We start from the raw sequence: 72,089 nt of genomic DNA on the forward strand, positions 1-72,089 counted from the left end.
CTCTGCTGTAAAAATTAAGACAAGTAACTGTAAACCTAAACTCCAAGAGAATTAAAAAAGTTAAAGAGATATAAATTTTATGTTCAAGAATTCAAAGTCAAATTTACACTGGTTGCAGGGCACTTAGCCTGAAGAACACTTCCGGATTATGTCATTTGACAGTTTGAACCAGTACAAGTTTAAAGAATACTGTGGTGAATCCTGGTATTTTATAGGTGAGGAAACATTAACCCCATACTCTTGTTTAAATACATAAGAAGAAGTCTAAGAAAAATAAGTGCTTCATGTTTATTTGGTTTGTAAGCATTTTCAGAACATAAGGTTTGTCTCACAGAATCCCAGTCCACTGAATTACAGCAGTGAGCATTCAGTATCTACTGAGCATGACCTATTCTGAAGTATGCTATAGTAAATTATTATTCCTTTTGGTCGCTTGCTTTGAAATGAATGTAAATGAATAAGAGGAAGGATCATTGTGTTCTGCTTTTGGGAGTTTATTTGTCTATTTTAATGATGATATTCTCATATCTGATCCCCCCACACAAGAATACACAATAACATGCAAACCATGGTAAATTTCTCTTGACTGGCTTTCATACATGATTAATTCACCCTTTCAAACTTCAACATCCAAGTTTGACTCTCATTGGGAATGAATGCCCTTCAATTTAATTCTTAGGCCTTTTTGTGTTCTTAGAGTTCAATTATCATTTTCTCCTACTCTTAATTCAAATAGAAAAATCCAGGAAGTTGTGTCCAATTGTTAACAGATATAAATACTTGGTACAAGTCCATCTAAATGACCATCACTCACAAGTCATTTTAAAATTTAACCTTGCATGAATAGAGTAATTGTGTAACAATGTATTTGAGCATATTTGCTATTAAAAGCATATAATACTCAATTATTTGTTTGAATTCAGATATTGTTTTAAATTTTATAAATTTTGGAGGGTTTTTATGAGACAGCTTTTATCTGTGCAGTTCTGGCTTTCCTGGAACTCACTCTGTAGTCCAGGCTGGCCTGAAACTCAGGGATTTGTCGTCCTCTGTCCCCCTAATGCTGGCATTACAGGTGTGCACCACTTCCATGTATCTCAAGATGACTCTACTATGACACAGAAGCAGTATGTGCTCATTTTATGTTTATGTTCTTTTCTATATATGTTTAAAATTAAGACAAAAATTTCTCTTGGCCTGGCCAGAATATTCAGCTGGTAACTATTTCTCCTGCCATTCCTGACAACCTGAGTTTTATCCTGGCAATTCACACGGTATAAGGCAAGAACTGATTCGAATAAGTTGTCCTTTGACCTCACATTCATGCTGTGGCACATGAATGTTCACAAATATACATAAGCAACAAACAACTATTTATGAATGGAAAGAAAACAACTAGAAAAATCAACATAAAATTCATATTGACAAATTAAAATAGACTCCTCAATGTTGCATTTAAACTATTGATCTACAATGATGAACAATGAACCTAAAATTTCCATTTCCTATTTTATCCATGTTTATTGTATTAATTACATCATGTTACTACTTATTTGTATAGTTTTTTTAAAATCATGGTGCATAGAACCATTTAAAAATATCTTCTAGGTACACGTGCTAAAACATTTTGAGTATGGTTTCTACATAGATCTCATATTTATAATTCATTTCCTAGTATTAAAAAACAGTATAAGCTTAAAGGCTGGTTCTCACATTATGAATATTAATATCCGACAGTCTACCTTCAATAGTTTACTGTACTGGTTTTGCTTATTTTAGAATATTTTTTGTAGTGCTATAGCATAAATTGGTCCTGGACAGGAAAACTAATATGCTAAGTACTCAATCCTAGCAACGAAACAGCTGGAATTGATGTGGGGGCAATTGATGAGCACCTATCATGTTTCACTGCTTCTTATCAGTGTGCTCACATATTTGGCATCATTTGATATATATGACTGCTTGAACTTGGCCCAGTGTTTTGAAGAGGATGTGATATTCAGGCAGGTAAACTAATTTGCTGTGAGATGTCAACATGAGTGATAGAGCATCCAAACCCTCAAATGTTCAACACAACAGATCCATTTGTCTTTTCATTTTGATGTATTCAATTCTCTTTAACTCATTTCGTGCTGATTACAACGATACAGAATAGCAAGGGTTTTTTACTTTTACTTTTATATTTTTATGATAAAATGCTTCTTGCTGTTTTTCTATCAACACCTTAAAACCTGGAATATTAACAAAATTAGGAATAAAATTTTAGTTTGGTTGGCAAAATATTGCAAAGATAAGTGGATTTCAGAATGAATGTGTACACAATGGAATTGAAAACATGATGCGTAGACAAATGAGAACAATGAAAAGCAGAATGTCTCAGTTAAGATAAAAGTAAACTCAAGTGTATTTACTGACAGGTGGCTCTTGGAGAAGGATCCAGAAGTGTGTGGTGGCATACAACATATGTTTCATTCATGGATCACTTGTTTGCTGAGAGGCACCAGCAAATCTGAATTATTTACACCAAATTACATAAACTGTGCCAACCTCCAGTGTTGTTTGAGTCTGGATAAATGCAAAGAGATCTGAATTAAAGGAAGATCTCATTATGTCTTAAAAAAATAGAAAAATAAAAAAGAAATAAAAATATAAAGATAAAAGTAAAGAAATGCGAAATACTTCCATGGGAAAAAAAATATCAGGCCAAGTAAAAGAGACGCTATCATTGCCACAAAACACTGAATTTAAAACAGTTTAATAAGTGCATCACAAACAGTGTCAGGTAGTCACTAAAGGAGCTTCTTTTCATATTTAAGGCTCCTGTGCCATTTTAGAAGTGAATGTGAAATTTTAGTTGTTGATGACAGTTATTGCTCACCTTCCTGAAATTAGTCTTTAAAATGACTTTGTGCTTTAATGCAGAAGGAAAAATCCTTCATTCTGGTGATCAGCCCTTAAGCCCCGGAAACAGCACAATCCATCATATGTAGTACTGATGGATGTGTCAGGCAGTAAGCACAGCTATAGCTGTTTCAAGGCCACTGACTTGGAATCTGAAATCTGACTCAATTCCTTTAAAGCCTCTGGCTTTGAGGCAAACAAAGGGTCAGCAAGCCTCTCTCCTGCACAGAGCACATGAAACAGCAAAACCAAAGCTATGCAGAGTGAATATTAGAATGCAAAATATCGTATTTTAATGCTTCAACATTTCAAATAATAGTAGGTAGAAATTCCATTTAATGACAGAATTTTTCCTTTAGTTACTGAATTAATTACTAGTCACTGAAGAATTTATTTCAAAGCATTTCTGAAAATGTTGTGGTATTTGATTTAAATACTTTCTTTACGATGAATTCTTGGTAATGGATAATGGCAAAAGATCAACCCCAATATCTATATTACTGTAAACTTTGGGAGAGGAATTAAGGCAAGATGAACCAATATAAAACTCAAAATAAAATGGTCAAACATAAAACAACAATAAAACATTCTGTGAAAGAAATATTTTGATGTCTTATATTTCTAATAACTTCATAATTAATCTTGAATTCCCCCATTAATTTTTATTTGTTTGATAGGTGTAATTATTTCATATTAATGTTTTACAAGATTCAATCACATTTTACAACATTTAATTCATATCATTTGCTCTAGCATTCTTGTCTTTAGTTTTTCCACAATTCACTCAACACCTTTTTTCCCCCTGGCTTAGTGTCAGACACACCAAAACATATTTCTTTTCTAAGGACATAAGAAAAAAATATTTGATTTTGAGCCTCCATTGTTGTTAGGAGATGCAGTTTAGTATTGTAAGCATGACTGATAGTAAAAAATTAGTCTTGAGCTTGGCCCACTCCCACTTTTTTTTTTTTTAATCCAGATAGATCAGTTTGAAGTTTGATCTTCTACTTAGAGCATTGGCAGAGAACTGTGCATTGATGCTGCACATAAGGAAGGGGCGAGGGAGGAGCTCGTGGCCTGGGAGGGAAAAGTGTCATCTCCTCTTCGGATGTCTGCCTCTGCAGCCGTGCTCATTAATGCGGTAATGAGCTGCTGGAACAGAAGCGCACAGCTTCAGCACAGGGGACTAATTGGCTTATGACAGTGTCTGTTCCGCTGTCATAGAGCAACCATCCTTTCACACAACTGGACATTGAAACTCCATTATTGCTGAGGCACAGAGCTCTGTTCCCAGGCCTCAGATCCTTAGAGTTTTTGAAACCGTAAGTTAAATATTTTCTTTTTGATTTTCAGTTATTTAGTCAAAATATCATCATGAATTTTATTTTACATTTTCCAGGGAACTCTATTCTAAACAAAGTAGTTTCTTCATGAGTCTCATGTACCTTAAGAGGCCGATTTACAGCAGGGGCTGAGAGTCTCTTGCTAACACAGCCTCTTTAAGTTTACCGGGCTTCACTCTACAACCTGAGATCCTACCTGCAACTCTCAACCCTGATGAATCGTCAGTACGTATATGGTATCCTTCAGTATTTCAAAGAGAAAACTAAAAATAGCTATTCTGTAACATTGGTGGATTTGGAAGATGTCCTAAGGCATTCACCACCCTGGCCATGGCTACCAAACACTCTGTCCATCACATGCACAGTTAGCAGGTGGCAGCAGCTCTGGTCTGCTCACCCAGGTAAGATTCCAACTGGGTTCATGTGTTCTAATAACAGTTTCTTCCCTAGAGTTGGGCATTCAGAAGCCAGTTTGCTTGAGGCTAGGTCTTCGTAGACAAAGAATTTCTATTTCATTGTCCAGTGTCCCTGCCTTTTATAACCAAAACCCTCTGTTGACTATGCTTTCTTTCTTTAAGCATTGGATAATTACCACCAACCACTAATACATTCTCTGTCCTCTACCATGCATATGGATTTCTTCTTCATCACTGAAATTTTATCTAGATTAGCACCTAAAGCAATTTTATAAGTAATTACTAACACATCGATTGAAACACACTGTGTTATGGTCTGTTGTCCAGTTATATGGAACATAATCAGTGTTTGAGTGTCATATACCTTTAAAACTTTAACGTGAAGATTGCACATCCAGTTATTCTCCAATCTTCTGGTTTAAACCTGGGACAGATTTAATATTCATGCAGTGTAATGAACTAATGCAGCTATCCTACCAACAAGAATGACTCTGCACAACTGTTTTGATCTTCTACTTAATCCTGATAACACTATGCTGCATTATCAATGAACTTGGCCTCTATCCAGAAGCTAGATAGGTTATTATAGTCTATGTATAATGGAATATTAAATTCAGATGAATGATTAAATAACATCATGTTATATGTCACTGTTCAGCAGTGGTGTACCTTCATATTAGCATATTTTTAGCATTTTTTGTCTTTCATTACATGGCAATAGATTGCCATAATTTATTTTCCTTATTAATTATGCAATTTGCTGATTTAATTAAAGCTGTTTTGTATTGAGAATTAGAATAGAAAGAAAATTAAATAAATAAAGATCCAAAACAGAAAAGACTTCCTTTTGAATTTTACTAATTAGTAAAACATTGTATCTATTAGACAGAAGTGTGGTTCACAATTCAAATTCATGCTTGTTATAGGAATTTTACGAAGCAGATCTTAGTTACAGTGTGAAGGAATGTAAGTTTAGAATAATTTCTAGGCAGAACTTGACAGTCTAATGTTACAAATATTAACCAATTAAAATATATGTGTGTGTGTGATGGAAACATTGGTGTTTCAGTGGGCACAGGTCACATTTCTTCAGTTGTTTTCCATAGCAGAGTTATGTGTGTGTATGTATGTATGTGTGCATTTTAATGTTTCTTTTGAGACTTTCATAAATGACTATGATATTCACATCACTTCCACCCTTTCCTTTCCCCCACACTCCAATTCCTACCATGTTTCCTCAATTCATGCTCAATTTCAAGACCTCTTTTAAATTACTATTCATAAACACAGACACATACACACCTACTGATATGCATAAACAAAAGTTTCTGAGTCCATTTAGTGATGTTCTGACCTATATGTATTTGTGTCAAAGTACTTGAGATTAGACAACCTATCAAAGGCTTGTCCCTGGAGAACACTGATTTTAATTTTCTTAGCAGCCATTAATTTCTTGTTGCTATCTATATACAGGGAAGTATGTGTGAGAATTCCTCTTTCTAAGTTGACATGTCAAATGTTTTTAATGTATAGGTTTTGTTTAGATAACTATGCTAGATCGTTTTATATCAGCTTGACACAAGCTGGAGTCATCTAAAAATAGGAATTCTCAATTTAGAAAATGCCTCCATATTCTTCCTCTCTGTTTTTGATCCAGCTCGGATCTCCTGGTCTCTTTCCCTCGACCCTCACCTTTCATTGCTCCCACTCATGTGCAGGTTGTTCATGTAGATCTCAGCCATTTCTCTGTCATTGGGCGATCCTTGTGTCTTTCTTGGGGTCCTATTTTCCAGGTAGCCTCATGAGGAAGAACAAGGAATAGGAGACCATGGTAAATGAAGACCACATGAGAAAAGGAAGAAACACAGTGCTAAAGAGGCCCACAGAAATCCACAAAGATACCCCCACAAAAGACTGCTGGCGATGGCCGAGAGACAGCCTGAACTGACCTACTCTGGTGATGGGATGGCCAAACACCCTAATAGTTGTGCCAGAAACCCCATCCAACGACTGAGGGATCTGGATGCAGACATCCACGGCTAGGCCCTGAGTGGAGCTCCGGGAGTCTAATTAGCGAGAAAGAGGAGGGTTTATATGAGCGAGAATTGTTGAAACCAAGGTTGGATAAAGCACAGGGACAAATAGCCAAACGAATGGAAACACATGAACTATGAACCAAAGGCTGAGGGGCCCCCAACTGGATCAGGCCCTCTGAATAGGTGAGACGTTGATTGGCTTGATCTGTTTGGGTGGCATCTAGGCAGTGGTAACAGGTCCTGGGCTCATTGCATGAGTTAGCTGTTTGAAACCTGGGACTTATGCAGGGACGCTTGGCTCAATCTGGGAGGAGGGGACTGGACCTGCCTGGACTGGGTTTACCAGGTCAATCTCAGTCCTCGGGGGAGGCTTTGCCCTGGAGAAGGTGGGAATGGGGTGTGGGCTGGGGGGAAGGGGAGGGGGGCAGGAAGGGGGAGAACAAGGGAATCTGTGGCTGTTATGTAGAACTGAATGGTATTGTAAAATAAAATTAAATTAAATTAAAAAAAAAGAAAAGAAAATGCCTCCATAATGTCTATATATAGTGTATTTCTTAATTAGTGAATTATGGGGGACAGTCCTGCCCATGTGGGTGGTATCAGCCCTGTGTCCTGGGTTTTAAGAGAAAGCAGGCTGAGCAAGCTATGGGGATCAAGCCAGTAAGCAACACCCTTCCATGGCCTCTGCATCAGTTCCTGCCTCCAGAATGCAGTTTTGCGTTCTTGTCTTTACTCCCTTTGATGACGAAGAGTGCTGTAGAAGTGTGAACCAAATAAACCCTTCCTACCCAACTTGTCTTTTGATCATGATATTTTCATTACAGAAATAGAAGTCCTAACTAAGACAGTAACTATAGTTTTGAGATTTTATAAGTGTAGAAGACAGGATCTTGAACCTACATGTTCTGGTCCTCTGGCTCTTACAAATTTTTGCCCCCTCTTCAGGGAAGTCTCCTGAGCCTTAGCTGTACACACACACACACACACACACACACACACACACACACGCACGCACGCACGCACACACACACACTATGGTCAGCTGTTTTCTGGATTTTGAACGTTGATGACTGCTGTCTGCTGCAAAAAGAATCTTCTTTGAGATGGGACATAGTGGTGCACACCTTTAGTCCCACCCCTCTGGAAGCAGAAGCAGGCAGATCTCTGTGAGCTTCAGGACAGCCTGGTCTAAAAAGTGAGTTCCAGGACAGCCAGGGCTCTTACACAGAGAAACTCTGATTTGAAAAAACAAACAAACAAAGCAAAAAAAAACACCAACCAAACCAAACAAAAAAAAAAAAAAAAAAGAAACTTCTCTAAAGAGGGGAGAGAGCTACAGTTACCTAAGTGTAAGAATAGAAACTTATAAGCTTATACACGATATAACTTATAAGGGAATTGTATCGTTTTAGCAAAGTTGATTCTCCTCTGAGACCCATGGTGTCACTATGCCCAGGATGTTGGCTAAGTTTCTGTCACCAAGCATGGGTGTACAATGTTGTCCCATTTGGATGACAATGCTCTCTTCAAGAGCCATAGACTACCTAAGAACACTTTATAGCATGGTTTCATTTTCTTTTATCTGTAAAATACCTAATATTGCTGCACTGTGTGTTTTTAAAATATCTTTTATGAATCAAAAACACTTCATGAAAGTACATTGCACGTGGAAAGCACAATCCAGAGGGAACACGAAGGACCATGCTATTTGGAGGAGAGACATGAGGATCATAGTCAGCCTTGGTTAGGATCCTGAAACACAAGCTATAACAGTGCACGAAGACTCCTTACACCAGTGAATTAAAGCAATCCACGCAATGTGTCTACATTCCCAGGGCACGCAGGATCGGAGGATGGGCCAAATATGAGTTTTCTAGTGAGAATTAATTAATTTACATCCTTTTCCTTTTGAGTATATCTTTAGATACATTGAAAAATAAGAGAAAATGTATTTTAAATGTTATTACTATTTTTAGAGTACTAATTTAAAAAACAATGTTTTTCTTGCCAGGCGGTGGTGGCGCACACCTTTAATCCCAGCACTTGGGAGGCAGAGGCAGGCGGATCTCTGTGAGTTCGAGGCCAGCCTGGACTACCAAGTGAGTTCCAGGAAAGGAGAAAAGCTACACAGAGAAACCCTGTCTCGAAAAACCAAAAAAAACAAACAACAACAACAAAAAAAAAACAATGTTTTTCTTATAAATTTTTAATAAGCACCTTAAATAAATTTTTAGCATGAACTGGATAATGTTAGAATCTGGTCACAAAAGTCCTTTAAAACAGGTTTATGTAACGATGAGAGTAATATTAGTCTTCTTGGAGAGCAAGGAAACCTGGTATAAAATATATTAAGAATCTTGCCCTTAACATTCTTATGGCCTGCTTTGCCAAAGACATTTTGTAAGAAAATACAGCCATCCCCTTTTATTCATAGAAATATTTTATTGCTGTTATTTTAAATATTTTTCTTTGATGTCATTATTAAAAAGGGGGTTAGATGAACATCTTATATTCTTATCTCATTTTGGGGGGAACACATAGTGGTCTAGCTGCAATAGTCACCTGTATCTCTAATGCAGTGTCTGTATAGTCTACAGATCTGTCAGGATAGTTGAGTTGAATTACCAGGCATGGGGCTCATTGACATACTTAGGATTTTAAGATAGTAGAGGCTGACAGGTTCTTTTTAATTCTTAAAGCAGGTTTTTAAAACAAATCTTTGCAACTTCTGTTTAAGGTATGGCGCTGTCTGGTATATTCTCTTGACATCATTTGGGAACATCTGACAGAGTGCCCCTGCCCAGTCTCTGTAGCCTCCTGCCAGCCTCCCAGGATCTCTTGTTACATAAATTTATCTTATTCACAGGCCTCTCTAAGAAAATAACTCTAAATATGACCTTTTCTAAATACAGGAGACATTAGTTTCCACTCTGTAAACAATCTGTAACCTTGTCTCTTAGGTCTATTATATTAGTAAATGAAATAAAGTGCATAAAGAGATTTTTTGTAAGCTACCAAAGCCCCAGGACATGGTATTCATATTTATTATTGATTAAAAAGGCATTGCTTTTCACTATCAGCTAGAAACATATGCCTTTATTGAGGAAAACATGAACCACAAAAATCTGAACTATTATTAATTATGTTCATAAACCAGTTGTGAGTGAACATCTTATACAATGTCTCAGATAGCTGATAGTTTCTTTCATACCATTTCATCCTTCTATGTGTTCTGCATATTCATATAATTGAGAATTACTTTGCATATACACCTGGTAAATATTTGAAAACTTTCCTCTTTAGAATAATCATGTAAAATGTGACTCATTAATTCACTTATCCTAAATCTTCCACCACAAACTTAACTGTTTGATGCATTCATAACATTTATCTGTAAATATATATTACCCTACTATGAAATGCATTTTTACTGTTGTTGTTTTTTTCATTTTGCAACTTTTATTTAAATAAGAATGAACACAATTATCCCCACACTTATTATCTCAACAACTATTTGACAGAGTGTCTACACTGCATTCTATGTATGATAGATTCAGCACAGTAAATGCTACATCATTTTCTCATTTCAATTATTTCGTATTTGCTTCAGCACTTTAATAAGCCACATTTCTTCCACCAATGATGATAGCCATACATCAAATACAAATACTCTTTATTGTGCTGTAATGTTTTACTTGAACATTTTATAGTTAAATATATTGTACAATCTAAATACATTTTACATTACTGCCCAAAGCTGACTCTTTTGTTCTTTCACCACTATCTCTAATTTTCTATTTACAAATGTTATTTCAAATGACATTAATAAACAATTCCCATCCTATATGAAGAAGTGTACCAAAGGGAAATGGCATATTCATATCTCTACTGCCATAGATATAGAATAAACTAGGTCAGAGGACAATGTATGAATGGTTTTGATTTAAAAGTCAAGAGACATGATTTCTAGGTCCAACTTTATTTCTAACAAGTAGGTAGGTAGATACTGAGAACTGTTTTAAATTTAGATATTACATAGTATTAGTCCTAAAACTAATTCATTTTGAGTTAAACAATTTTGTTTGGAGTTTCACCTCTGGCATATGTTAGTTAAGTCACTTTCTTGAATCTCTATTTTCTCAATTTGTAGTAAGAAGATTATATGTACCTTCTCAGGAACAGTGGAGTATAAGTCTACTTACTGCTAAATAGTTTTATGATTTACTTTACATGTAATTTCATCACCCCAAATGATTAATCCATGAAATGAGGATTTTTTCAATATAAATTATAGTTTTTTCTAATATTTTAAAAACACTACTAAATTAATAAGCAATTGAGTGATTGAACACAAAACTTAAAGAAAAAAATGTAATAACATTCATACAAGTGATAGCCATTATGATTATGATTTTCCAGCAAATGAAGTTGTAAACAGAAGTTCATAAAAGTAGTGTAAAAAGGTCCGTTGTATTCAAGTCATATGTGAATGCTCACATTAAATTAATGTTAGTTAAGTGCCTAGTTTTATGGTTTTATTTGCATTTATTTTAATATTGTTCTGTTGTTAAAACTTTTTAATTAATTGTGTGTTGTGCATTTGTGTGTGTGTGTGTGTGTGTGTGTGTGTGTGTGTGTGTGTGTGTGTGCGTGCCTGTGTCCTTACTGTATTATGTGGAAGCCACTGTGCCTCTGTGGAGTTCTTTCTCTATTGCTTTATTATTTTCTCCATATTTTTTGAGGCAAGTTCATGGTCTTTGTAGCTTGCCTGATGGCTTAACTTATTTACCAGTAAACTCTAATTATCTGACTGTCCATACCTTTCTTGAGCTGGTGTTAAGTTTGGGGTGCCAGCAAGCTCATTTGACTGCTGGGATCTTGTCTTAGTAAGGGTTATTACTACTGTGATGGATTGCCATGACAAAATGCAAGTTGAGGAGGAAAGAGTTTATTTCACTCAAAGTTCCATTTAACAGTTCATCATCAAAAGCAGCTTTACAGCTGGGTGGTGGTGGTGGTGCACACCTTTAATCCCAGCACTCCGGAGGAAGAGCCAGGTAGATCTCTGTGAGGTCGAGGCCAGCCTGGTCTACAGAGTGAGATCCATGACAGGCACCACAATTACATGGAGAAACCCTGTCTTGAAAAATCAAGAAAAAAAAAAAAAGCAGCTTTGTAGGAACCTGGAGGCATGAGCTGATGCAGAGACTTTGGAGTGTTTCTTGCTTGCTGTGACTAGCTTGCCATGGCTTGTTCAGTGACTTTCTCATAGAACACGGGATTATCAGCACAGGGATCGCACCAGCCACAATGGAGTGTGCTCTCCTCCATGAATCACCAATTGAGAAAGTGTGCTAGAGATTTGCCCATAGCCTGAACAAATAGCAACATTTTCTTAATTGAGGGTTGCAGTCAGATCTTCACTCAGGTCTCAATGGCTGAGCAGTGGGGGCTATACCTACTGAACCATTCCAAATCATATTAAATGTTTTTGTTTTGCTATTCGTTATTATGAGGGATTGAACACAGAGTAGTCTCCTTGCTAAACAAGCAGGCTAGGACTGAACTGTATGCCCAGCCCTGTAAGTACTAGGATCAAGAGTCTCTGTTTGAATTTTTTTAAAGCTTACAATTAGATTGCATGTTAGTATTTTTTGAAGAGAGTTGTAGAATGTCAAAATCCTACCTGTGTGCAGTCATGTGCTCTTGTTCTCTAGCTCAGCCTTGATAATATTGCTTGATAATAATCCCTGAATTAATTTTCTATTTCAGAGCAATAATATCTCTTATAAAGTAAACTTCATATGGGTGACTTAGAAAAATATAATTTCTTCTCTTGTGCAATTTCTTTCTAGTTCCTTATGAGGGGAGAATATCCAATGTTTATTCTACAGGACAAAGGAACAAGTGTATACATTTGACAGGATCCTATCAACTATTCCACAGGACAAAGGAGCAATTGTACACACTGCATAAAATGCAATTGGGGATTATCTTCTCCTGTTGTGATAAAATATTCTGTCAAAAGCAGTTTAAAGGAGAAAGTATTTATTTGCCTCATAATTCCAGGTTACCATCCATCATTTTGGGAAAGTCAAATTAATAAATACATGAAAGTGCATTACATCCACAGTCAAAAGCAGAATACAACAAATTATGCTCGTATGCTAGCTGTCAGCTCAGTTCATCTGCTCTTATACAGTTTGGTGTTCTTGGACAGGAAATGATGCCTCGCACAATGGGCAGGTCTGCCCACCTCAACCAAGGTGGGTAGACATGCTCACAGATTAGCTTGGTCTACAGAGTGTTCACTGCGGTTCCTTTTCCAGGCGATTTTGTGTTGTGGAGCTAGGTCTGCATTTGATGTTCTTTGGATATTACCTCTATCTTTAACTGTATGTCATGTCTATGCCCTCTAAGTTTGCATCTACAGATCACTGCTGTTCAGCTACATTATCTTTCATTTAAGTGTCTCTGGCTTTGGGCAAATTAGGATTTGTCCAAAATGCAAATTGTGTGTTTTGGCTTTCATTGTAGGTTATTTTTTAAAGAAATTATCAGACAATATTGCTCACTGAAAGATTTTTCTTATAGTATCAATTTATTTCATTTGTGTGTATTGTCTTCTAAATTGTTATCTAAAATGGAAAAATCAAAAGGAAGGAGGCTAAATTTTCTTCTGCAAGAAATCAGAGCTCCAGGAGTCCAGTCAAAGAGAGAGAAGAGGGATTCTATAAGCTAGTGCATCAGGATCATGACAGAGAAACCTGCAGAGACGACCAAACCAAACTAGTGGGAACATATGGAAGTTAGATCAATGCCTGTGGAGCCTGCATGGAACTGGACTGGGCCTTCAGCATGTTGAGACAGTTGTGTAGCTTCATCTGCTTGGGGGGTCCCCTGACAGAAGGATCAGAATCCATCCCTGATGCATGAAGGGACTTTTTGGAGGCCAGTACATATGATAGGACACCTCCTACAGCCTTGAGACAGGGAGAAGGGCTTGGGCTTGCCTCTACTTGTAGTTCCTCTCCATAGGAGGCCTTGCCTTCTTGTTGGAGGCAGTAGGGGGTGGGTTGGAAATGGGAGACTGGGGGGAGGGGCGCAGGAGGAGGCAAGAGGGGAATCTTTGATTGGGGTGTAAAATTAATGAAAAAGTTTTCTTAATAAAAATAAAAATAAAAGAAATCCACCTTTGAGATGACATGGAGCCCTTGGAATTGCTTGTTTGTAGCTCAGCTGCCATTGTTTTCAAGTAAGGAAAGAGATTCAACTAAACTTCAAGATAATTTGCCCTGTGAATAAGGATGGATTTGATCTCACAGGCATTGTGAAGTTCGTATTGTCATTTTAAACCAGCAAGCTTGTTAGCTACAGGAGCTGACATGAAGAACATACAGAAGCTTATCATTCTTTCACAATTTTGAGACATAGCTTAAGCAATACAGTCACCCTTTCCAATGTAAAAGAGGAGAAACATGGTCAGATATTAAACAGAAGGATAACTGTGGTGTTATTTGTCATAAGAAAAGATTAGTGATTGTTTGAAACAACCCATCCTGTGCTTGTTCTGTGCCACGTGTACAGGAAGATGGCCTGGCCTGTTCGTTCACTTCATGTATCAGGCTCTGAAATGGCAGTGTCAGCGTTCTTCACGACTGAGCTGTGTCATGCGGGAAGGAGTATTCCTTGCACCTAAACGGGCTTAGTCCTGTCTCTTTCTCAATTGAAATTAGGCAGTTTAATTTCATCTGAATTAAACAGTGAAATAGATGTTTTCCTATTAAAATGTTGCAATCTTTGGAATTTTTAAAGCTGTAGAGTCAGTTTTTTAATTTATAAATGGCTGTATCACATAATGTTGAAGGGTAAATTACACAAATTTATTGAACACTCAAAGGTAACTTGAGGTACAGTTTATGAATAATGATCTATCAGTGACTACAAAGCTGAATGAACTCTGCAGGCAGCTTGTTTTGTTTAGTGTGTTTAGAAATGAATGTTTTCATCCGAGATCGAGATCCTGTAGTTGTTTCATGCCTCAAAGCATCAACTCTGTTTTAATTACATAGTCTATTATCATTAGAGATCATTGCATAAATGTCAGTAGTATAAATGAGAATGTGACTAAAAGAAATAAAAAAGAAAGAAAGAAAGAAAAAAGAAAGAAAGAAAGAAAGAAAGAAAGAAAGAAAGAAAGAAAGAAAGAAAGAATATAGGGGACAGTTATAGCTACAGTGTATACATTTTTTTAAAAAAATAAAACAATGATAATGAAGAACAATGTTTTAACAAACCTTCTGAATCAATGCCTACTAAAGTAGAAAGTGAGTGTTAATATTATTTTCATTAGCCTTCCAAATTATTAGGAAGCTAGGAATTTCCTAGAAATTAAGTTCCAAATATTAAATTCTTTGTGATCCTATTACAATTGATTTTATATCTTACCTGAGTTACCAATGCATATTTTGCATGTCTGACCAAATATACACACATAATACATGTACATTACATATCTGTAGGTATATTTCTCTCATTTAGTACAGCAGAACTTTAGTGTGGTAATTTCTTACTGGATTCAACATTTAAATGTAAAACAAGTTTATTCAAAGACCAAGGGAGCAGAGTTCCTTATAAAATGCTACATTACATGCAAAATAATTAAAAAGTTCAATGAATTATTACAGCATGTAAAGACATTATTTAGTAAACTCAGTAAAATGTACAACATATAACACTAAGGTCAGAGAAAGTATAAGAAATTAATTACAAGTCATATATAAATTCACAAAATTAAAATTAATGTATTGCAGAAATATTTGCTTTTGAATCTAAATGAGGTCAGTCTTTCTTGAAGAAGTCAATTGAGCAGAACATGAAAAATCAACATCTCTTATATATATATATATATTCTTCATTTTATTTTATATAATATTGCACATGTTTTTCATTATATATAGATATATATAGATATATGAAGAGCAAAAATTGATGACAATAATATTTAGAGTCCAAACACATCACATTTCATTATAACAAGTGACTGGGATGCTTGCCGGCATCATAGTTCATAGGAATTGTTGAACTCAATATGAAATGCTATATTAAAAGCTACACCACTAATTTATAAAACTATTAGACTTTTGTAAGTGAATAAGTGTTTCCATGACTATCTCCCCATTTAAGTTTGTTAATATTCATAATATTGTCAAGTTTATAGAAAGATTATTGTTTAGTTAAGTGAGTTGCTTCAAAAATAGATGTTTTTATCTAAAATGTGTGAGCTTGTTCAGAAATGATGACTTGATATCTATACTGTGCACCTATATGAGGGATAATTTCTTTATATATGTAATAGGGATAAATACAAATTTTTATTAAGGTAATAATGCTTTGCCTGTGAACTAACAATTTATAATCAAATATAAAAGTATCAATCTGAAACAATAAAACATTTTTATGAAATTAAAATATCACATACGACATACCCACATACTTTATTGATCTCATCACAATGTATGTTGATTTCTGATAACTTTTTTGAACTATTATATTTAACCATTTAAATAGATTATATAATCTTTAAATAGAGTATAGTGACTGCTTATTATTTGAAAATTTCATTATTTTGCTCAGAGGTCACAAAAAGTAAAAGAATCATTGGTATTACTCTTATGACTAATATATCAGTGATAGAAACAGTTAATATTCAGATATAGTTCAGAAATTTTTCTATATCAAGAGGACAAACACTTACCTCTAGACTCAGCCCAGGTGGTGAAATACTCCCACAGGCCATCCTGGGTCCTCACAGTCCAGGCTTACTGGAAACATCTTTGCAACGCAGAACCAGTAGGTGCCATTATAAGGAGCAAATATATGATGGAGAAACAGTAGAGAACGAGCAGCAGAAGGGTCTGTGCGCTGTGGACGGAGGCAGAACTGAAGGAGGGAAGGCAGTGAGAAACAGGCTGACGTGGGTAAACTGCCAGGGTGACAGCAGGGATAGGCTGCTGCCAAGGGCCATGTATGGGTTCAGGCCTTGCAGCAGCCAGGGTCTGAGTTGAACTCCATGACTCTTGCTACCCCTGAGGGCTGTGCAGATGCCAGGGTTCTTGGGGCGGAGAATGCTGAAATATGAGGGACAGATATGGAGGCACTGGGAGGTAAGCTGACCTGGGGTACATGATATAAAATTACCTAAAGAATCATTAAAGAATTATGTTATAAAAAACACTAATCAAACAAACAAACCAAAACTTTAATGAACAGTTGTATACTTACCCATAGTGATGTGTTTTGGAATCTAACCAACCATATTATCTCCAAACCCAGGCCTCTAAATTCAGGCCCAAGGCCTCTGTACTCACCTAGTTTTATGAGTGCCCCAGAAGCTATCCATCACACCCTAACACATAGATCACATTGTAGAAATTGAATAGCAGCCTAGACAGACCCACCTACAAGGTCAATTAACAGCATAGTATCTTGGTTAAAACAGAATTGTGATCCTTCTGTTCCTCCAATCAACCATAACACTGAATATGTACATCTTTGACCTATGAATCTTCATATCTGATCTAAAGCCATCTACATTTGGTATGAGCAAAAACAAAACAAGGGGCAGATTTGAATCTCATACCAGACAACAAATCAACCAACAAAAACATTGACATGCCCAGATCCATTGCAAACACTCAATCAATATAAAGAGTCAAAACAATATGTCCTCATCTAAACAACCAGATCTATAGAAATGTTCACCCATAAGAATTACTTAGATGAAGTCTAGGATACAAAATTTAAAGAACACTCATAAAAATGATCAAAGAAGTCAGAGTGTAAAGAAGATATAAATAATCATACCAATGGACTTAAGGAAGATAGCAACAAATGCCTGACTGATGTTCAATAACCACAAATAAATTGCTGAATAAAGTTGCAAAGATTTCCTCAGTTGCTCATAGTTCCTCCTGTAGTGTTGAGGCCCCATCAGTTTTTCCACACCTGTTTTTGCATGTCCATTGTTGTCCTTGTTGAGCTCATGCTTGGGTCGTTGGTAAGACTTTATGGGTGTAGCTGCTGACATTGCTAGGAGATACAATCTCACAGCAAACTCTCCGATCCCCTCCTAGCTCTCAGATACTTTTGGATCTTCTTTTGCAACATTTCTAATATGTAAGGTGCCCGAGTATTGTGTAGGTGGATTTATTGGGACTGTGTTCCACACTCTGCATTTTGATTGACTGTCGTTTTCTGCAGTGGTCTCATCTCCATCTATTTCAGAGACATTTCTTTGATTAGAGATGAAGATTACACTTACCTGTGGGTATAAGGACAAATGTTTATAGATTGTTTTAAGGGATTATACTGGTGAAGTAAAGTGGTTGTTGTAGGTTCTTCAAGATCCATGACTTCAATGGGATCATAGAAACAAATTTTCCCAACCTAAGGAAAGACATGTGTAAGAAGCACACAGAACATCAAGAAACAGGACATGGAAAATAATCTCTTAACATCGTATTAGTTAAAACACTTAATACAGAATAAAGAGAAAGTACTTAAGGCTCCAAGAGAAAAATGATGAGTACCATATAACGAAAAACCCTTCTAAATAACAGCTTACATAAAAATGGAATGTTTAAAAGTCAAAAGTGCCTGGAGAAATGGGTACAAATTTCCCAAAGACAACAGTTAGCAAATCAAAAAAGTTTTATCTAGTAAAACCATCTGTCAGAGTAGAAGGAAAAAAACAAAACAAAACTTCCCATGATATAAACAGACTAAAAATTCATGTCCATTAAACCAACTCTATAGAGAACACTGGAAGCAATTCTTTGGATTAGAGAGAAGAATAATTAACATACATACAGGACAGGGCAGAAAGAGTAAATAAATGAACATAGAATTGCTAAAACATGAAATAGGACAAAGAATACAAATAGAAAAACAAAAATAATATTAACTAACAATTTTCTATAATAACGTGAAATAATTTTCTTATCAAAAGACACAGGCTAGTTGAATTAATTAAGAAAAAAAAGAATCTATCTTTTTCATGTCTACAAAAAAACCCACCTTACCTTTAAGGAGAAGTGCCACCTTAGAATGGAAGGACAGAAACAAGTATGACAAAAAAAATTGGAATAAGAAGATCAGATGCCACTATTCTTATAACTGGAAAATAATTGGTAACTAAATTTATTCAGAAGAGATAAAGGACACTTCATTCCGATTAAGAGAACAACTGAAAAAAAGGTGTTATAACCATAAACCTACGTGTACTAAACCCTGGCAAACTCAATTTCATAAAAAGCATACTACTGAACTTGAGAACAAATATTAACCACAGTTCAGTAATTTCTCCAACAGTCAGGTCATTCTGAAAATCATTTAATAAAAAAACATCATAATTAAATGGCTCACACACCAAAATTGACCTAATAAATATCTACAGAATATTCTACCGAAGCACCAAAGAACATAATCTACTCAACATGGAAGCACCTCTAAAATATCTTCAAGCTGATCTCAATATAACACCAAAGATTGAAATCTTATGCATATCTTATCTGACCATAATTCAATAAACTTAAATTTAGTAACAAAATAAGCTTTAGTTGCTACAGAAACCCGTGGAGATTCAAATAACATTACTGAATAGTGAATAACTCAAAGAAGAAATCAAGGGAAAAATAAAAACAAGCAGAGATATAAACAAAAATGAAATAAAATATTGCTGAGACATTTGGAAATCAATACAAAGAGAGAAATTGATAACTCTAATTGCCTTCATTAGAAAACTAGAAAATTAACAAATAAATGACCTAAAGATGTAGCTCAAGGATTTGGAAAGACAAAAACAAACAACCCGATTTCAGAAGGTGAAAATAAGTAATTGAAAATCATAGCAGAAATTGAATAAATAAAAAATAAAATCAATCAATGGATATCACACCTTGTTTTTTGAAAAGATAAAATATTGACAAACTTTTTGCATAGTTAACAAAAAAGAATAATAGACAGTAAGAAAGAAAGGAAAGGGTTGACCCAATTAAGAGACTCACAGTTGAACAAGGAAACATTTCATTGGGCACCAAAGATATTCTGACCATCAGAAGGAAATATTTTAAAGACATATGCTTCACTAAGTTAAAATACCTAAAAGAAAAGATTAATATCATAAATAGGAACACAATAAACAGTGAGTTGAAAATAGATATAAAAACCCTTTCAAACAACAAAGCCCAAGAGCAGGTGGATTCACAACAGAATTTTACCAGACTCTTAGCCGGGCGGTGGTGGCGCACGCCTTTAATCCCAGCACTCGGGAGGCAGAGCCAGGCGGATCTCTGTGAGTTCGAGGCCAGCCTGGTCTCCAAAGTGAGTTCCAGGAAAGGCGCAAAGCTACACAGAGAAACCCTGTCTCGAAAAACCAAAAAAAAAAAAAAAAAAAGAATTTTACCAGACTCTCAAAGATCTATGACCAATACTGTTAAAGCATTCAAAATTACATGAAAGAAAAAGGGAAAAAAGGAACAACAGAAGGATCATGTCCTTAATTCCTTCCATAGAACCTGTGTTACTCTTTTCCCAAAACCAATCAGAAGAAATGTCTCTCTAAAAGAGGTGTCTCAAAATTGAGTGTGACATCAGGGATGACAGAGATTAATGGCACAGGAATTAGCATATCCAGGCTCCTAACCTAGCTCCCCTGTAAGAACACTTACTACAGATAACAATCCTCCTCTGCCGTCATGGCCCCCGTGAAAAAGCTTGTGGCAAAGGGGGGCAAAAAAAAGAAGCAGGTTTTGAAGTTCACCCTTGATTGCACCCATCCTGTAGAAGATGGAATCATGGATGCTGCCAATTTCGAGCAGTCCCCCCAGGAGAGAATCAAGGTGAATGGGAAAGCTGGGAATCTTGGCGGAGGGGTTGTGACCATCAAACAGAGCAAGAGCAAGATCACTGTCACTTCCGAGGTGCCTTTCTCCAAAAGGTATTTGAAATATCTCACCAAAAAATATTTGAAGAACAATCTCCGAGAATGGCTGCGTGTGGTCGCCAACAGCAAAGAGAGCTACGAGCTGATGCGTTACTTCCAGTTCAACCAGGACGAGGAGGAGGAGGAGGAGGAGGATTAAGACACATTGGTCTGGAATGTTTTGTATTAATTCACAAATAAAATTTAGGAACAAAAAATAAACAAACAAACAAACAAAAAACAATCCTCTCTTTTCCCAGAGACAAAGATGATCAACTACATACCTATAATTGTATCAAATGACACAAAGCATAGAGATGGTTGATTAGAAGAGCAGCAAGGGGCTCTGCCACACGATTTTTGAGCCCTTTGTGTGGTTAATTTATATAATCTATTCAATACTTGCAGAAAAAGCAGAAAGTATGTTTGGGAATTTGTTGTAAGCCAAGGAATACAAGTTCATAGGAATCATATAAGATTTCTGTAAAGGGAGAGGGTGTTTTGTGATCTGCTCACTGATCCTGCAACTATGTAACCAGTTTGTGTGCATATTGTTGCTGACAAGTTGGAGGTGTTGCTGCTGGTACTGCTGGTGCTGCTTCTGCTTGACCAGTCAGACAAAACAAATGACAGGACGTAAGACTATTAACTATTCTTTAAGCACTGTGAGGGCGTCCTAATTGAAGGGGTGTGTTCACAAAGTTATTTTAATACCTGTCCAGAGATCCAAGAGCACAGAAAATGGAGCTGGGTGGTGTGCCTCGGAGGACCCTGGAGGCTCATGGAAATGTTAGATCTTCAAAAGTTCACAAGAATGCCAATGGTTTTAGAGCAAACAAGTTGAATGGTCATCCTTCACATTAAATAAAAAGATGACTCTGGAATCTAGTGAAAAATGCATTTACAAACGGCAAGGACAAAAGTAAGTTTCCATAGTAGTTAGTTTCAAACTAACTGAGATTTAGTCAATGGAGTATGGATTAGCAGGAAAATGTCTGCTAAAGGCATGAAGGAAATTCTGCAGAGCTTGCTCTGCAGCCATGGTACTCGTGGGTTCATGGACATGGACTTTTGCTCATACCTGTGTCAAATTTTGCCTCTCCTGCAGATCCTAACCAAAATGAATATGGTTTAGCTACAACCACCTGCCCAGGGCCAGGAAGCTAAGTACGTCACAATGATTAGATTCACTTTGAATCTTCTTTGATAAAGAAAAGCAGTGATTTATTTCCCTGAAAATTTTGGAGATTCTTTAAATGCTAAATGAAAATTATATTTAGAACATTATTAGAAGCTTGGATGAACACATATAAGTATGGTTGCGTGTGTGTATGTGTGTGTGCATGAGTGTATGAAATATCTCAGGAATTCATGATATTCACAAGTATAATTCATTGATGTAGCATACATTCTCATCCTTACTTTTGATTAGGTGTCTTCTGCTAATTTTTCTTCTTTACTTTTCAATTTTCATTCAGTTCTTACATAAAATGTAAACTTCTCAAGAAAAGTTGACCTTGAATATTTTATATGATGAAGCTCCAAATACTCACCTCTCAGACATTTAATATAATTTCATGCTGTGTCTCTCATTCCTAACAGTTTGCTTTTTTTAGTTTGTTTTCTTGCTTATAAGAATATAGGCTCCACATGGAATATTGGATCAATTTTGTTTCATTTATATATTGTTATCCTTAAAACTACAAAAAGAAAGTTAGTAGAGGAATTTGCTTTCTAGTTTCTGATTCCATCATACATTAAAAGATCTTGTACTACCTCAAAGTATGTCACATTTACTGTCGTCAAATATGCATATCAAGAAAAAGTGCCAGGCGGTGTTGGCAGCCACTCGGTGGTGGCAGCCACCTTTAATCCCAGCACTCGGGAGGCAGAGGCAGGAGGATCTCTGTGAGTTCCAGGCCAGGCACCAGGCCAGCCTGGTCTACAGAGTGAGTTCCAGGACAGGCACCAAAACTACACAGAGAAACCCTGTCTCAAAAAAAATAAATAAATAAAAATAAAAAGAAAAAGAAAAGAAGAGAAAAAGAAAGAAAAGAAAAGGCTTGTTCTATGTGTTATTATTTCCCCTTTAAAATTAACAAATAATGTTCCATAATTTAATTAACTCAAATATTCAAATGCAGATTGTAGGATAGATTGTTTTAGCAAACTGACTCTTTTTTAAATTTTTTAAAAATTATAATACAATTTATATTGTATATATATATACAATATAATATAATAAAATTGCAGCATCTCATCCTCTCCCCTTCTTTCCCCTTTCAAATTTAAGACTTCCTTTAATTGCTCGCTCTCTCTCTCTCTCTCTCTCTCTCACACACACACACACACACACACACACACACACACCTATATCTGTACCTATGTCTGTACTCCTAAATATAATAATAAAATCTGCTATGTAGATAATATGCTTCTATTATACATGTGTTTTCTGGCTATTTGGCATGCTTTTCTCTGGGGAACACTATTTCACTCTCAAAAATCCTTAGTTGCCTGTGGTCCTTAGTTTAGGGTTGAATCTTGTGATCTTCATCCTTCCACAAAAGTTGTCTTTTTTCAGGTCCTGTTTAGGAAGCACATCCATGTGAATTCATGGGTTTTATTTTCCTGCCATTTCTAGAATACACATCTCACAGAAAACACTTTATTTCTCTGGCTTTTGCAGCCCTCCTCTCTTTTCTGCCATGGTGATCTCTCAGGTGTAGGTGCATTGGTTGTGTTGTGGATGCAACAGCTGGGGTTGTACTCTACAACTCTGCATTTCACTGCTTAAAATAACCCTGACACTTCTTCAAGCACGTTCTTTGAATGGCAAGTGTTTCAAAAATGAGCTGTGATGTAATTCATTCTAACCTGATAAAAACAAACAAACATTATTATTCTGGAATTTTCAGTATTTAATGACATTCAATACTTCAACTTTGTAGCTAAAAATGTACAGATCATTTTTTATTTTCATGACATGCAATGTTCTTGTATTTCTCTTCCAAAATTTTAAAAATAGTTTGCAATTTGAAAAAACAAAGTTAACAACAAACATATCACAATGTAAAATGCCTCTGAGTCTTCTGTCACTTATATTTTCAGCCCCTTTGAGCCTTGTAAGCTGATGAAACTCAGTCTACTTTTTATATAAAGAAACTACAGAATCAAACACCTGAAATATTTCAATGTGGCATCCCCTGGAGCCATCACACTATACTCTGACTTGTCCTCTAGTTCTATACTGCTGTTATTAGGAAGGGGAACAATGGGTAAATATAATTAATTAAAAACATTCATGATGCAATTAGCTAAAATGATTAAAATATTATCTCTTCTGAACAGCATAGCTTTCATATTCCTAAAATTTCTCTATATTTTAATAACAAAGAAGTGTGGTATTTTTAAAATATTAATGTCTAAATCCTTGTATTTCAGTGCTATAAAAAATTTAGTCATGAATGTCTCTGAGAGGTGAATGATAGCTGGTTATGCATGGTCAATGTCTCTCCACTAAAATATTGTCTTGCAATTTATGGTTATGAAAACTCCATTTCTCATTGGACAATGATAACACAAAAGCATTCAAATATTCATTCCCATCCTTATTGAAATGTTGCTTCTTGCCATGTTATAGTCTCTATGCATGATTATTACGATGCAACACAGGACATCACTAATAGACTCAAAACAGTTTAGTTAGAAAGGACATGCCTATTATCATTCTTTCTCCTTTTCTTTGTTTATTCTTTATTTTTTTTGTCCTTATTAAGAAATTTTTTTACTCATTTTACATACCAACTGTGGGGGCCCACAGAGGGTCCCTAGTAAGATTTTACTCAAGGTCAGAGAATCTGGGCATGGCTAACAAGTGCTTTGAAGGCTTTACACTTGGCTGTACCTTGTGCTTTGATCTTGAAAGGAGGAGGTCTTTTGCCTCACACCTTGGCATTGTATAAAAAGCCCTTTGGGATAAATTTTGAGGTGACTGGATATTGACCCAGGGCCCTCTTGAAGTCATCCTGTGACTCTGTCTTACTTGCTGTCTATGTCTATATTTCTGTCTAATACTTCTTTATTCCTCTCTCCTTCCCCCCAAGAACCTTTCGACAGGTGGGAGCTGAATTCTGACATATGGTGCCCAAACATGGAACTTGGGTACAGAGGATAAAAGATAAGGAATAGAATCTTTGAACTAAGAAATTGGATAATATGAAAATACTTTTTAAAATTAACTGTCTATTGAATTTCTTTCAAAATATCTCTTCTTGTGTTCTCCATTTTACTAGCATTTATTATAAGGAAAACAGAAGAGAAAAATGAGAATTTCAATGAAAGCATGACTTCCTGGGAAGCACAGTTCAGAGTCACTGGTAGTTCTCTGTTCATGGAAACAGAGTTCACATATGTTCTTTGAAGAATCTGATTTCTGTGAAGAACAATTCTTATCAGTATTTTATGATGAGATCACAATATAAAGAAATTTGAAGATTGATTTTAATGTAGCTATATGAATTAATTAGCATTATACCTAAGGCATGCATTCTAATTTTCTGATAATCTTATAGTTATTTACCCAGTGTTTCAATGTTCAAGCATATGGTTTCATTATGTAACCCAAACTTAGTGTCATATATGAGTATCTGTGAAAAGCTAAATCAACTGACATGTTTCTAGATGATAGTTTAACCTACCTTTCTTATTAGTCTCCAGGTGGCTCTTTCATAGCAATTCATTATTTATTCTCTACTTCTTCCTATAAGTAATATTTGACAGTCCATAGAGAAATTGAGAAGCTGAATTATTGTGTTCAGTTCCTTATTAGTTCACTATTCTTCCACATCAAACTTGCCAGCTACTGTTCTCGGCTCCCTGAAGCAGCCTGGCTGTTTGTCCCCTAATAAACTCTTCTCTCTACCCACAGAGTGACCTACTTTAGTGGTCTAACTTACAAATTAAATTTACTCTCTTGACACCTGAAGAAGTTTAGAAATTGATTGTTCCAGAGACTCCATGATGGACCCCTGCCAAATGATTCCTTGTCAGAATTGGGAGGACAGAAGCAGAAACACAGATACTCTAAACATGTGTGCATAAGTCACAAAAGAATAAAATAACAGGGCTGTAGAGATGGCTCAGTTGTTAAGATCACTGTCTGTTTTACTGATGGAGCCAGATTCATTTCCCAGCATCCACATAGTGGCATAATCATCTATGACTCTAGATACAGGCTATCTGATATCCTCTGGCCTCTATGGTCACCAGGTAATCACATGATTACAGACACACATTAAGGCAAAATAGAATAAACCATAAAATAAGATAATAAAAAGTTTTTAAAAATAAAATAAATGCCTTGCTACACTAACCTGTTAATTTTATGATTTGTTAGGACAGCAATGGAGGATGACTGCAGTACAGAATGTCAAAGAACTTGCCACTTAGCCTGATGACATGACTTTAATTCTTGGAACCTACACAGCAGAAGGAAAGAACTAACTCTAGCAAGTTGTCTTTCTGTCCTTTGACCTTCATACATGGAAGAACTGCCTCTCTCTCCCTAAATAAAAAAATTAGATAAATCATAAATTCATAAATGTAAACTTCAGATGAGTAAGAAATATTGCTTATTTAAGTTTTTAATTTTTATTTGTGTCTATTAATTTATTTTAGATTTATTTTATTCATTTTATTTCATGTGTATGGGTGTTTTGCTTGCATGATAGTGAATGCACTATTTGCATTGCTGCTACCCTTGGAGGCCAGACGATGGCATTTTATATTATAGAACTATAGTTACAGACAGCTGTGAGCTGTCCTAGTAGGTTATGGGGACTGAATATGGCCTTCTGCAATAGCAGCAAGTGCTCTAAAGCATTGATCCATCTCTCCAGACCACAATTTATTTTTCAATAACACATAATTGCAAATATTTATGAAGGACATTGTAGTGTTTTCAAACATATCTATATGCTGTAATATTCAAATGATTAAGTATATTACTCACCAAAAAATATTTTGTGGTGATGACAACATTTAAAATCTATTTATTTTAAAATATGATTACAAAGTATTATATAAGATCAAAATTTCAATGTAAATGCAAAATTTTCTTGATTTCTCAATTTTATCTAATCAATCATTCTTCTATGTTTTCAATAGCCTCTCTTAACCATTTTTCTACTCAACAAGAGGCCAGGTTTTCATTTTCAATTCTACAAATGAGTGAGATAATGCAATATTTGTTTCTATGTTTGTATTCTTGGTATATCAAAAGGTTTCTCTGGATCATCAATATCAACACAATGAAAGAATGAATGATGTTAGGAAGAATGAATTTCTAGACACAGAAAATTGTTGTGGAATGGAATATTTGTTTAACTATGTAAAGATGTATTATTTTTGTTTATACTGCATTTCTTTAACTATGTGTTGCTGTCCCTGCCTAAGGCACCTGATTGTTCTAATAAAAAGCTAAATATCCCATAGCTAGGCAAAGGAGGAATAGGCAGGGATGGTGGGCAAAGAGAAAAAGAGAGCCAGTCAGCCAGCTGGGAACTAGCTAGCAAGGGGCTAGGCCACTGGGGACCAGCCAGCCAACCACAGAGAAAGCAGATAAGCAGTGCAGATAGTATGTAGATGAGACAAACAAGTTTCAGGCGAGCACATAGTTTAAATAAAATGGGATAATTTCTGTTTAAAAATGCTAGCCAGGAACAAGCCTAAGCTAAAACCAAACAATCATAATTAATGTCATGATTTAAGGGCTGATAGTCCGAAATTGCCTGCTAAATTTGGCACCCAACATGGGGCATATATTTCTTTATAGGGCCTGAGAATGCTGGAAAAAGGGAATAAAGAAAAAAAATAGCAACAACCTGGCTACCTAGTAGCCCCAGACTTCTAGCCTACAGAGGTGTAACTCTACCATATAGCAAGAACTTGAGCAACAAGCACGTTAAGTAGAAACAAGTTAAGTAAAAAACACCTGCCAAACTACAGACATCAACTTCCTAGAGCTGGGCTGGTTCCAGCTCCTGATTAAACACAACTCCCAGTTGACTGCAGCTCTTGGCCAGGCCTGCAGGGCATACAGCTCATGTCTCAGTGAACTGAGCAGGGTGGAGCCAGCCACCAGTGCAAAGCTGTATGGTTAGTTTAATTTTTGGCTAATAAAATCAGAGAACACTACCGAAACAGAGTAAAGCAGGTTCAGACTGAAAAAAAATTCTAAACAGGTACCAGTGTATTTCAAAAATGTGTATAGGTGCTTAAGAAAGAAAAGAAAATGGATATGCACAGTCATAGGAAAAATTTGTTTAAAAATGATAAAGCCTTTTAAAGAGAGAGTAAAGTAACATAAAGAAAAAAGCCACATAAAATGGGAAATACACAGGGAATCTGTATCCTATATGGTGTTGTGTTGATTTTGAATTTTTTGAATGTTGATGAGTAAATGACAGCTGCTGAAAGATATTAATTTGCCAAAGGGAGTGCTGAATTAAATCAGCCTAGATACTTTAAAGATGTCTTAACTTTAAAATGGAATTCAGAAAGTGCATTACATTGGGAGAGATGTTATGTTTTTGTTTCCACAGGAAATGAAAGGCTATGAATTCCTTCAAAGTTAATGGAGACCAAGTCTGATCCTGAAAATGCTGGCTACAGACATAAAGAAATAAACCTAGAAAAACTACAAAACAGATGATGTTTGTGCTGATCCCTAAACATGGGAATAGCTCTGAGACTGAATCAGACAAGATAATTTTTTTTATCTACAGAGGCCTCATTATATTATTACAAGCCAACCTTTCACATGGCATGGATAGAAGTTTGGCTATATAGTCCAAATAAACTTAATAAAGTTAACAAATGTCTTTTACCTGCTAAAACATAAAACCAAAAATTTCTCTTTGGCTGACTTGTGTACAATGCACTGTCCAAACTTGTGTTAATGCAGATACGCATGTTAATTTTGAAAGTTTGTGTGTTTTCAGTGTGAGGAGAACAGACACCAATGAAAATGGGTAGCCCAAGTGAACCAGCCTCTCAGAATGCCTCTGTTGCTGATTACTCATAGATCTACATCTAGAACAGTTTCAAGGCTGCTGGATAAAATGGTTCAGCCTCACAGACTATTTTAGCCAGGACTTTCCCATTACACAGAGACTGAACAACACATGTTATATCTAGTTTACTTAGGACTTGATCATTATCCCAGTTTTGTCAGGGGCCCCTGAGACCCTAAGAAAAGCTTTTCATGACAGTGAGACATGACTGCTCCTGGCAGAAGCAATTTACTTCATAAAAGGATGATGGTCATAGAAGAACCTCCATATAGACTTTGCTTACATTGTGGAAAACATAGCCATTTGGGTCAGAAACTGTCCTGGCCTTGACTGAGAACAGTATACCATACAAAGTGGACATGAAGGACACAAAGGAATAGGACTGCCAAATTTTGCCAAGATAAGGCAGGACAGTCCTTCAAATTTCCTGCTTCATAGAAAAGTCTGTCAGACACTCCAGGCCTGTAGGCCAAAGATGGATGCCTCAACATTGTAGAACAACCTTGGATGACTGTCCAGGCAGCCAGATGCCTTGGTCATTTCTTTAGTTTTGGACGTTGCTTGCTCTGTACTTTCTGTTTACTCAGGTACTGTATCCTCCGTGGATCTTTGATGGAACTGAAGACTATATAGTAATATTTATAGCTTCCTTAGTTATGATATAAGGTAAATTAGTTATAAAATTCGGTCTCACCAAGATACAATAAATGATGGAGTATTTCCTCTGAGTTTTCCAAATTCAATTAAACTGGATACTATAAATAATTCTTATTTGATAATTTTTCTTATTGTATATAGTTTTACTACATTAAAGTTAGTATCTTTCCTTTTTATTTATACAAAAAAAGGGGAGAAATGTTATGGAATAGAATATTTGATTAACTATGTAAAGATGTACTGACTTGTTTGTATTGAAGATTACTTGCTTAACTATATAAAGATATATTGTTGTGCCTGCCTAAGGCACCTGAATGGTCTAATAAAAAGCTGAATGAGCAATGAATTGGCAGAGGAGGCTGAGCTGGCTGGCCAAAATAAAGGGGGAGACAGCCTGCCCAGGACCAGTCAGCGAGATACAGAGGAATCAGTGTATTGAGTAGACAACTGTATATTGAGTAGTCAATATCCAGAATCTAACAAACAACTCAGTACCAAAACAAGCAAATAACCTACTTAAAAGTGAGTAAATAAGTTGAATAGATATTGATCAGATATAGACACATGGATGGCCAACAGAAGTTTGAAGAATATATATGTTTATATCATAAATCAACAGAGAAATAAAAATTCAAATCATAATGACGTGTCCTATACCTACCTGTTACAATGGCTGTTCCCAAAATCAAGGAGACAGTAAGAAGGGTGATGGAGAGAAAAAACTGGAAGCAGGAGGAGTGAGGGGACAGAGGGATCGCTTTAAGTTTCACATTTGCTGATGTCTGCTTGAGAATATCCATTATTAATAAACCACAAGGGCATTTCCTCCAAACCTAAAGATGGCATTATCACTACTGGATCTTTAACCCAAGGCAATTAAATATCTTAGTAGAAGAGAAAGCTGCTTTCCTATATTCACTGTAACATAATTTACAGTAGTAAAGAGACAGAATTAACTGTTTTGATAAGGGAAAATGATACTGAAATGCTCTTCTGGTTATATTTTCTTGTTTATACAGTGGTGATAGCTAATAGAAGTAGCTGCTATGATTGTAGAAAATTATTTAGTTTTGGCTAAGTCCTAAAGAGATTTTAATATTCACAAATATGATAGTTTATAGAATATATCCAAAATTAACTGGTTCAAATCCCTTTTTAAATCTTAATATATATGATGCTTAGCCATGAAATTTGTCTCTTCATGAGAAATCCAACCTATTTCAACTTATAAACAGCAGTTTGTTTCATGTGGGACAAAGCAGGGAATTTTCAAACTTACTGTGGAAATATAGTGTCATTTTTGTAGAAGCATGAACAATTTCTTTGGGCAAGTACAGACTACTTTTCTTGTGATTTCATTCACACTTCCAAAGCAATGGGGACATAAAAACCTCCATGTGGACCAATGGAACCGAACTGAGGACCCTAACATTAATCTGCACACCTATAAACATATGATTTTCAACAAAGAAGCCAAAACTGTACAATGGAAAAAAGAAAGCATCTTCAACAAATGGTGCTGGCATAACTGGATGTCAACGTGTAGAAGACTGCAAATAGATCCATATCTGTCACCTTGAACAAAACTTAAGTCCAAGTGGATCAAAGACCTCAACATAAATCCAGTTACTCTGAGCCTGATAGTACAGAGAGTAGGAAGTAGTCTTGAATGCATTGGCACAGGAGACCATTTCCTAAATATAACACCAGTAGCACAGACACTGAGAAAAATGGGACCTCCTGAAACGGAGAAGCTTTTGTAGGGCAAAGGACATGGTCAATAAGACAAAAAACAGCCTACAGAATGGGAAAAGATCTTCACCAACTCCACATCTGACAGAGGGCTGATATCCAGAATATATAAAGAACCCATAAAATTAGACATCAAAATACCCAACAGTCCAATTAAAAAATGGGCTATAGAGCTAAACAGAGAATTCTCAACAGAAGAATCTCAAATGGCTGAAAGGCATTTAAGGAATTGTTCAACATCCTTAGTCATCAGGGAAATGCAAATCAAAACAACTCTGAGATACTACCTTACATCTGTCAGAATGGCTAAGATCAAAAACACTGAAGACAGCTTATGCTGGAGGAATGTAGAGCAAGGGGAACACTCTTACACTGTTGGTGGGAACATAAACTCGTACAGCCACTTGGGAAATCAATATGGTGCTTTCTTAGAAAATTGGGAATCAACCTCCCTCAAGACCCAGCTGTACCACTCATGGGCATATACCCAAGGAATGCTCAATCATAACACAAGGACACATGCTCAACTATGTTCATAGAAGCATTATTTGTAATAGCCAGAACCTGGAAACAACCTAGCTGTCCTTCAACTGAAGAATGGATAAAGAAAATGTGGTACATATGCACAATGGAGTACTACCCATCAGAGAAAAACAAGGCCATCATGAGGTTTCCAGGCAAATGGATGGAGCTAGAAAATATCATCCTGTGTGTGGTAACCCAGACTCAGAAAGAAACATAGTATGTACTCACTCATAAGTGAATACTACATGTAAAGCAAAGGGTAACCAGATTGCAACTCACAACTCCATGGGGGAGGGGTAACTAGTAAAGAGGACCCTAAGAAAGACAGGGATTGCCCAGCGAAGAGAAATGGATGAGATCTACATGAGCAAACTGAGGGCAAGGGGGGTAATGGGAGGCAAGGGTTGGGGGAAAGGGAGCTTAGGGGAGTGGGAAGTCCCAGGTAGATCAGGAACAGAGTGGGAGAACAGGGAAAGGGATACCGTGATGAATGAAGACCCCAGGGGAATGGGAGAAGGCAGAGTGCTGGAGAGGTCTCCAGAAATCCACAAAGATACCTCCACTATGGACTAATGGCAATGGTCAAGAGAGAGTGTCTGAGCTAGCCTACTCTGGTGATTGGATGGCTGAACATCCAAACTGTCATGATAGAACTCTCATCCAGTGACTGGTGGAAGCAGATGCAGAGATCCATGGCCAGTCCCCAGGTGGAGCTCCAGGAGTGAAATCAGCAAGAGAGAGGAAGGGTTATATGAGCAAGAGATATTGAGACCATTATTGGAAAAAGCATAGAGACAAATAGCCAAACTAGTGGAAACACATGAGCTATGAACCAATGGCTGAGGAGCTCCCATGGAACTGGACCAGGCCCTCTAGATAAGTGAGACAGTTGATGAACTTGAACTGTTTAGGAGGCCCCCAGGCAGTAGGACCAGGACCTGTCCTTGGTGCATGATCTGGCTTTTTGGAACCTAGGACCAATGCTGGGATACTTTGCTCAGCCTTGGTGCAAGGAAGAGGGGACTGGATCTGCCTCAACTGAATTTACCAGCCTGGGCCAACTCCCCAGGGGAGACCTTGCCTTGGAGGAGGTGGGAGTGGGGCACGGATTGGGAAGGCAGGCTGGGGATGGGAGGAGGGAGTATGGGGGGATCCTTGGCTGATATGTATAATTAAATTAATTATAAAATAAAAATATTTATAATGAAAAAATGTGTCAGTTTTTACTAATAGGTAAGCTTCCTACTACATTCTTAGTCTTCAGCAAGCATAGGTCAAAAAATACTCATTCAACCTTCCAAAATATATTTTAAAAGTTCTGAAAGTATTTTCATAACTTATTATTTTCTAATCACTTCATGTTTCTATGAAAAAATATGACCCAAAACAACTTGGGTGTGGAAATTAGTTGGCTTACATATCCCTATCACTTCCATCATTCATAGAAATCAACACAAGAGCAGAAGCAAGAGTAGAATTAGCAAGTAGAGTGTAATAGTACTTACTGGCCTGCTACCCTGGCTCACTCAGCTTGTTTTCTTATACAACCTGAATGTTGTCAAAGGATGGCATCACCAACAGCAGTTGGAGCCCTCCCACATCATCCATCAATTATGAAAAGATTCCACAGACATGCTCACAGACCAATCTGATGGAGGCAATTCCTCCATTTATATTCCTTCTACTCAAGTGATTCAAGTGTGAGAAGTTGACAAAATTACTAACCAATATAGATTGTATACCTTATATTCATTAATTTTCATCACTTATGGACTATATTGCATTTTTGAATTTCATGTGAGTAGTCTGTTTTCCTAAACAAACATAGGTACTGATATGGAGGATGCTCTTCTAGATCTATTTCTGGCTTCCATAATGTAAAGTATTTACAGCATTAATCTTTCTTTTTTTTTTTTTTTCCTTTAATAGTATTTTAATATTTAATAGCAATAAAGAAGGTAACATCACATTAGGAAACACTTAAAAAACACTAAAGTACTGGATTCCAGGTTCCCCATATAAAACCACTGGAGAAGAAAGGCCAGACAGGGAAATTGAAGGTGCCAGGAGGGTACCTGTATATGAGGGAACTCTTGGCAACATTCACAAAACTTAAACTTCCATCCTCACAATCAAGGAACACACCAACTCGGCCCAGTGGCTTCTCTATATAGTGCTGGAACACTGGGCATGTGGTGATAAGACTGTAATGATTACTCTCCTTCACACACACAAGAAGAAATGCATCTTCAGATTCAATCGGTTGGTTTCTATTCCTCAACCAGGAATCCTTACAGACCCCTACAGCCCAGTCCCAAGAGTCCTGCAAATCAATCTCCCAGTAATATTTCCCTGAGATGAAGCTCTGTGATCCCCGGGAAGCAAAATGGAAGCCAGCATAATCCGCAGATGTATCTTTATGGCGAGGTCTGAAGCTCAATATTCTCATGGCATAAAATAGGTTCATCTTGTAATGCAGCATGGTTACATTATCAAAGAAAATGGGCACTTGCAAGTGTTTATAACTTTCAGTCAGTCCAGTAATGGGTAGGGCTTGGAGTTTTGGTTTCATAGTATGGATCATGCTCAGCTGCATTGACTCACTCCTTCTGAATATGTCATCCAAACCCTGCAGCAGGACCACATATGGCTCCTGGGACATTGCCATCAGCTCCTGATACATTTCTCTTAGTTCTTTACTCTTTTGCATCATCATGGCTTCACTTGTCCCAAGTTTCTCTAAAACACATTGGCCTTCATTTCTCATAGACTCAATGTGTTTCTCTTCCTCTTCACAGAGGAGTGGATGTAATTTCCTATACTCTGTCCTGATCATTTCTTCCCGAAGAGTCAAGTAGTCCATCCACAGAGTTTTCATTCTGTTCTCTGCTTCCATATTCTCTTGATTTTCTTGGATCTTCTCCCATAAAGATGTCATTTGCTTCAGAATTCGTTCCATTTGATCCTTAGCAGTTGCTTCAATGGGACCGTGTCTGTGTCCTCTGTGCTCAAGGGAGTTAGAACAGAGTTGACAGAGGAAGATCCTGTTCTCAGCACAGAAGATCCTCTTTGTTTCCCTGTGAGTTACACACTTATGTTCCTCAGAGCTCAGGTCCTTCATGAGGCTGGCTTGTCTGACAATGGACACCAGCTTCTTCAGAACAATGTTGGTTCTCAATTCTTTCCGATATTGTTCCCCACACATAGGGCATTGGACAGGAGGTTGGATGTCTTCCCAGGAAAGGTGGAGGCAGGCTCGACAGAAGCTGTGACCACAGCTTATGGTGACTGGATCTATCAGGTAGCTCAGGCAGATGAAGCAGGTGAGTTCTTTCTGGAAGGCTTGTGTGAGGTCTAACTCCATTTCTCTTACCACATGGCTGGTGGCTTACCGGCGTCTTCACATGTTGCTTGTCCTGGCGGTGGCTGCAGTGTCTCTCCCTTCAGCCTTCTGCTTCCCAGAATTCTCCTCTCTCCTTGTCCCACCTACTTCCCAAGAAATAGTCTCCGGTCTCAGCAGTGCTTTGTGAAGACACAGCAATATTAGCTCAGCTCTAGGGTATGATCCTCAATGTGTGGAGGAGATAGATCTAGCAGTCTAGGACTCAGAAGATATGGAGAGTCACTCTGTGTGGTCTAGAGAAGAACCGCATTAATCTTTCTTAAAGCCCTCCTTTGAAACGACAACTCTGTCTAGAAGACTTTAATATGTGTATTCCTAAATCTAGAACAGTGTGAGCATATGCACAACTGTCATTGGACAATGGTTGTTTTATGAGACCATGCTAAAGTGTTTAATACTTGCAAAACTCGAAAGATGGCATTTTTCCAGTTAAACTTTGAAGTCAGTGGTTTAAAATCATTTTGCCCATGGTTCAGAAAATAAGTGATGCACTTTAGAAGTGCTAAGAGTTCTTTTCATAGAATCACTTGATTAATTTCAAAGAATAGAAGAATGAAACTTCCTTACATCCAAGATGACTATTGGAAATGAAAAGAGCTTATTTTTAGTATAAACAAAGGAGCTTACCAGTTTCAATTTCTATATTTGCTCTGAATCCTACTTGATCAAACAACAGAGAGGAGGAGAAACCAATTGAAGCTAAAATGTGCTCACTGCATCATTTGCATGCAGTTTGAAGAAGTCAACAGTAAAAGCCCACAGGCAACTTGCAGTAAACCCATTATAAGCCTGGAGTGGAGTTGTTCTGGATAACCATGGGTAAAAAGGCAGACAAGTTAGAGATCACTCTGTACATAATGATATTTAGAGAGAAATTATTGACAAGGAGGCAAACACATTAACTGAACAAATCAATGCAAGCAAACTTTGATGAAGGAATGAGTAAAATCAACTATTTTGAGTGTGCATTGTGTTCTGGATCAAGGAATAGAACATGAGGTTTATTATCAATAGAAGGGGCTGATCTTAATATTGACTTTGCTTTATATTCAGAGTGGATTTGATCTGAAGAATTGTAGTTACATGAGATATGAATTTTATATTTTAAAAAATCCTATTGTTCTTATAGGAAACAGAATTTCTTGAACTTAGTTGTTTTTAACAATCTTTCTAAAGTTGTACTATGAGTAGATTCTGAAAATCTACAATTCTAAAAATCAACTAATATCTTTATACCATTGGTTGAGAACTCTGAGTAATAATAATATCAATAATATACTATACAAGAGTGATGACAGTTGAGACAATAGACTATTATAAAATATAGCTATATAAGATTAATAATGTAGACAAGTTATGTAGAGAAGGTAGATAATTCAGCATGTGCTCACTCCATCACATTTTCACCTTTGGTATTGTCTTTCTTTCTCTCTCTCTCTCTCTTTCTTTCCTTCTTTCTTTCTTTTTCTTTTTTTTTCCTCGAGACAACTTCTCTCAGTGTAACATTCCTGGTGGTACCAGAACGCACTTTGCAGATGAGGCTGGCTTCAGACTCACAGAGATCTGCCTGCGTCTGCCTACCAAGTGCTGAAATTAAAGGTGTATGCTACCACTGCTCAGAAACACTTAATATTTTCATTGAGAAGAAAACAACTTGACATCAGATGACCACTCAATTTTTTCTCTCACTAAAATGTTTTCTGCCTGCAATGGTCCTTTCATGGGGATTTATTTTTTACTTAGACATTAATATGTCTTTAATTTATTTCTTTTGGAAGTTCTTAACATTTTAAGTAGGCAAACTCCCTCCACTTTAGATGTCTGCTAGCAGTAGGAGCTATACTTAGAAATACTTAACATGTGTGAATATCTGTTACTGATAATACTGAAAACAACAATTCTAATTCTCAGAACACATTCATTATATGGGTGTGTATTAGTAGACATACCTTGCATGACCATGTATTAAATAGTCTCTCTCCTTATAGGCTAGTAAACATGATCAGAGCAAAGCTAATATGGGTCTAATTGTTGGGAAGAAACCATGCAGTGAGCCTAGGAATTTTGGACTCAGCTAGAAACAGCCTACCTTTTTCTTTTTTCTTTTTTTCTCTTGGGGGTCTGTGATAGTTTGGATGTAATTGACCCCCGTAATCTCATAGGGAGTGTTACTATATGGAGGTGTGGTTTTGTTGGAGTGGGTATTGCCTTGTTGGAGGAAGTATGTCATTGCGGGGACGGGCTTTGATGTTTCCTGTGCTCAGGATAATGAAGAGTGTCCCAGTATAATTCCTGTTGCCTGCAAGATGCAAAGCTCAGCTACTACTCCAGCACCATGTCTGTATGTCTACATGCCACCATGCTCCCCATCACAGTGATAGTGGACTGAACCTCTGAAAGTGTAAAAATACTACCACAACTAAAATTTTTACTTTATAAGAATTGCTGTGGTCATGGTGTCTTTTCACAGCAATAGAAACCCTAACAAAGTTCTAAGAAAATATTTGCTCTGCTGTCTCCCATTGAATCTGACTGAATTTATGGGTTTAAGATAATTAGACAGTCACTCTAGGTTAGAGACACAAAAAAACAAAATTCCTCAAAATTTGAGATAATGAAGTAAAATTTCCAAAAAATCAATATAGACTTTCAACCAAACTAATTAAAAGTGACTAGCAATATTTGGAACTGGGGATAAACATCCAGGTGTAGGAAAAGAATATTTTATCAATAATGCAGGAGTGCTTACTTCAGTAGACAATGATGTATCTCAGCAGGTAAAGGCCCTTGCCACTGAGCCTGACAACCTCATTTACATCCCTAGAAGCCACATGGTAGAAGGAAGAAACCCATAAATTGTTCTCTGGCTTAGATTTATACACTATAACACACACACACACACCACAACACAAATACCAGGAAGTTACACACAATATAAAAATGAATGCATGTAATAAAAATGAATGTGAATATGAGGACATGTAACTCTGGCACTAGTTCAGATGTTCAAGCCAATTATCAGTTTTATTCAAAGTCAAGAGATAAAACATTGAGTTACTCCGAATCATTGATTTTCCATTCTAACTAAAAAAACTCCCCCAAATAGTTTAATGTCTATCTTCATTTCACACCATTTGCATTTGGATTATATGGAATCTGAAGGAGGCATTACGGTTTGATTCATTACCATTTCCTGCAGGTGCTCTGCAATCCTTTTCAAACACATGTTTAATCTTCTTGCGCACCACATTCCCAAACTATCTTATTATCTGAAAGCATGTGAGTAAGAAAAGTCGATTGACAGCAATTTTAAAATGTACTCAACTTAAGGTAATCAAAACTAGACTTCTTATCCCTCTATATTTTCTTCTTTTATTCTTTACCCTTCTCTATTCTCTCTCTCTGTGTCTCTCTTTGTCTGTCATCCTATTTTCCTTCCTCCCTCTGATTTCTTGTTCTCTCATCCTTCCCTCATTCTCCTCCTCGAGCACTTTTCATCTGTCTTACTCTGTTTCTTCCTTACTCTGCATCTCATAATTTCTCCTTGTCTATCTGTATAATTTCTTTTGTTCTCATATGATCCCTCAAGAAAAAAGAAAACAGCCAACTCATGCAGTGAGCACAGGACCCAGTACCACTGCCTAGATGCTTCCCAAACTGATCAAGCCAATCAACTGTCTCACCTATTCAGAGGACCTGATCCAGTTGGAGGCCCCTCAGCCTTTGGTTCATAGTTCATGTGTTTCCATTCATTAGGCTATTTGTCCCTGTTCTTTATCCAACCTTGGTTTCAACAATTCTCGCTCATATAAACCCTCCTCTTTCTCAATAATTAGACTCCCAGCGCTCCACCTGGGGCCTAGCCATGGATCTCTGCATCCAGATCTCTCAGTCGTTGGATGGGGTTTCTAGCACAACAATTAGGGTTTTTGGCCATCCCATAACCAGAGAGATCAGTCCCGGCTGTCTCTTGACCATTGCCAGCAGTCTTTTGTGGGGGTATCTTTGTGGATTTCTGTGGGCCTCTCTAGCTCTTTGTTTCTTCCTTTTCTCATGTGGTCGTCATTTACCATGGTCTCCTATTCCTTGTTCTCCCTCTCTTTTCTTGATCCAGCTGGGATCTCCCGCTCTCTTTCCCTCAACCCTTGCCCTTCATTACTCTCACTCATGTCCAGGTTCTTCATGTAGATCTCAGCCATTCCTGTGCTCATTGCATGAGTTGGCTGTTTGAAACCTGGGGCTTATGCAGGGATGCTTGGCTCAGTCTGGGAGGAGGGGACTGGACCTACCTGGACTGAGTCTACCAGGTCGATCTCAGTCCTCGGGGGAGGCTTTGCCCTGGAGGAGGTGGGAAAGGGGGGGGTGGGCTGGGGGTAAGCGGAGGGGAGCAGGAGCGGGGAGAACAAGGGAATCCATGGCTGATATGTAGAACTGAATGGTATTGTAAAATAAAATAAAAGGAAAAAAACACAAAAAAAGAAAAAAGAAAAGGATATGTCTCCTCACCTGATAATACATATATATATATATATATATATATGTATATGTGTACACACACACACACACACACATATATATATATATATATATATATATATATATATATATATATATATATATATATATATTTAAGGAAATAACCAGTAAAGACCTGTTACCTCTTCATATTATATATTTAATACAATTATAGGTGCACATTAATTCACACATCTAAATTCTCTTAGTTAATTTTCTGCCCACAGTTACAAAATATCTGATAGAAACAACTTGAAATTTAAAAAAGGCATATTTTGACTCATGGCTTGTGCAAGTATAGTCATTCTCTGTAGGAAAATCAAGGCTGAGTGACCCATTAATAGTGGGGAGATTTATGGCAGAGACCACATATATTGGCCAGTCCTGGAAGCAGAGTACAGGCTGGAGCATGAACTGTGTGACCTCCTTCAGTTACCTTCTTCTGTCTGCTAGGCCACATTTCCCAGAGGTTCTACAGATTTTCCGAATCACTCGGTGGCCCTGCCCAGGTGCACTATCACCACACACATAACTAAGTCTTCAGACACATGATCAAGTAGAGAGCATTTCAGGCTCAGAACAAAGTATGTACATAATTGAAAATATTTTCAACGAATTTTGAATTTTTTTATTTTTTAAAAGTCATTAGAACTCAGAAAAGTTAAACTTAGTATTTAAATTTGAAATTCCAAGTTCTTATGCCCTTCAAACGCTTTGCATATTAAGACTTGGCATATATAAAAAACTTCATGCCATCTCTAAGTAGAATATAAGACGGCTATTAGAAAGGCAGGTCTTACTCCATTTGAGGGTTTAATGAGGTGTCAGGAACTAAAACTGACTTATACTTTCAGAAGAAAATACATTCCCCTGAAAATCTGTGCACAGGTCAGGATCAGAAGCCACCAAGATTTCAGTTTTACCTCTTCCATGAAAACACTTCCCTCTGAGGTCCCCACATTCTTTCTTTTTCTCCTTGACCCATTCTGCTACAGAGTTCATGGAGAAAGGCTAAGTGGCAATTTTATTTTCTCTCTTAATGGTATTCATTTTTCCTGTTAACTGTTATATTAACAGCCATCAGAGAAGGGGTCAGTTTGTTTCACTGAAGTTTATTTGCTGATTAAAAAAAATCTGTTGAAGTTTGCAGAGACTTCACAGCAAAATGGACTGAGGTTAGGGATCATACTTAATTCTACATTTGATTCAGCAACACCCAGGTATCTCCACATGTCAGCATCTCCAGAATGTCTGACAACCTTGGGTCAGTTCAGTCTGGAAGGGATATTAGGCCTGCAGGTGCTGGAAGAATCCCATATCTTGACACAGCTTCTTCAGAAGTTTGGATCCAAAACAGGGAACATATTTGACGGCAAGCGAGGTCTACCGGCACTCAGGAATCCCATTTCCCCAACATCTCCCGTTGTATTTGGGGAAAATATTGGGGCTCAGCTATGAATGGGTAGGAGCCCCTGCTTCCACTTTACCTCCCTTCCCAGAGAATTCTGCTTCTTGGAGTGGACCCATTTTAGTTCTTTCCCACCAGCCATCTCAGCCTTCCCGTCAACCCATTTCCATTAACATTTCAGGGGCTGATTCACAGAATCCATTTCTACTCGGGACTCGCAATGGCCATAATGGTATGAGATTCAAGTAAGCAATTTTCACTCTTCTTGTCCTCCACCATATTCTCTCCAAAATGATTTAGTCCTATAGTGGCCTGATTGACTAAGTCCCTCCTCCAACCATGCCTCATTTTGCCAGAGACTCTGAATCTTAGTATGGACCTGGTCCCCTAGCTTTTTCCCACAGTCACTCAGTTTTTCTCTGAGCCCATCTTAATTTCGTCTGTTACCCACTGACCTGCGTAGGCACTCTGTACTAGTGCAACAACAACCAAAGAAGGAACGAGCCACCCAAAAAGGCAGGACCAGATACAAACCAAGAAGCACACCAATGATCACAAATCCTGATTGCCTACATCCCAGTGGAGGAAAAAAATAATCTCAAACATGAAGAGCCATGACAGAATGCCTTCACCAGCAGTCAGTAATCCAACTGTAGTAGGCCCCAAGAACAGCAATATAGCTAAAGCACAAGACAAGGACTTCAAGATAGGAAACGTAAATATGTACAAGGACAGTAAATAGGATATTAATAAATACCTTTAAAAGTCCTTGAAAATACAAACAATTCAATGAAACAATGAAAACAATTCAAGACATGTAAGTAAAATTTAACAACAGCACACAAAAATAGAATAATTTAAGAACAGTAAAACTGAAATAAAACTGGCAATGAAAGAACGTACAATGTACCACACAAATAAGCAAAAATCTCAGAGGTAATCCTAACCAACAGATACTAAAATATTGAGGAGAGACTTTCAGATACTGAAGACAAGGTAGAAAAACTGGATATGTCAGTTAAAGAAAATGTTAAGTCTATTAGGTCCCTTATTTCTCTGTTAAGTTTCAGTCTGGCAGACCTGTCCAGTGGTGTACTCTACTCTGAGTGTTGAAGTCTCCCACTACTAGTGTGTATGGTTTGAAGTGCAATTTAAGCTTTAATAAAGTTTCTTTTACAAATGTGGGTGCCTGTGCATTTGGGGCATAAATGTTCAGAACTAAGACTTCATCTTGGTGAATTTTCCTGTGATAAGTATGTAATGTCCTTCCCGATCTCTTTTGATTTATTTTAGTTTGAAGGCTATTTTATTAGATACTAGGATAGCTACACCAGCTTGCTTCTTAAGTCCATTTGATTGGAAAGTCTTTTCCCAGCCTTTTACTCGGAAGTAGTATCTGTCTTTAAAGTTGAGGTGTGTTTCTTGTATGTAGCAGAAGGATGGATCCTGTTTTTGTATCTATTCTGTCATCCTGTGTCTTTTTATAAGTGAACTGAGACCATTGATATTAATGGATATTAATGACCAGTGATTGTTAATTCCTATTATTTTTTGTTGGTAGTGTTGTGTCTTTCTCTTCTTTGGTATTTGTTGGTGTGGGATTATCTATTGCTGGTTATGACTCAAATGGACTTAATAGATATCTGCAGAACATTCCAACCTAACACAAAAGAATATACCTTGTTCTCAGCACCCCATGGAAACTTCTCTAAAATTGACCACATGCTAAGTCACAAAGCAAATCTCAAAAGATACAAAAAAAAAATTGGAATAACCCCGTGTTTTATCAGACCACCATGGCTTAAAGTTAGATTTCAGCAACAACAAAAATTACAGAAAGCCTACAATCTCATGGAAACTATTAATGTCCATACAAATCACCAATGGGGCAGGGAAGAAATAAAGAAAGAAATTAAAGATTTCCTAGAATTCAATGGAAATTAAAGTTCAACATATCCAAACTTATGGGACACTATGAAAGCAGTGCTAAGAGGAAATTCATAGCACTAAATGCCCACACAAAGAAGATGGAGAAATATTACACTAGTGAGTTAACAGCATACCTGAAAGCTCTAGAACAAAAAGCAAAGTCACCCAGGAGGAGTAGATGACAGGTAATAATCAAACTGAGGGCTGAAATCAATAAAATAGAAACAGACTGTCTTTCCCTCAACCCTCACCCTTCATTACTTCCACTCATGTCCAGGTTGTTCATGTAGATCTGAGCCATTTCTCCGTTATTGGGCAATCCTCATGTCTTTCTTGGGGTCCTGTTTTCCAGGTAGCCTCCCTTGTGATGTGTGTAGCAGTCCAGTCATCCTTTGTGTGTATTCCATTGTGTATATGTGCCATAATTTATCTATCCATTCTTCAGTTGAAGGGTATCTAGGTTGTTTCCAGGTTTTGGCTATTACAAACAATGCTGATATGAACATAGCTGAGCAAGTGCTCTTGTGGTATGATTGAGCATTTCTTGGATATATGCCCAAGAGTGGTATAGCTGGATCTTGGGGGAGATTGATTCCCAATTTTCTAGGAAAGGAGGGGGGAGAACAAGGGAATCCGTGGTTGATATGTAAAATTAAATTTAATAAATAAATAAAAAAAAAAACAGGATTGGGACCCTTCCATAATCCTGAGCAGGGATCATTCCATTTCACTTGAGCAAAAGTCGCTTGGGTGCTACTGTGCCAAAAAAAAAAAAAAAAAAAAAAAAAAAAGAAAAGAAAAGGAAAAGAAACAGAGAGAACAATACAAAGAATCAATGAAACAAAGAGTTAGTTCTTTGAAAAAATCAACAAGATAGACAAGCCCTTATCCAAATTAATCAAAACGCAGAGAGAGAGAGCTTCCAAATCAACAAAATCAGACATGAAAAGGGAAAGATAACAAGAGACAATGAGGAAATCTATAGAATCATCAGGTCATACTTCAAAAACCTGTACTCCTCAAAATTGGAAAATCTGAAAGAAATGGACAATTTTCTGGATAGGTCCCACATACCAAAGTTAAATCAAGACCAGATAAACTGTTTAAATAGACCAATAACTCCTAAGAAAAAAGAAACAGTCATTAAAAGTCTCCCAACCAAAAAAAGCCCAGGACCAGATAGTTTCAGCACAAAATTCTATGATATTTTCAAAGAAAAGCTAAATTCCAATACTCTTCACATTTTTCCACACAATAGAAACAGAAGGAACATTACCAAGCTCTTTTTATGAGGCTACAGTTACCCTGATAGCCAAACCACACAAAGATGCAACAAAGAAAGAGAATTCCAGACCAATCTCCCTCATGAACATTGACGCAAAAATACTCAATAAAATATTGGCAAACAGACTTCAAGAACACATCAAAAAATTATCCACCCTGACCAAGTAGGCTTCATCCCAGGGATGCAAGGGTGGTTCAACATACGAAAGTCCGTCAATGTAATACACCATATAAACAAACTCAAAGAAAAAAAAAAACAAACCACATGATCCTCTCACTAGATGCTAAAAAAGCCTTTGACAAAATCCAACACCCCTTCAGGATAAAGATCATAAAGAGATCAGGAATACAGGGAACATACCTAATAAAGGCAAGTTACAGCAAGCCAACCGTCAACATCAAATTAAATGGAGAGAAACACAAAGCGATTCCTCTAAAAATCAGAAACAAGACTAAGCTGTCCACTCTCTCCATATTTATTCAATATTGTACATGAAGTTCTAGCTAGAACAGTAAGACAACAAAAGGGGATCAAAGGGATAGAAATTGGAAAGGAAGAAGTCAAACTTTCACTATTTGCAGATGATATGATAGTGTACATAAGTGACCCTAAAAATTCTACCAGGGAACTCCTACAGCTGATAAACTCCTTCAGTAATGTGGCAGGATCCAAGATTAACTCAAAAAAATCAGTAGCCCTTCTATATACAAATGGTAAAAGGGCAGAGGAAGAAATTAGAGGAACCACATCCTTTACAAATAGCCACAAATAATATAAAATACCTTGGAGTAACTCTAACTAAGCAAGTGAAAGACCTGTATGACCAGAACTTTAAGTCTCTGAAGAAAGAAACTGAAGAAGATATCAGAAAATGGAAAGATCTCCCATGCTCATATAAACTGAAGGACATGGAAAACAACGCAAACAAGAATGATGATGGGAAAGAAACAATATACCAACATACCAATTCCAAAATCATCTCAACGTACCAATAACAAAACTCATTAAAACCTCTATAAGTGAACTGAATCAAGCAGAAGATAAACTATCAGGACTCAAGCCTCAAAACTAAAGTAGAAGATCTAGAGTAAATCAGAAAAAAGTCACAACATAGGAGAATACAAAAATTAGATACAATCAAAAAAGGAAATAGTGTAGGGCACACCATTATCAGAATTCTAAATATACAAAACAAAAAATATTGAAAACTATAAAAGAAAAAATTCACACATAAAAGAAACTCATCAGAATGATATCCAATTTCTAAATGGAAACTCTGAAAGCCAGAGCTTGAGCTCTACACTCCAAATTCTAAAAGACAATAACTGCCAATCTAGTTCTTTTGTACCCAGAAAATACTATGTGCCTTAGTTGCAAGAAGAAAGAAAAATTTCCCAGGATCCTGACAGCCTAAAAATATTGATTAAAAAAAAGCAAAAAAAAAAAAGTATGATACTGAAAGCAATAATCCAAACTGAAGATAGGAATTACCATAGCCAAGTACTTCTAGAAGGAAAACAAATACAGCCTTAATATAATGAAAAACAAATCACAACTAAGCACACAGGCTATGAAAAAGCATCAAAATAACTGAAACGTATATTTACCTTTTAATAATAACTCTAGATGCTATAGCCATCAACTTTTCAATCCAAAGACACAGGTTACCTGAATAGATAAACAAAATACCACTATCTTTTGTCTATAAGAAGCAGCTTTAAAGATAGGCACAGTTGTTAGTGGAATAAAGGATTCCAAGAAATGGGACAAAGAAACAAGCAGACACTGCCATCCTGATATCTGATAAAATATATGGCAAAGTAAAGGTAAGTGATGACAGTGGTCCCTAGATTATTGGTTTTCTTTTGTCTCACACCAGATGGCTCTTTCAATATGACGCAGAATCTCCTGATTTCTCTTTTAGCAATGTGCTTGGGTTTAGAGAAGGAGAGAGCCACATTCCAACTTCAAAGCCAGTTTGATTTATAAGTCAATCGGGACCACAACTTTTCTAGAGTTAAAGAGATATAGATGTTAGGAGGCGAAATATTACCCTGTGTATACTGGTATCAAATATGTTCTTTATTTCTGCTGTAGACATCTGGTTATCCAAAACCTTATGATTTCTGGAAGATGGGTATTTCTATTATCCTATAAAGACAGAAAACAGAACCCTGCCTCAACCCTTGTTCATTAAGTTTTTCTTACAACTTGTAGAGATGTCACATCAGTGGATGAGTTATTACTTCTCCTCATCAAGGGGTTTCTCCTGTTCAAATCAAATTTTTCTTAATTTTGTTGGTATCCATAGCTTTTCTTCTCCTACAGAAACAAAAACAAAACTCATTCCTCAATGTAGGACATATCCTGGTTTCCATTCTAAGGTCAACACATGTTGGAAGTAAACCAGTTGTTTTAGCTCAGGAGTTTTTTTCTGCTGTCCTTGCTCCTCAGCAATTGTTGTCCCTTTCTCATCAGCACTGAGAAAATTCAAGGTTAATAAAGCATTATGCAATCTATTTCTAGGGATCATAGTTATCTCTTTCTGCTTGTTTAGCATATCCTTTAAAGTTCAATTAGATCTTTCTATGACTGCTTGGCCTGTAGGATTGTGGTATATCTTCAATATGCTTTATATTGTAATATAAAAAAAACTGTCTCATTTTATTTCAGACATATGCTGGGGCATTGTTGGTCTTAATTTGCACAGGTATTCCCATGATGATCATAACTTCCAGTAGGTATCCAATTATAGAATCAACCTTTTCAGAACTCATAGGAGCCATCAATTAAAATCCTGAATACGTGTCAATGATATGGTGTACATATTTTAATCTTCCAAATTCTGTGAAATCAAACACATTCATGTGCCAAATTTCATTTCTTTGTATACCTTTTGGATTGCTTCCTGCAGGTAATGGAGTTTGGTTATAGAAGAAAAAAATGAGACATTTTTTGGTCAATTTCCTTGGCTTGTTACCAAGTGATGGAGAAATCCTTCTTCAAATCTTTCCTACTTACATGGTGTTTCTTGTTAAATTCTGAGGCTTCTAGCACATTACCTATTAATAACTGATCATTCCCGTTATTGCCTTGTGCTAGAGGAACTGGCATACCTGTGTAGGATCTGATGTGATATATATATATATATATATATATATATATATATATATATATATATATATATATATATATGTCACTCCCTTTTTCTGATTATTAGCTGTAATTGTACAAATAGTGAAGTTAATTCAGTATTATCAGGAATAAATTCAGGAGGTTCAATATGTAAAACAACGCTTTCTGCATATTGAGAGTCAGTGACTATATTGAGAGGTTCTGTGAAGTCCATTAGTACCATAAGAATGGCATACACTTCTGCCTGTTTTACAGAATTGTATGGACTTTGAAGCAATTTTCTTAAGTCTCCTGATTTTTATCCTGCCTTTTCTGATTTACTTGTATCAGTATAGAATGTGGGGACTCCAGAAATTGGCTTGTGCCATACAATGTGAAGAAGGACACATTCAGTTCTTTTTATGAATTCTATTCTCTTGCTTTTGGGATAACAATTGTTAATCTCTGAAGGCTCTTTGCTAGTACTCATTATCTTTCTGTAAAGAAGAAATCTCTTCATTAGTTAAAGATACTTAGTTAAAGATACTATAATTTCTGCTGGGTCCATTTCTCTCAATTGATGAAGTCTTAATTTTCCTGTTAGAATCAAATCAGAGATCTTTCCCACATACTTTTTTTTTAATTTATTTGCTTTATGTGGTAGAAATATACATTCCAATATAATATTTTCCCTCTACATCAAAATCCCTGTCTAGAAGGGAATATGACTAGAATGCAAGTAAGTTCTGGATTCACACAATCCACATGTGTGTCTCATATTTTCTTTTCTACTAGAGCCAATTCCTTCTCAGCTTCAGCTGGTAATTCTCTTGGACTATTTAAATCCTTGTCCCTTTTTAGGATATTAGCCATATTTACTAGTCCATCTTTAGGCTTTCCAGTGATAGCCTGTAAGTTAGAAATGCTTCCTAACAATTTTTGAAAATCATTAAGGTCTGCAATCTATTTCTCCTGAGTTGTACCTTTTGGGGTCTAATTTTTTGTAGCTATATCTTATATCCTAAGTAGTTTATAGAATTTCCTCTTTGTATTTTTTCAGAAGCAATTTGTAGTCCCTAGTGAGGCAAAACTTTCTTTACTTCGTCAAACATGTTTCCTAAGGTACCTAACTTTCAATCAGCTAATAAGATATCATCCATATAATGATAAATTATAGATTGTGGAAATTTCACACAAATTATTTACAATGTTTTTTTCACAAAATATTGGCACAGAGTAGAGCTATTTAACATTACCAGTAGGAGTACTTCCATTGATATCTCTTAACTGGCTGGGAACTATTATAATTAGGTACTGTGAAGGCAAATTTTTCTGCATTCTTTTCTGTAAAGGTATGGTAAAGAAACAGTTTAAGGCAATAACTATAATCGTCCATTCTGTGGGTAACAGAGAGGGCAAGGGCATCCCATTGTGCATCTTTGCAGGCCAGTGGTGGTACATTCTTTTAATCCAAGCACTGGGGAGGCAAACACATACAGATATCCAAGTTTGAGGTCAGCCTGGTCTACAGAACAAGTTCCAGGACAGCCACAGCTACATAGAGAAACCTCTCTTGAAAAACCTAAACAACAACAACAACAAAAAGAAAAAACAAAGAAGAAAGCATCTTCAACAAATGGTGCTGTAGAAAAAATGGATTTCTGCATGTAGAAAAATAACAGCATATCCATATTTATCACACTGGACAAAACTCAAGTCAAAGTAGATTAAAAATGTCAACATAAAACCAGACACACTAAACCTGATATAAAAATGGGGAAGAGCCTTAGAACAGGAGAAAACTTCCTAAACAGAACAGTGATATTGCAAGCACTAGAAAGACAATGGGACCTCATGAAACTGAAAAGCTTATCTAAGGCAAAGACACCATCAATATGATGAAATGGTAGCCTACGGAATGTGAAAAGATTTTCATCAGGTCTACATCCAATATAGGGTTACTAGGCATCATAAAACAAGACAATCCGATTAAAACGGGCAAAAGACCAAAACAGAATCCTCAACAATGAGGTTTCAAATGGCTTTGAAATAAGTAAAGAAATGTTAAATATCCTTAGTCACCTGGGAAATTCAAATCAAAACTATCTGGAAATTCCATCTAACACCTGTCAGAATGTCTGAGTTCAGTAACACATGTGATAGCTCAGACTGGTGGGCATGTGTAACAAAGAGAATGCATCTCCATTGTGGATGGGAATGCAAAATTGTACAATCATTATTGAAACCAATAAGGCAGTTCTTCAGGAATATGGCAATAGATCTAACTCAAGATGAACCTATACCACTCCTTGGTGCATACCCAAAGGATGCTCAAACACACTACAAGGATACATGCTCAACTGTCTTCACAGTAGTTTTATTCTAAATAGCAAGAAACTAGATGTACCTCAACTGAAGAATGGACAAAGAAAATTGTGTATTACTCAGTTGTCAGAAAAAAAATAACATCATAACATTTGCAGGCTGTAGCTATAGAATTTTCCTCCAGCTCCCAAGTCCTGCCAGTCCCAGAGCCCACTTATAAAATAAACACACAGACTCTTACATTATTTAAACTGCTTGGCCATTAGCTCAGGCCTATCATTGTCTAGCTCTCACTCTTATATTCAGCCCATTTTTATTAATCTATAGTTTTCCATGTGGCTCGTAGCTTACTGGTACCTTACATCTTGCTTCTTCTGGAGGCGGCTCCAGGCAGTCTCCCATCTCCTTCCTCCTTCCTCAATTCTCCTCTCTATTAGTCCCACCTATACTTCCTGTCTGGCTATCGGCCAATCAGGTTTATTTACATATAGTCATATCCACAGTACTTCCCCTTTTCTTCTTTTTTAAAAAGGAAGGAATTAACTTTAACATAGTAAAATTACATATAACAAAACAATTATAGAGCAAGAATTACAGTTATAATATTAAAAAAGATACCCTATCTATCCTATATTTATGAATTTAAGGATTTATATCTAACTTATCTTTTATCATAACTGAGGAAATTACAACCATCTAGTCTTCAACCACATCAAAGACCTCAGAAGGATATAATACTACCTGAGAAATGGGAGAAGGATGCAAGCAACTTTCAGGAGTCTTGTAGGGTAGACAGAGACAGCTGACAGCCTGGAGAGTCATCCAAAGTTCTCTTGTAAAGTTGGGGCATCTGGCTTTAGCCCACAGGCCTAGAGTCTCTCATTCACTTTTCTCTGTGTCCTGTAGAATGTCTGGCAGTTTCCTCTGCAAAGCAGGTACCTGAAGGACCATTTTGTCAAGTAAAGTTCAGTGGTCACCTTCCTATGGGTCCTGCATGTCCAGATGATCAAGCAGTCCAGGCAAGAACAGTTTCTTACCCAAATGACTATTTTTGCCAAAATGAAGATAAACTCTATATGGAGTGTCTTCTATGTCCATCCTCCTCTCTGAAGTAAATCGTTGTTGTCAGGAGCAGACATGTCTCACTGTCCAGAAAGTCTAAATTTTCAAAATATTTTAAATGCCATATTTTGTAGGTCATTGAAGTATTTGAAGATTACCTATCTATCTGACATATATCTATGTATACCTAGAAGACTTAACTAACATGACTACAAATATGATTATCATAGATGACTAATTACTAATCTGTTTCTTAATTATCCATTACAATTTTAAATGAGTTACATAAACATAATAACTCAAACAAAAGTAGAAATATACACATAGTATAACAAAATCAACTTTAAGTTTGTATGCTGTGGAATGGTCTGTATGTCAAATCTGTTGCTCTGATTGGTCAATAAATAAAACACTGATTGGCCAGTGGTCAGGCAGGAAGTAGGTGGGACAAGGAGAGAGGAGAATTCTGGAAGCAGAAGGCTGAGGTGGAGAGACACTGCCAGCCACCACCATGACCCGCAGCATGTGAAGATGCCGGAAGGCCACCAGCCACGTGGCAAGGTATAGATTTATGGAAATGGATTAATTTAAGCTATAAGAACAGTTAGCAAGAAGCCTGCTACGGCCATACAGTTTGTATGCAATATAAGTCTCTGTGTTTACTTGGTTGGGTCTGAGCGGCTGTGGGACTGGCGGGTGACAAAGATTTGTCCTGACTGTGGGCAAGGCAGGAAAACTCTAGCTACATTTGTATCAATAAACTAAAATTTATATCAATGTAAAACATTTTAAACATAAACTAAAATCTATACCAATGTAAATCATTTTAAACAAGTTGTTGTTCTTTAAAAGTAGATTCATTAATCTACCCTTTTATCCTATCATCTCTATATCCTATATATCTATATCATATCCCCTTTTCTTTTATAGAAAGAGATCTCATTCATAATTAACCTGTTTTAAATAAAAATATTGGTTTTTCTCTGTCCCATACCAGAGGGCTCTTTTGATATGGGGCAAAAGAATTTTTTATTTTAGGAATATGTCTGGGTTTAGAGAGGGAGTGAGCCCATTCCATCTCCAAAGCCAGCTTGGTATATTTGGGAAATTGATGGAACTAGAATTAATCATCCTGAGGAGGCAACCAAGACCCAGAAAGACAAACATGATTTGTATAAAGTTATAAATGGATATTAACTACTATGTAAAAGATAATACTACAATCCACAAACCTAGAGAGAGCAAATAAAGAGTAGGGCTCCAGGGGAAGCCTGGGGCTTGGGGAACGTCTTACAGAAAATGGGGATGAAGGATTGTAGAAGCCAGATAGGGTCAAAGATACCAGGAGAACGAGGCCCACAGAATCAAATGACCATGGCTCACAGGGGCTCAGAGAGACTGAAGGAACAATCACAGGAAGGGAACGGATCTGTACCAGCTTCTCTGCATCATACTGTAGTTATTTAGTGTGGGGTGTTGCGAGTGGGAGTGTCTCTGACTCTTGCCTACTTGTGGGACTCTTTTCTTCCCACTGGGTTGACTGATTCAGCCTTGATATGAGGGTTAGTGTCTAGCCAATTTGCATCTTGTTATGATATGATTAGTTTATATCACTTTGAGGCCAGCTTTTTTCTGAAGGAAAATGGATTAGCACTGGATCTGTCGGAGATTGGAGTTGGAGCTGGATGCAATGGGTGGGAGAAGTGGACACTGCTGTTGTGCTATATTTTATGAGAGAAGAATAAATAAAAAGAAAAAAGAAAAAATAACCTAAAATTGTGTGTATTTTTCCAATGAAAAGGGAAGGAAGCATTATTTATTCTAATAAATTTAAAATATAGTTTTGATGTAAGTTTTAAAGAGATAATTTTTCTTGCAAGAGTTGGGAACTAATGTAGAGACATACAACAGTATTCAGAGAATGAGAGATTTTTGAGTACTCAGTTCTTCATTCAGTTAAAGTCTTCATCAAACTGTTTTCCTCCGGGATCAGGAAGCCATGCAGAAGAGGGAGAAATATTCTAAGAGCCAGAGGAAATGAATGACTCCAAGGACACAATGTCTTCTAGACTCTGCAGAATATATGCACATGAGTTCACACAGATGGTGGAAACAGGAACAGGACCTGCACAGATTCAATTCAGATGTGCTTCCAATACTGAAAGGGAGAGATGGACACGATCTTTCACTCCTAATGAAGAAGCAATTTCCAATTGACTACCACTTGCAAAAACAAAACAAAACAAAAACAAACAAACAAACAAACAAAAAAACCCAAAACATCAGTTTTTTCCATTGTGGTCTCACTGGGTATATAAACCACACTTAAGGGTGGATTCCGTGCTCAGTAGTAGATGGTCCACACAAAACAAACTTCATGGTGATTTTGTAGAATACTTTTTACTCTCATATTGCCTTGTTTGGGTATTTGTTATCTTACTTATATTTTCCTTTCATATTAAGTTTTCTGATTTTGAGTTTTCATGAGTTTTATTTGTGTGTTTGTGCATGTTTCTTTGCTTTTTGTTGTTTTTTTCTGCTTTGTTTTTGTTTGATTGATTGTTTTCTGAAATGAAAAAGGATACATTGAATTGGATGAGTGGGGTGGTAGTGGAAGGATCTGAGAGAAGGGAGGATATGAGAGGAGATGTCGGAAGGGAAAACCTTATCAGTATTTGTTTTATAAATTTTCAATTAAAATGAAGTTACAGGAAAGAAGAGAGATAATTTGCCCTGTTTTTCTCTGTCTGTAGAAGTTTACTAAGCCAGTTAAGTAAAACATACCCTTCATACGTATCTATTAGTATAGTAATTGTTCACTGCAATGTTGTTAACCTAAATCAGGAATATTTTATATTCACTATAGGTATTCCTACACAACTATTTAGATTTTTTAATTTATTTAAAGGAGCTCTGTAATAGTCTCCTGATAGATGTTCATGTATACAAGACTGAGTGTTCAATAGATTACATTGAATTTAACCTGAAAAACCACAAATGTTTCATATGCAATACTGGATATTTTGTGCCTCAGGTTTACTCCAGTTTGATTCTTTCTAGAACAGTTATTGACTAGTGGATAAATCTGCTTTTGTATGGTATCTTTTTCATGAATTATTAATCTATATCATGAAAGTATTACATTTTTTGAAAATAGAATGTTATTTATTGTAAAAATTCTAATATTATTCCATTTCTTTTTTTAACATTTTAGTGTGTATGTGTGTTTGTGTGTGTGTGTGTGTGTGTGTGTGAGAGAGAGAGGGGGGAGAGAGGGGGAAGAAAGAGAGAGAGGAGAGAGGAGAGACAGAGAGAAAGGGAGAAAATATGTGCATTTTTTGTGTTTGTATGTGTCTTTCATATATTTATTTGAAGGTCAGATGACAATTGATTTTATTTGTGGATGTGGATGTTTCTTGTGCTTTTTTAAAATAGATTTTTCTGCTTTGTTTACATTTGATTGTTTTATTTCTAGAGAGAGAGAGAGAGAAAATAGATTGAGTTGGATGAGTCGAAAGTTAGGAGGACCTGTGAGGTGGGAGGATATGGGAGGAGATGTGGGAAGGGAAAACATCAGAATGTTCTCCTTATATCATATGGATTCTATATATTAATAGTCATCAGGCCGGCAGCAAGTGCCTTTACCAGTAGAACTAAATTGTCAGCCTCTAAAATTAGTCCGTTTTCCTCTTTCATCTTCCGACCCTATTAGATGGCCAATAAAAGAAAAATGAAACTAATGGCAATATGAATTCGTTACTAGTCTAAATTCTCCTTTCATTAAGAAGCCTTCCAGTGCAGAGTCAAGTATGACACAGATGAAGAATGAGGACTTGCTGTGGGATGGTCTGTATGTCAAATTGCTGTGATTGGTCAATAAATAAAACACTGATTGGCCAGTGGCCAGGCAGGAAGTAGGTGGGACAAGGAGAGAGGAGAATTCTGGGAAGCAGAAGGCTGAGGCGGAGAGACACTGCCAGCCATAGCCATGACCAGCAGCATGTGAAGACGCCGGTAAGCCACCAGCCACGTGGCAAGGTATAGATTTATGGAAATGGATTAATTTAAGCTATAAGAACAGTTAGCAAGAAGCCTGCCATGGCCATAGAGTTTGTATGCAATATAAGTCTCTGTGTTTACTTGGTTGGGTCTGAGCGGCTGTGGGACTGGCGGGTGAGAAAGATTTGTCCTGACTGTGGGCAAGGCAGGAAAACTGTAGCTACAAGGACTGAAAAATTAAAATAATGTGGTTTAAAAACTAAAATGAGAACCCTGTAATCCAAACAAGTTTCATACTTTTGATTAAATTTTGGCAATTTTATTAATAGTTGAAGCTCTTGAGGCTATATTGCGGCTTTATAAATAAGGAATATTAGGTTTTTCCACAAGCGCATCTCTCATGACAAGTTGCTGGTCGCCAGGGCAGAAGAGGCTTCATAAATAGCTTGGGCTCCCACTCAGATTCAGATCTATAGCATTAAAGTACTCGGACTTAAACATTTAAAAAAAAAAAAAAAAGAAGCTTTATTTTCTCAGAAACCAGGATGATACATGAAGCTTCTAAAGAATATTCACAGAACTTCTGGTTCTGGCAAATGTTCTGGGACTTAGAATGGATAGCATTTTTATTTAATCTGTGGCAGTACCAGGGCATGCATGTAAGTGGTAGGCTGACTTTAGTATGAGGAGCCATGTCTTTCGTTGCTGTTTGGTTTTTTGAGACAGGGTTTCTCTGTGTAGCTTTGGCAAGGAGCCATATCTTAATATAATTATTTTCATTAAATTTTAACATGGGTATTTCTGAAAACAGAAAGTATACTGGTATGTTTCTGGCTTAAACAAGTTTTAGCATACCATGTCAATAGAAATAAAAAAATGGCAGGGTGATTATAAAATACAAGTAGTATATAGAAAAAGACAGTAAGCCCATGAAAAGATGCTTATAGAGTGGAAATTTATTATTCCTGCATTGCACTTGAATGTAAAAAATAAAATTCAAACAAAAATAATCATAATATTAAATACTGGTGAGGATGAAACATACTTTACCCACGACAAATTACAGATGCATACATGACAAAATATCTTAATAACTTATAAAATGATGTATGCAATTACTATATAATCCATTTATTCCAAGGAAATAAAAGCATGTGTTTTCATGTACTGAATATTCATGACAGTTTTATTCATATTAGCAAATGCCAGAGCTACCCCAAATATCCTACTGAAACTGATGAAAGGTATAAAATTTAACTTAAAGACATCATAAATACATAAGCAAATAAACGTTTTTACATTTATCTTACTACTTTTTAGAAAATAAAAGTGAAGAAACAAATGATAGACAGAGGAACTTTGATTAGTAGTGTTAGGCTCAGTTAGGATTCCTATTGCTGTGATGAAGCACCAAGACCAGTAGAAACTTTGGTAGGAAAAAGTTTATTTTCTTTACATGACCTGAATCTCAGTCCATTGCAGGAAGCCAAGGAGGGAACTCAACCTTTGTTGGAAGCTGCATGCACCAGCTAATGCAGAGCCATGGAAGAGTGATGCTTACTGGTTTGTTCTTGATGGCTTGCTCAGCTTGCCTTCTTTTAGAACTTAGGTCCATAAAGTTCAGTGCTGTCTCCACCCACAATTCCTAGGCTCTTCTACATCAATCACTAATCAATAAAATGTTCTACAAGCTTATCTGTCTACAGCTCAATCTTATGACCACATTTTTTTTAATTGAAGTTCCATTCTATCGTATGATTTTAGCTTGTGTCAAGTTGACATTGCACTAGTTAGGATGGTGGTAGAATTATGGTTGGTGATCAAGTCAAAACAGAATCACATACGCGTTTCCTTTTGTAATAGTGGTACCTTTGCATAATGTCTGAAATCAGTGTGGTGGTATCCAGATGTGGGTGTTCTAGAGGAAAATGATGAGACTTGAAATTATTTTTAAATGAGGAATATGGAAACAATGTGATAATATAATTCTAATTTTGGATAAATGCCACTTTATGAGTACACATTATATACACCCATGTACACAGGGTGCAGAAAAGTGCAGAAAGTTGAACAGGAGAAAATAATCCATTGTCATGTTCCTAATTATAATACTTTATATCATTTTTAGTTGTTTCAACTGGAGAATTTGTAAAAGTGGCACATAAGATCTCTCTGTGCTGTTTTTACAACTGTAAGCTAATCTAATCTCGAATTATTTTTGAAAATTTAATATAATAAAATTTCATCAGCAGAACACTATCATTATATAGTTTTTTTCTCCAAAAGTAACAATAAAAACACTCTGTGATATAATAAACTTTACTGGATGAATATTGTATTAGTCAGGTTTCTCTAGATCCACAGAACTTATAAAATGAATCTTAGTCTCTCTCTCTCTCTCTCTCTCTCTCTCTCTCTCTCTCTCTCTCTCTCTCTCTCTTGCTCCATTCCCCCACACACTTACAGGGTAAGTCCAACAATGGCTAGCTGTGGGTGGAGAGTCCAAGGGTCCAACTGAGGTTCAGTCCCATGAGGATGGATGTCTCAGCTGGTTTTCTGTATATGCTAGAATCCCAAAGAAGTAGGCTCCAATGCAGGTGAAGGAATGGATGTTCTGACAAGGAGAGGGCAAGAAGGTTAAAGAAGCACACACCCCCTTCCTTCTTCCATTGTCCCTCCAGCAGAGGGTATGGCCCAGATTATAGGTGTGCTTTCCAGCCTCAATGTCTGGATTAAAAGTGTGTGTCAGCCACCCTCAAGATCTAGATCAAAGGAATTATGTCTTCTTGCCTCAAGGTCCATATCACAAGGGTGCCCTTCATCTTTGGATTAAGTTCATTTCAGATATAGTCAAGTTGACAATCAAGAGTAGCCATCACAAATATAAAAAGATATTTGAAAGCAGGATCTTAAATACATACAAAGAATTTCCAGGGACATGGTATTATTTAGGGTTCTCTAATAGAACAGGACTCAGAGTATACATACATGCATATGCACACATATAAATGTTATACATACATGCACACACACACACACACACACACACACACACACACACACATATGAGTGGCTTATAGGATATGGTCCACATAGTTTAACTATTTTAACTACTTCTGTGGGCTGTTCCCCCATAGAAAGGCCAAAACCCTGGTAATTGTTTATTTCATGAGGCTGGATGTATCAGCAGTCCTAATTTGGTACTAAGGCCCAAAAGGATTTCCAGAGAGCTACTGATTTTTGGACTAAATCATAATCCCAAAGGAGCATGTTCTAATATCAAGGAAATAATACCTCCTCAAAAGGAGAGATGATCTTTCTAGTTAGCATGAGGGGGACAGGCAAAATTAAAGAATTTGCTTCTTCCATGTCCTTGTATGTGGGTTGACACCAGAATCTATGTCCGAGATTTAGGGTTGGTCTCCTCACTTCATATGAATCAATCAAGAAAATCCCCCACTGCAGTGTCTAGCAGCTTGGATTTTTGTAGATTTTAGATGTATTCAAGTTGACAGCCAAGATTAGCCAACATAAATCATTATAATTCCACTGTCTGCTAACAGTGAGAAAAATGGTGTATACTTACAATGTGGTGTTATACTCCAGTAAAAACAAACAAACAAAAGAAATATTGCCAGATTCAGCAAAATGGATAATATGGGCAATCTAAAGCTGTGTGGAGAAAAGGCAGCCACAGAGGAAAAATTTCAAACTATACTCAACTTGAAATATTTGAAAAATTCAAATGCATAAAAAATAGAAAATATTGGTTGTCAGGAGCTGAGGAAGGAGAATATTGACAGCCATTATTCAAAGATAATTAAGATTTGTTTATGAAATATTGCAAATTCAAGAATTCCTTCCCAGCTTTGTAATTATGATCAGCAGCAATGTATTGTTTAGTCTATTTTAAAATTTAATATGTTCCATCTGTCTTCATTTTATAAATTTTCAAAAGATAAAATACAAAAACCAATAAGCAATATATATGTTTATTGAAGCTTCTCTGGTATAATACGTGTGTGTGTGTGTGTGTGTGTGTGTGTGTGTGTGTGTGTGTGTACCTGTAAACACACATATATAAATAAGTATATATGGAATCTAAAGGGAGTAACTGTATAATGGAAAAGACAATGCTCCAACTATATACCTTATGTCACCAAGTAAAACCTCAAGTACCAGAAATGACTTCCTTCCTGATTAGTTTAAAAGGCTCTTACAGACTAGCTCCAAACATCACAGGTTATTGCCAAGGCTTTTATTTATTTATTTATTTATTTATTTATTTATTTATTTATTTATTTATTTATTTTTAATTACAAACTGTATGGCCTATGGCTCAGGCTTCTTGCTAGCTAGCTCTTTCATCTTAAATTAACCCATTTCTATTCATCTATCTGTTGCCACGTGGCTGTGGCATTACTGGTCTGCTGGTATCTTGTTGCTTCTTGGGTGGCAGGATACCATCTCCTCTTTCTGCTTGTCTCTTTCCTGCATCTCTGCTTGGATTTCCTACCTGCTTCTATCAATTGGTTAATAAATAAGCCGCTTTGGCCTATGGTAAGCCAAGGCTTTTATTACCCTCTATAACCGACAGTAAGGACCTATTGCTGAAGACACTACATATTTATTTCAACAAACATGGAGAAACGTATCTGGTGCACAAATAGGAGATTCACCCTCTACTGACTAGCATTCTTTATGTATCAAGTACTTTTCATACTACTGGAGGAGAAAATAATTATTAGTATCCCCCAGCTGTAAGTTCTGTGACCTACAAGAGTACCTGAATGAGAGGCATACAGTGGTACATTTGTTTTGGGACAGCCAGGCACTTTTGTATTGGATCTATGGCCCACTCCATAGAGACAGAATCCATGACTGACACTGCTCAAGTGGCCAGTACCTGAGACTCTCTAAATCATGGGCTCTAGGCAAAAACCTAATGCCATTATTCTGATAAAAAAAAAAAATATTGCGCCACTCCGGGGAGGCCTGACCAGGTCCCCTCGACACATAATAATTAAACAACTAAATGAACAGAATAAAGAAAGAATATTAAGAGCAGCCAAGGAAAAAGGCCAAGTGACCTATAAAGGTAAACCCATCAGAATAACACCCGATTTCTCAATGGAGACTTTGAAAGCCAGAAGGACCTGGACAGATGTAATGCAGACACTAAGAGACCATGGATGTCAGCCCAGACTAATATACCCAGCAAAACTTTCAATCATCATAGACGGAAGGAACAAGACATTCGAAGACAAAGCCAGATTTAAACAATACCTATCCACAAACCCAGCCCTACAGAAAGCACTAGAAGGAAAATTCCAACCGAGGGAAGTCAGATACACACTTGAAAACACAGGCAATAGATAAAGCCACAACAGTAAACCCCAAAGAAGAGAAGTACACACACACTACCACCAAAAATAACAGGGATGAAGAATCACTGGTCATTAATATCCCTTAATATCAACGGACTTAATTCACCTATAAAAAGACATAGACATACAGAATGGATACGAAAGCAGGACCCATCTTTCTGCTGCATACAAGAAACACATCTCAAATTCAAAGACAGACACTACCTAAGAATAAAAGGCTGGGAAAAGACTTTTCAATCAAATGGTCTTAAGAAACAAGCAGGGGTAGCCATCCTGATATCCAACAAAATAGACTTCAAACTAAAATCAATCAAAAGAGATCAAGAAGGACATTACATCCTCGTCACAGGAAAGATCCACCAAGATGAAGTTTCAATTCTGAACATATATGCCCCAAACACAAGGGCACCCACATATGTAAAAGAAACATTACTAAAGCTTAAACCACATATAAAACCCCACACATTAATAGTGGGAGATCTCAACACCCCACTTTCACCACTGGACAGATCTCCCAAATAGAAACTTAACAGAGAAATAAAGGACTTAACCGATGTCATGACCCAATTGGACCTAATAGATATCTACAGAACATTCCATCCTAACAAGAAAGAATATACTTTCTTCTCAGCACCCCATGGAACTTTCTCTAAAATCGACCACATACTTGGCCACAAAGCAAATCTCAACAGATACAAAACAATCAGAATAACCTCCTGTGTCCTATCAGACCACCATGGTTTAAAGCTAGATTTCAACAACAACAAAAATTACAGAAAACCTACAACCTCATGGAAACTGAATAATGCTCAACTGAATCACCAATGGGTTAAGGAAGAAATAAAGAAAGAAATTAAAGACTTCCTAGAGATCAATGAAAATGAAGACACCACATACCCAAACTTATGGGACACTATGAAAGCAGTGTTAATAGGGAAATTCATAGCACTAAATGCCCACATAAAGAAGTTGGAGAAATCGCACACTAGTGAATTAACGGCACATCTGAAAGCTCTAGAACAAGAAGAAGCAAAGTCTCCCAGGAAGAATAGACCCCAGGAAATTATCAAAGTGAGAGGTGACATTAATAAAATAGAAACTAAGAGAATAATACAAAAAATTAATGAAACAAAGAGTTGGTTCTTTGAGAAAATCAACAAGATAGACAAGCCCTTATCCAAACTAACCAAAAGACAGAGAGAGAGAATCCAAATCAACAAAATCAGAAATGAAAAGGGGGACATAACAACAGACATTGAGGAAATCCAGAGAATTATAAGGTCATATTTCAAAAATCTCTACTCCACAAAACTGGAAAACCTAAAAGAAATGGACATGTTTCTGGATAGATACCACATACCTAAGTTCAATCAAGACCAGATAAACTATTTAAATAGTCCAATAACCCCTAAGGAAATAGAAACAGTCATTAAAAGTCTCCCAACCAAAAAAAGCCCAGGACCAGATGGTTTCAGCGCAGAATTCTACCAGATCTTCAAAGAAGAGTTAATACCAATACTCTCTAAATTGTTCCACATAATAGAAACAGAAGGAACATTACCAAACTCCTTCTATGAGGCTACAATTACCCTGATTCCTAAACCAAACAAGGATGCAACAAAGAAAGAGAACTACAGACCGATCTCCCTCATGAACATTGATGCAAAAATACTCAATAAAATACTGGCAAACAGACTCCAAGAACACATCAGAACAATTATCCACCATGATCAAGTAGGCTTCATCCCAGGGATGCAAGGGTGGTTCAACATACGAAAGTCCATCAATGTAATACACCATATAAACAAACTCAAAGAAAAAAACCACATGATCATCTCACTAGATGCAGAAAAGGCATTTGACAAAATCCAACACCCCTTCATGATAAAAGTCTTGGAGTGATCAGGAATACAGGGAACATACCTAAACATAATAAAGGCAATATATAGCAAACCAACAGCCAACATCAAATTAAATGGAGAGAAACTCAAAGCAATTCCACTAAAATCAGGAACGAGACAAGGCTGTCCACTCTCCCCATACTTATTCAATATAGTACTTGAAGTTCTAGCCAGAGCAATAAGACAACATAAGGAGACTAAGGGGATTCAAATTGGAAAGGAAGAAGTTAAGCTTTCCCTATTTGCAGACGACATGATAGTATACTTAAGTGACCCCAAAGATTCCACCCAGGAATTGATAAAGCTTATAAACACCTTCAGCAACATAGCAGGATACAAGATCAACTCAAAAAAATCAGTAGCCCTCCTATATACAATGGACAAAGAAGCTGAGAAGGCAATTAGAGATACATCACCCTTTACAATAGCCAAAAATGACATAAAATACCTTGGGGTAACACTAACCAAGCAAGTGAAGGACCTATATGACAAGAACTTTAAGTCCCTGAAAAAACAAATTGAAGAAGATCTCAGAAAATGGAAAGATCTCCCATGCTCATGGATAGGCAGGGTTAACATAGTAAAAATGGCAATCTTACCAAAAGCAATTTACAGATTCAATGCAATCCCCATCAAAATACCAACACAATTCTTCACAGATCTGGAAAGAACAATACTCAACTTCATATGGAAAAACAAAAAACCCAGGATAGCTAAAAAAAACCTGTACAATAAAACAACTTCTGGAGGCATCACAACCCCCGACTTCAAGCTCTACTATAGAGCTACAGTAATAAAAACAGCCTGGTATTGGCATAAAAACCGACATGTGGACCAATGGAATTGAATTGAAGACCCTGACATTAACCCACACACCTATGGACATATAATTTTTGACAAAGAAGCCAAAAGTGTACAATGGAAAAAAGAAAGCATCTTCAACAAATGGTGCTGGCATAACTGGATATCAGCGTGTAGAAGGCTGCAAATAGATCCATATCTGTCACAGTGCACAAAACTTAAGTCAAAGTGGATCAAAGACCTCAACATAAATCCAGCTACTCTGAACCTGCTAGAAGAGAAAGTAGGAAATAGTCTTGAACGCCTTGGCATAGGAGATCACTTCCTAAATATAACACCAGTAGCGCAGACACTGAGACAAACAATCAATCAATGGGACCTCTTGAAACTGAGAAGCTTTTGTAGAGCAAAGGATACGGTCAACAAGGCAAAGCAACAGCCTACAGAATGGGAAAAGATCTTCACCAACCCCACATCTGACAGAGGACTGATATCCAGAATATATAAGGAACTCAAGAAATTAGACATCAAAAGGACCAACAGTCCAATTGAGAAATGGGCTTTAGAACTAAACAGAGAATTCTCAACAGAGGAATCCCAAATGGCTGAAAGACATTTAAGGAATTGCTCAACTTCCCTAATCATCAGGGAAATGCAAATCAAGACAACTCTGAGATACCACCTTACGCCTGTCAGAGTGGCTAAGATCAAAAACACTGAAGACACTTTATGCTGGAGAGGATGTGGAACTAGGGGAACTCTCCTCCACTGCTGGTGGGAATGCAAGCTTGTACAACCACTTTGGAAATCAATATGGCGCTTTCTTAGAAAATTGGGAATCAATCTCCCCCAAGATCCAGCTATACTACTCCTGGGCATATACCCAAGAAATGCTCAATCATACCACAAGAGCACTTGCTCAGCTAGGTTCATATCAGCATTGTTTGTAATAGCCAAAACCTGGAAACAACCTAGATGCCCTTCAACTGAAGAATGGATAAATAAATTGTGGCACATATACACAATGGAATACTACTCAGCAGAGAAAAACAATGACATCACACGGTTTGCAGGCAAATGGATGGATCTAAAAAAAATCATCCTGAGTGAGGTAACCCAGACTCAGAAAAACAAATATGGTATGTACTCACTCATAGGAAGATGCTAGATGTGGAACAAGGATGACTAGACTGCTACTCACATCACCAGTGAGGCTACCTGGAAAACGGGACCCCAAAAAAAGACACAGAGAAATGGACGAGATTTACATGAACAGCCTGGTCATGAGTGGGAACAATGAAGGGCGACAGTCGAGGGAAAGAGTGGGAGATCCTAGCTGGATCAAGAAAAGAGAGGGAGAACAAGGAATAGGAGACCATGGTAAATGAAGACCACATGAGAAGGTGAGAAGGGGAGGAAGCAGAGAGCTAGGGAGGCCCACGGAGATCCACAAAGATACCCCCTCAAAAGACTGCTGGCAATGGTCGCGAGACGGCAGGAACTGACCTACTCTGGCGATGGGATGGCCAGACACCCAGATAGTGGTGCCATAAACCCCATCCAAGGACTGAGGAATCTGAAGGCAGACATCCACGGCTGGGCCCCTGGTGGAGCACTGGGAGTCTAATTAGTGAGTAAGAAGAGGGTTTATATGAGCGAGAATTGTTGAAGCCAAGGTTGGATAAAGCACCGGGACAAATAACCAAATGAATGGAAGCACAGGATCTATGAACCAAAGGCTGAGGGGCCCCCAACTGGATCAGGCCCCCTGAACAGGTGAGACAGTCATTTGGCTTGATCTGTGTGGGAGGCAGCTGTGCATTGGTGCCAGGTCCCGGGCTCGTTGCATGAGTTGGCTGTTTGAATCCTGGGACTTATGCAGGGACACTTGGCTCGGTCTGGGAGGGGGGAATGGACCTGCCTGGACTGAGTCTACCAGGTCAACCCCGTCCTCGGGGGAGACCTTGATCTGGAGGAGGTGGGAATGGGGGGGTGGGCTGGGGGGAGGGGTGGGCAAGAGGGGGAAAACAGGGGAATCTGTGGATATTATGTTGAACTGAATGGTGTTGTAAAATAATAATAATAAAAAAAAGAAAAAAATATTGCAAGAAAATGACTCTTAGTGGTATATTGCTCTATTTACGGATCAGTAAGTCACAGAGCCCTCATCAGAGAAGCTTCTTCTCGCAGTAGACATTAACTAACACAGAGATAAACATTCGGCAATGTGCAGATACCAATACAAAATGTACTCCATTCTCTCTCTCTCTCTCTCTCTCTCTCTCTCTCTCCTCTTCCTTTCTCGTCTTTGTGTGTATGCCTTTTTTCATTTGCTTTTTGTTTGTCTGTGTTTACTTTTTTTTTTTTTTTTTTGCATTTTGGTTGTCCTCGAGAAAGAGAAAAATAATCTAGGAAGTAGTTTGTTGAGAGGAAAGAACGTGATCAAATATATTTTATGTATTTCAATAAAATATTATAACTTTAAACAAAACAACAACAAAAATAGCATCAAATTTCATCTCACTCTGGTCAGAATGGATATTTAAAACTAGTCAAAATAAAAAGAATAAGAGATTGTAATGTGCTCTGCCTTAAATAGGATATGTATATTACATCCCCAAGGATCAGGAATCACTTACATGAGGGAACATAAAGATTGTAATGTACTTTTCAGAGAAATCTCCATACTGGTTTCCAAAGTGGCTGTATAAGTTTACATTGTTCCCCTAGCTCCACATCCTTTCCAGCATAAGCTGTCATTAGTGTTTTCAATCTTAAACATATGGCAGGTGTAAGATGGAATCTCAGAGCATTTCCCTGATGGCTAAATATGTTGGACAATTCTTAAAGTGTCTCTCTTCCATTTGAAATTCTTCTGTTGAAAATTCTGTTTAGATCTTTACCCTATTTTTTAATGTGATTATTTGGTTTGTTGATGTCTACTTTCTTGAGTCCTTTACATATTTTGGAGGTCAGTTTTCTGTAAGACATGAGGTTGTTGAAGATCTTTTCCTATCCTAAAGGCTGCCATTTTGTTTTATTGAGACTGTTCTTTGCCTTACAGAAGTTTTTCAGTTTCATGAGGTCCTATTTATAAATTTTTGATCTCAGTGTCTGTGCTACTGGTGTTCTATTCAGAAAGTTGTCTCTTGTGCCAGTGTATTCAAAGGTCTTTCCCACTTTCTCGTCTTTCAGGTTCAGTGTAACTAGATTTATGGTTTTTGACTCACTTTGACTTGAGTTTTGTGCAGGATGATCTATTTGCATTCTTCCACATGCAGACATCCAGTTAGGCCAGCACCATTTGTCGAAGATGCTTTCTTTTTTACATTGTATAATTTGGGCTACATTGTCAAAAATCTGACGTCCATACGTATGTAGATTTACATCAGCTTCTTGGATTTGATTCAATTGATACATCTGTCTGCATTTATGCCATTATTGTGCTGGTTTTATTCCTGTAACTTTAGAGTAGACCTTGAAATCAGGGATGGTGGTACCTCCAGAAGCCATTATGGAATTATGGAGAAACCTGGTATAAGGGAAACTCTCAGCAATCTGCAAGGATGACCCCAGATAAGACTTCTATCAATAGTAGATCTGTAGCCTGGACTGACCATCTCCTGTATTCAGATTGGCAACCATTTCAATTGTCATCAGAGAGCCTCCATCCAGTGACTGATGGAAACAGATACAAAGATCCATAGCCAAGTACTGGACTGAGCTCAGGGAATCCTGTTGAAGAGAGAGACAAAGGATTCTAGGAGCCAGGGGGTCAAGATCATCATAAGAAAAACCACAGAAACAATGAACCTGGACTCTTAAGAGTTCATAGACTCTGAACCAACAACTAGGAAGCCTGCATAGGAATGATGTAGATCCTCTATATATGTGTGACGGTTGTGTAGCTTTATCTACTTGTGGGAATCCTAGTGGTAGGAGCAGGACCTGTCTCCAATACTTTGGCTGGCTTTCAGGAGCCTATTCCTTATAAGGAGTTGCCTTGGTCAGCCTTAATACAAGTGGAGAAACTTAGTCCTACCTCTATTTGATATGCCATGTTTTTCCCCTTTCTGTACAGAAACAGAGGATTGGATTAGGGAGTGGAGATAGGGAGAGGAGTTTGGAGAAGAGGAGGGAGGGGAAATTGTAGTAGGGATATAAAATAAATGAAAAAGTTTAATAATACTAATAATAAAAGACTGTAAGATGCTGGAAGACTACTGTGAAATCTGTTTCTCTGGACATGACTGGACCCTTTCATTCATGAAATCATAATGGCTCTATTCCCATGTAAAATAACTACATAAGATCAAGTCAGCCCAAATTCCAAAAGTTGAGCTAAAGGTCAGTGGTTAACAGTGCTTGCTCTTATTGCAGAGGAACAGAATTCTGTTCTAAGCACCAAAATCATGTGCCCCACAAACTGTCTTTAACTTCACCCTTCCTCTGTTCTCCAGAATCAATGTACATATATGACATGCACTCATACTCACACAGACACACATAAATATACACATAAATAAATCTTTATTAAAAACGAATCAAAAGCCTACATTTCATCTCCTGAAATTTTATCATTCATGAAGAAATGTGAAATAATGCATTTTTCCCATAAGCAATTCTTAAAAATTTTAACATGCTGCAAAATTCATATACTTCAAGGACTTACTTTGTCTAGAAACAAGTGATACCAAGAAATGTGGGGAGATGGCTCGGTGGGTAAAACTGTCCGAAACTGAAGATTGAGGGCTTGATTTCAAGTTCTCGGAACCTCTTAGAAGATATGGATGACTTCAGTTCCCGTGTTCCTTAGGAATGATTCCAGGAAGAGACCAGAAAGTCACCCAAAACTCACTGAGCAGCTACATTGTCTTCTGACTTCCAGGAGAACAATTTGGGGCAGAAGTGTTGGCAATCATACACAAGAATACAACACCCCACACACACACACACACTCACAAACACATCCACAAGTCCATGAATGTACACACACAGACAGATACATTGTATGTACACATTTAAACACAACTGAGCCCAACACTGTGAACAGCAAAACATAATGGTAACAGTGCTCTGAAAGAGCAATGTGTAGCTAAATCATACTAAGCATTAAATTAATAAAAACAATAAAAGAATTTGGCTATGAGATTGAAAACATGACAACTCAAATGTTTTGTTGAAATATAAAGAAAAGTGAAAAGATTAAGTATTTCATGATTCTGATTCTTCAATTAAAATATTAAGGAGTTGATAAAGATAAAATAATTTTATATTTTTATTTGTAAATATTAAACAACTTGTGAAATCTTAACAGATTAACTTTAGAAGCATTAAGCAAACATTTGGAATATAAAAATAAAAGAGTAATATATTATAAAAGAAGAAAAATAATTATAGTAAATGTTTTTCAAAGAAAGCCCAACATACTGTGGTATAATTTTATATACACATGGCCTCCAAAGAAACATCCACCTGCAATTATAATGCTTGACAGACAGAAAAAGTTGCTAGTTATCTGTAGGTTCCTGGAGTGAAAAGCAAATAAAACTATTAGTAAAACTAAACAATTACTTATGTTACAGGGGTTAAACAGAATATGCATGTATTTTAAAATATAACATTATATATAGACACTAAAAAATGTGAAGTGTATTGCTTAATGCACTTAGCAGACAACAATATTGAACTCCAACTTCTAACAGACAATGGAACATGACATCGCTGTGAAATGCCAATAGCTGCAGTTATATAAACCAATGATCATCTTCACAAATACAGTTTTAAGTTGTAGAAGTGTGGATATAATTACACCAAGTCAAATTATAGTGTTCTGATATGCACAAATATGTGCTAAATTCTGTTAAAAGAATGAGGTCAATTTAGGAACAAAATTTTAGATATGTCATACTTTGAGGGGTAAGGCACTAGCTCAGGGGATCAGAAAGGATAAAGAGTTAAAGTGGTCTTAGGAGATTTTCTTAGATATGTGCATGTGAGTTCTAAGATACATAGAGATTTTAAAGATTGCATTATCTTTATATGTGCTTTCATATATATCTTATGTGAATTCATTCAAAAACCAATGATTTTTGATAAACTAAGTAAGATGAAATAACAAGAGAAGAGAAGATGAAATATAAAAAAGATTGAATATTAAAATGAGGCTATGATAATAAAAGAGTATAATCGACAAATAAGAAAGTGGTCAAACTATCAATATGTGAATCATAAATGAAAGAGAAATGAGTAAAGATAGGCAAATTTTTTTCATTTTTATATTTCAAAATGATATCATGCTTCACTAAGTAAATTATACTCTAAATATGAGAGTGTCTTGTGCAGAAGCTCCCTCTAAATCACAGCCAACCCTCCTCCTTAGTTAAGTTCAGGCCCACAGATGAGAACACATTGTCCTCTGTTGGAGGCTGTCAGAACAGATCAGATCTTGTGTTTTTTACTAAATCCTGTGATCCTCTCTGCCCTCCAATAATTAATGAGTTCTTTCTTTTTCCACCTGGAAAGAATTTCTCTGTAAAAGCCCTTGCTTTGGCTTTTCTCAGACTCACTTTATACACCAGACTGGCTTCAAAATCCCAGAGATCTGTCAGCTTCTGCCTCCTGAGTGCTCAGATTAAAAGTGTGTCCCACCATACCCAGCTAATCAATGAGTTCTTTAATAGTGTATATTTCTGTTCATATCATGTTAGAGCAATTTTGAGATGATCATGAAATAAGTAAGTGAACACAAGTGAAAAAATGAAGGAAATCATGAGACAGATACAAGCCCTTTTAGATAAGTAAGTAAAACATATTTAGTATTCAATAACACAATTGAAAATACTTAATATGGTGGATCTCTATTTTTGTTACAAATATTTCCTAGAAAAGATTGGTTATTTTTCAAAGATTTTTCCTAATTTTTTGAGGTACACTGCCAAAATAAAAAGCTGAGTATCTTTGTACCTTATCTCAACTGTGCTTGAAATAATTTATGAAAACATTAAGGCCATTGGAGTTTTCTTAATAATTCACCAAGGGAGGCTCAAAGTATCTATCTTTGCTCTAGGCCCAATACTATGCTCTGATTCATGAATAGTTTGAACCAACAGCATGCTTCTAAATATTTAATTTACAAAGCTGTCACTGGGCTGTTTAAAAGACTAAAGATTTCATTCATTTTTATGTAAAGCAATATTATAATAAGATAAATGAAATCATGGTCCCTGGTACACTTTTGACAGACTGAAAGCAACAGGCTTCATTCACAGCTAATGCGTGAGTAGACAGAAAAGTGAGCAAAGAAATGATGCATGCAACTCTAACGGAAAAAAAGAAAACAGATGGAAAAAACAAGTGGCAGTACACAGCAGGAGCTGATGATGAATGGAATACCGATGTTGGGAAAATATGAGCAGACTCAATAAAAGTCAGATATATTTCAGCACAAGCTACTAAATTTCAGAAGACAGAATCAGGAGCCCATCCGGGGCATGTATGGTTGATATAGGATATATCCAGTACATGGACTGAACAAGGGATTTGGTATTGATTGATTCGTAACACCTAAGATTTCATTATGGAACCTGAATACAACCTTTTTTTAGAAGTTAGGATTTAAGACAGCGTCTTTGTGGATAATGTAAGGTTTTGACTATGTATTTTCTAAGGAGCAGAGTATTTCAGACTAGAACAAGTAAGGCTAGAACCACAGGTAAGAGTACAAGGAAGTAAGGCTGTGAGCAACCTAATTGTAGTAACTTTTCATGTGTTAACAATATCATCATTAAGGTTTTTATAAAACATCAATATAAAAATGTTTCAAAATTACAGTGCATTAAAAAAAATCACTAAAAGCTTTCACATTGTCAAAGACAGAAGCACAGCAAAGGCTGAACGCTGTTTTCCATGATTTATGCATTTCCTACCAGATGTTTGTTATTAAATTTTCTTTCATATAATACATTTTGATTATGCTTTCTCCTACCACAAGTCCTACCAAAACGTTTCCTACTCCCTAGTGACCCAGCATTATATTCTTTCTCTCTCTCCAAATATTTTAAATGGTGTTCTTTTATATAGTTTGTCCACAAATATTTTCATAACATAAATATTAGAAATCTGTACTAGAATTTGAAATTAATTCAAATCATTTACATTTTGCTTATAAGATGAATCATATGCATGAAGCTCTGGGGAATTTATTCAAGTATTGAATGTACATATAATAATGCTGATTCAGACATACATTCACATGTTTGTCTCTGCTGGTAGCTATGAGAAACAAAATTACTTTGTTTTCATACAGATTTTAATTTTATAAAAGGACCAAATAGAAATCAGTTCTATTCTTAAGTAATACCCTTTATTTGGAATTATAATATAATTATATTATTTTTCTCTTTCCTTTTCTTTTATCCCACCCACCCCTTCCATGCATCCTCCAACATTCCCTCTCAAATTCATGTTGTCTTTTGCTTTAATTGTTGATGTGCATTCCTAAGCACATAAATAAAACCTGCTCAGTCTGCATAATATAACCTGTATATATACAATCTCAGGACTGGCCGTATAGTTTTGGATAACTTACTGAGGTACTCTTTCCTAAGGAAGATCACTTTCCCTATTCTGAGCCCATAATTCTTTGTCTAGGGTTGAGGGCTTGCAAGCTCCCTCTCTTACAGGTTCATTCATGTCTGTTGCACTTGGTTCACTCTGTGAAACTCTGTTCTTTTGCCTGTCTAAAACACCTAATTGGTATAATAAAGAGCTGAAGGGTCAATAGCTAGGCAGGAGAGAGAAATAGGTGGGGTTGTCAGGAAAAGTGAATAAATAGAAGGAGAAAGGAGAATATGGAGGAGCAAAAGATGGAGAAGGAAAGGAGGATGTCAGAAGCCAAGCACCCAGCTCCACAACAAGCCACAGAATAAGATGTAAAGAAAGGTGTACAGAATAGAGAAAGATAAAAGCCCAGAGGCAAAAAGTAGATGGGATAAATTAAGAAAAGCTGGTTAGAATGAAGCCAAGCTAAGCCTTCTAAGTAAGTCTCATAAGTAAATATGAGATTCCATGTATTTATCTGGGAGCTGGGTGGCAGGTCCTCAAAGAATAAAGAATAAAAAACAACCAAAAACACATGCCATCGGTGTTCAGTTCTTGTTTAGGCATTTATATTGATGTACTCAAAGGTATAGCCTCTCTAAAATTCCTGAGAGACACAATTCTACAACAAACTTCCTGTACTACTGTTTTTCTTCATCTTTGACTCTTC

The 72,089-nt window shown here is 36.7% G+C and overlaps 2 pseudogenes; one reads left to right on the forward strand and one right to left on the reverse strand.

The window, feature by feature from the left end:
• The first annotated feature begins 20,453 nt into the window (after positions 1-20,453).
• On the forward strand, positions 20,454-20,840 carry LOC102916396 (large ribosomal subunit protein eL22 pseudogene; annotated as a pseudogene).
• Positions 20,841-33,679: 12,839 nt separating this feature from the next.
• Positions 33,680-35,053, reverse strand: LOC102916712 (tripartite motif-containing protein 43 pseudogene; annotated as a pseudogene).
• Positions 35,054-72,089: the final 37,036 nt, after the last annotated feature.

Source organism: Peromyscus maniculatus, chromosome 11 (genome assembly GCF_049852395.1).
Source record: "Peromyscus maniculatus bairdii isolate BWxNUB_F1_BW_parent chromosome 11, HU_Pman_BW_mat_3.1, whole genome shotgun sequence".
NCBI lineage: Eukaryota > Metazoa > Chordata > Mammalia > Rodentia > Cricetidae > Peromyscus > Peromyscus maniculatus.